Genomic DNA, 72,089 nt, shown 5'->3' on the forward strand with positions numbered 1-72,089 from the left:
CAGTCTGTTTCTATCATACAAGAGAGAAGTTTTCTCCAGTGCTGGATGAGATGAAGCAATCACAGGGAGAATGCTAATTATATAGGCTAGCTATGAAAAATTGAGAAAGGCTCTTTCCAGTGTCAACATAAGGATGCAAAAGGAAAACACCATCAGTGCTCTGTTCTAGCACCCCTTTTCCAACAAAAGGAAGTATTTCCTGAATACTTTTTGCTGGCTTACAGTTGCAGTACTCACAACTAGAAAATAAAGCATTTGGGGATAAAAATGCCAAATTGTGTCTACCACATTCTAGGGTGTATAGTGCTATCCTCCTTCTGGTTTCTTTCTTGTTAAGTTCTTAACAAGAAAGTTCACAAGTTACATAAAAATGCATACAACTTGCATTATAATATCATATATATAAAATAATTTTAAAATAAACATAGGCCTACCTGAGAAGGCTTGAGACAGGCAAGTGTAAGATAGTTCATCTGTGATATGCAGATCAGTCTGTACATGTTATAAACCTCATTGAGAAGAACTTGCCATTGTGATCCCCTTTGTCTTTGCCAACCCAGTGTGCCTTTCAGCTCTTCTAACAAAAGAAATAAATAATTATCCTGTTTCTCTCTTTTTCAAATGTGTTCATGTGCCCTGGGTACTCAGTGAGATGGATACAGGCAAGGGCTGTCTGTGAAAGTTTATCACGGTGCAGGCTAAATCAAGAGCACAATGACTTCACAGAGGTTTAGGACAGAAATGTAGCACAATCTTACCAATGATGAAAGTTTCATTCATTGATTAAATACAGGAAGAAGAAAATAAAAGAGGCTTTCAAAACATGAATGGTGGCCTTGTTTTTTATAAAGTAGAGTTAACAGCTGCTTATTGCAGTGAATACATTGCTGTTGCATTTATTCCATGTGCAAAATCCCCCTTAGGAGACAGGCTTGTCAATAGCTTTTCACAAACAGGAGCTTTTTCAGAGTACCATGAGAAAACTGTTAGGCAAAAAGTGTCTCTTCCAGGAATAGCACGATGCACTTTTTTTAGTTAATAGAAGATGGATATTTTAATCCACATTTTTGCAAATGGCAAAGAAAAATTGTTTCCTTACATTGTTCCTCTGAACTGCCTGATGACACAAGTTACCAAATGGTACCCCATACTCTACAGAAAGAGTATGCCAGTGCTCCTTCTGTTGCAAAGAAATTTTCTTCTTTCAATAGCTGCCTGATGACATTGTGAATGATACCATTTTAATTTACGGCGCATTGTTCGCTTCATTCTTCCATCAAAGAGAAATCTTGAAAACTTTCTGGGACACACTATTCTTCCATGGCTTTTTGGGAGACGTGCAAAGGTTTTCACACTTTCGTTATTGCTTCATATTTCAGACATTTTGAGGCAGCTTGTGAAATAATGTGAGTACTGTGTCTACCCTCCTGCACTAACATCATCTCATGCATTTATCATCTCACATCTTAGTGTAACTGAGTGTCTAGCTGACATATTCCTGTATGGGTAAGTCACCTTTGCTATAAATAGATAGTAGTTTAATCACTTCTATGTTGATTGTCTGGTTCATTCCAAATGCAGAAGTTCAAAATTGAGATACCTAGATATGTTTTGAATTTTTGCCCATCTCTTGAGACTATAATACATCCACTGGAAGCACAGAGAAGAGGGACAAAAAATTGGACTGTGGGGAGGAGTGATTTTTCTAAGAGGAAGAATAAAATAGGTCATGATCTGTTACAATTTTATATAATGAATATATCTCTGTGGGTCTAGAAATTTTGAGGGGCATCTACACAAGGGGGGAGGGTACTTGTCCTAGGCTAGATTGCACTGTCATCTCCTAGAAAACCATGTGGGAGTTACAGATGGGAAAAATGTGTCTGCCCTGTTGAAAACTGCCCACAGTACATCCACCAGGAATAGAATAGAATAGAATAGAATAGAATAGAATAGAATAGAATAGAATAGAATAGAATAGAATAGAATAGAATAGAATAGAATAGAATAGAATAGAATAGAATAGAATAGAATAGAATAGAATAGAATAGAATAGAATAGAATAGAATAGAATAGAATCGTTTTTTGAAACTGAAACTTTTTAGGTTTTCAACTAGGGAATGATGATAACAGCATTAATTGATTGAAACTTTACAAAAGACTGGACAATGAGACACTAAAAGCTTATGCTGTATGATTATATAGCAATAGAGGGGGAATTGCCATGGATATTGCTCTGCATGGCTTACCTGAATTGGCTGCCTCTTATTTATTAGCTTTTGGGAGTTTAAGAACATAGATGGCTTCTTTTTGTCCCCTCCTTTCCAAGTCTGCCAGGTGCTGAGCTGCAGCTCAGCCATGGGCTGTCCATGTATTTCTCATCTGTTGCACAGGGACAGGGTGACTGAGCACAATGCAACTTTCTGCAGCCTTGTCTGCTGTTTCTGACCCTGTCCCATGGAAAGTCTCAAAATCCCAGTCAGAAATCAAGCAGGAGCTTAGTGGTTTCTTTTGACGGCAGCATTTCAGAAGTGGATGACAAAGGGGAACTCAGCAAGGCTGCAGTAGTTCTAAAGGTACCAGCACTGGAAAAAGCACTTGTTGTAATTACTATGCTGAAGTGGAATGGATGGCAAATCCCAAACATAATGGCATTTCACCTTGATCTTTCTCTTTCAGGATGTGAATTGTGGTGCTGAAGCTTCACTAACCAGATGAAAGCAAGCCAGCTACTTTAGTAAAAGTATGTTGAAAAAATCCCCACTTCACGGGTGCTTTCAAGGATATCTCTGTGAAAATATAAATCAAATAAGCGTGTAAAATATTCTACAATTGCAGAAAATGGATTTTATGAAGCTCTTTCAGAAAGAGTTGGGACAAACACATTAAATATATTACCAAAGGAGTGCAATATTTTTTGTAGATTTCCTGCCATACAGAAGATGACATAACACATCACACTTCCAGCAAGTTGGAATATTCTTTCAAAAAGTTGTCTGAAGTAGAGAAAATTGCCATTTTATAGAAGAATGTATCTTTGAGTTCTTTTTTCTTTCCTGTTGGGCAATCTGCTAACATTGATGGCACATTTAGAATCCTTTATGTTTTTAGTGATCTGAAATAAAAAGTTTCATTTGCTTCTGCTGCTTTCTCACTCTCAGCACTGAAGTTCACAGGTCAAGAAAGGCATTATCTTGTGGCTTTGATTATGCATGCAGTTATGTAATTCCCCCCACAGAGCACTTGCTGAGTTCTGTGTGGTTTGTGAGGACATCTCTACATTTCCTGCAACACACTCAGGTGCCTGATGGCAGCAATTGGCCTCTCTTCATGACTACGACACTGTTTGACTGCTGCTTTCAAAGACAATCAGGAGGAGGGCTGATTTCCAAACTGACTAAGTCATTTCATTAATTCATTTATACAGTAAGAAATTTGTGAAGATGGAGTGCAGAGAGACCTCTCTTGAATGTCAAGCAGGCTTGCCTAATTGTGATTTGTGAAGCTTTAGAAAGAGTTTCCCAGGGGAAGTTGTGGAAGACATGATTCTATTATGTGTAAAGCTGCCTTAATTAATCTTGTCTGCTTTTATTTTTAGCAATATGCCTGAAATTATTGCTTTTTTCATTTATAAATTCTAAGGAATTTCAGCCTTGATGTATCTCAGATACAGAATGAGGTGCTCTGATAGGTAGTGTGTAACTCTGACACCTGCAACTTATATGAAGATATATATATATTATACACATATATATATGTATAATCTGGTTAAATATGTATGTAGTACAATATGTATCTGGGTCACTTTTCCATCCACTGTTCAGGTCTTAATTTAAGTGGAAATCAACTGGGAAGTTAATTGCTTAGAAAAAGAACAATGTGACAAAATTTTCCAGGTGTCCAGCCTTTAACCTAGAAAATAGGAGCTGCATCATTTCACTACATTTTCACTGAGTGCTCACTGTGTGGTTTTTGGTAATCACCAACAACACAATTTCTTCCTTTTCATTATAAAATCCTTCAGCACCACAGTTTAAAGGATGTGGCTCTAAGTTAGTATATGTTGAATATAACTCTGATTTCACTCAAATATTCATTTGCACACTGGCAGAGTAGTTTTCTTCCAAGACTCAAACATATTTTTGAATATGATTAAGGGATTTTTTTCCCTAAAGAAAGTCACATACTCTGTATTTCCCCTAGTCTAAATCCCCCAGTCTAAACTGTGTGGATTCAGTTCACGTTTTGTTCAGTGGAATCTTGAAGCTGCATAAGGCCAGTGACTTCTATTTTTGGTTTGCTTTTGCACATTTAATGCCTTGTCATTGTATGGCAGCTTCCAGTTCTCAAACTCATCCTGTTTGAGGAGATTTTGCTGTGTTCAGATTGGGCATAGCAGCCCCTACTCTTGTGTGGCTGGAGCCTGAGCGTCTGGCGAGCTGGATCACACCTGCAGTGAAAGTGTGAACAAACCAGGAGACAGGTTTTCAATGATAATTGAAGGATTTGTATTGGGAGATTTAATTCCTTTATCTCTCCAACCCATAAAACATCCTTTGTTTTAGTGCTGGCTGGCATTTTCCTTTCAAATTAGATTTCTTTGAAGACTTAGGAAAACTGTTACCTGTGTGTAAATGTGATTAAGCTGATGCTGCAGTTCTTTGTTACCTGAGCTATTAAGATTCAACACTTGAACCAGTCCCACTATAACGAAGAACAAACAGAAAAAGTACTGTAAGAAAGTCAGACATTTTAAGAAAAATGCCTGAATAGATTTGGTGGTACTTTATAATTTGAAAAATAGAATACAGGATTCATGATAGAAAAGCACTGTTCAGCACTGTTAAGTTGGCTTTATCTATGTCAATTTGCTGTTATAAGACACAGAAAATAGATTTTAGGTATTTTTTTGTCCCCAGAGATAGAAATAGATTTTCTCATATTGAAGATTTTGTTGTGTCTTTTATTCTGTGCATTCTCTGCAGAAGTTCTGGGATCGAAGAACATGCAATGCTCTGAGCAGGAGAATTGTCTTTGTGTTAAACCTCTGCTTGCAAAACATGAAGGGAGCTTTCTACCAGGGTGGAATTGGGTTTCAGCACTTGTCACACGTTTGTCTTTCAGCCTCCATCCCTGCTGTGAATGGCTTTGTCTGTGGACTCGGCTTTGCACCGCTGGCAGCGCCGGGGAGCTCACAGCCCCCCCCAGGCTCTGTCAGAGTCAACACCACTGCTGTTTTCTGTCAGAGACAAACCAAAACTCAGTCTAAACAAGTGGAGGATTGTGTTGCCTGACAATGGGAGACAGTGGAAAGACTGGAAACAAGTGTCTACATTTTATTCTAGAAACAAGATACAGACCACAAAATACACTTGGTTCACGTTTTTGCCCCAAAATCTTTTGGCACAGTTTCACAGGTAAAAAAAAAAAAATCATTCAATGTTCTGTGAGATTCAAGAACTCGCTCTGAAATGGTGATACTTGAGTGTGATGAAGAAGGGCTGCTTCTGTAGTTGCAATGGTACTAAAACTTAGATGATCATAATTTGGAACATAATGACACTCACTAGACACTGAAAGGGTGGATTAAAACAAGCACAAAGAGTGTTTAACCACTGCTGTGACCAGCTTTTTTAATTGAATGCTGCAACAGTTCTCTTTGTAAAAAAATCAAGTTTTTATTTAAAACTCCTTCTGGTTTTGTGTTGGATAAACCTCTGATTTTTAGAGCACAAAAAGAATTCATTGGATGTGTTGAGACACTTCTGAAATTCTGTGGATTTCAACAGCTCAGTCTGATATATTTTTAATGTCACAAAGTGACCGTCTACCAATGTAAAAACAGTATATATGTATGTGCAAGTGCAAGGTCAGGTTTCTTTCTAAGTGCTGGTTTAAGATTACATAACCCCCCCCAGCATAAATAATCAGGTCAAAAAGATGCCCAGGGAACCATCATCGTAATTAAGAAAAATGGAAGTTGTATATCCATCTCTAGCTTCGAAATTTTCATTCTTTATACTAGATTGGCCCATTTCTAGTTCAACTTGCCATTTGCAGGCTCCTTCATGGATTCCTGATAGAAACATTTCTGTAATTCATTGGTTATTTTTTTTTAAGGTTTGTTTGGCTTTTGCTTAATTTTGTTCTTATTTTCAAAACTGAAGTGGTGAAGGGCCATTAAAGACTTTGGAGAACCCAGAGACAAAAAGTGTTTGTAACATGTGAGAAAACTGGAGCTAGCTATAATAACATGAAAATGTATGTCACAGGCTCTTCTAAAGAAAAGATTAGCATCTTGGTTAAGTCATTAAAGTCAGGATAAAGTCATTCTGGAGATAAAGTCATTCTGGAGAAAGGAAGAGGAGGGTAGAGGAGTGAAATTATTAATGTTCCTTTGACACAGAATGGGAGTTGTTCATTAAGGAAGGGATACATTCTAATTTCTGACTATTTTTAATTCACTTTATACCTTTTCAGGCTGGGTTATCTTTACTTTTTCTTTCTGGTGATTCTGAACTGGTTCCCACAAGTGGAAGTCTTCCACAGGAAGATTACAATGCTGCCTCTGGCTTTGGTGCTGCTTGCCAGCATGATTAAGGATGCTATTGAAGACTACAGAAAATATCAGTATGACAAGACAATAAACTTTACTAAAACCAAGGTATATAACAAGTAAGTGAACTAAATCAATTGTTTCCTTTCTTCTGTTATGTTGCTCATTTGATTTGACAGAACTCCCTCACTGACCTTTCAGAATACTGCAAGTTTGGAAAAACCACTACAAAATAATTTTTCTGCCTTTAAAAATGCCTTATTTATCTCACTTAAATAATCTCACTATCACTCAAGCTTTGTTTCATATCACAACAGTGTGTGCTGATACATACAGGTTTTCATTCCAAGTTTTCAGAGCAGCTTGCCAGCACACACAACATCCTCTACTGAAAGCAGAGGGATCTGGAGGATAAATGGAACTTACTCAAGTCTGGAACAGAAAACGGGGGCTGTACAGAAAATTGGAACACTGCCTTTCAGATGTTTCACACTAAAACCAGTAATACAGAAATTAATGATCAACTACATTCAAGGTGAATCATAATCAGGAGATGAAAAAGTTTTAGGGCTTCCAGTAAGCAGAGAGATCAATACAACCCAGCTTGGCTTTGGAGCCGGTGCAACACCTGCAGGAAGGTGTTTGCTCAATACTGACTCAGAAGGAAGAAGTATTTTCACTGCAATTCTTATTGCAACATTTTGATTTCATCAGAGCTTCTTGTCCAAGTACTAACTTGAGACTGCTTAACTTATCACTAAATCACGAAGCAAATAGGAGTTTTGATTTAAAATAAGTTTAAATATTTGTGTGCTTCCTTTTTTCACCTGCCCTTAAGCCCAGGCCACAGAGAAAAAATTGCCATGGTTTACATACATGTCATTAGCTGTTCTGGAAATCAGCCCTCATCTGTGCTGACATGTGTCAGAGGAAGAAGGATCAAAAGGGAAGGGGTATCTGGGTGAGAGAGGAAAGTTTGGGGTCTGCTGGGGAGAAGGATCAGACCGAGGGACAATCCAGGTACATTACACTTCCCTTGGTTATGTCTGTGTATGATTTCTCTGACTACAGAATCACAGGTTTACTTAGCTTGGGGGAATGGGGGTTCATTGTTTGTTTAATAATAATCCATGTTACGGTCTTGAAAACAAACAATAGATAGAGGAAATAAAAGAGAAATACTGTATGTACTGTGGCTTGTAGCAATCTTCTGTTGACATCTGGGACGTGAAGCTCTGCCCATTACCTTTGAGCTTCCTGGCAACTCCCAGGGTTATAAAGTGATTCTGAAACTCCTGGAGTGACCTGTGAAAACCGTGTGTGTGTTCTCAGCGTTCTCTCAGTCCCCGTGTTAAAGCAGAGACACTTCATGAGAGCAGGGAGTTACAGCCAGGGAAATGTTCTAAACAGGGCCTCCAGGCATCTGCTGACAGGAAGAACGAACCATTCAAGATGCTTTTGGCATACGTGAGGTGCAGCCGCCCCAGCAGGCTCTAGGACCTGGTGCAGCTGAGTCAGGATGATCCCTGTCCCTGGGTAGGTAAAGGTTGGAGTGCAAGAGCTTCGGACATTTGGGCTTCGGACACCTCAACCCTTCTCTCCACCATTTGGGATTCATTTGGACTACTGAACTCTTCTAACTTTTTTTGGTTTTCAACTTGAAGCTACTTTTTGAAAGAAAAACAAGATGTCAAGAAAAATTGTCCCAGGCTGCTTCTCTGCAATGATATGGAAAAAACATTTTTTCAAGGAGACCTGCTGCCAGTGTGGTGCTTCAGACATGGAAATCCAAAATGAGGAGCTGGAGAAGAGAGGACGAGTAAGGAAGAGAAAGAAGAAAAATGAAAATAAACGTGTGATCGTCTCTAATTTGCCCTTTGGAAGCAAGAAGTGGAAGGAAAATCCAAACAAATACTACGACTCCAATGAAATCAAGACCACAAAATATACCGTCTTAACTTTCCTCCCCAAAAACATCTATGAGCAGTTTCACCGCTTTGCCAATATTTATTTTGTGTTCATTGCACTGCTGAATTTTGTGCCAGTGGTGAATGCTTTCCAGCCAGAGGTGTCTGTGATCCCAATTTGTGTTATAATGGCCGTTACAGCCATTAAAGATGCTTGGGAGGACTTCCGGAGGTACAAATTGGACAAGGAAATCAATCATATGGGGTGCTACATTTACAGCAGGTAAGATTCATAGAGTTTTACTAACAAAAACATTGGCTCAAGGTCTTTTATCAATGGTGAGGCTTTTTGTTTAAAAAATTAATAAATAACTGCTGAAAAATTACAGTCATTAGGTGAAATAGGGAAAAGTAGTGGCCACTATATATCACCTGGTTTTGTTCTCATACAGGAGAAGATTTTTTTTTTTTTTTTTTTTTTTTTTTTTTTTTTTTTTTGGTAGTTTTTTTAAGCATTTTTGTACTGGGAAGTTAAGTTTGAGTTTCGTTGCATTGGTGTGTCTAGCAGCCTTCTAGACATGCAGTGCATTGAAAATAGGTACTTAAAGAGCTTACAAGCAGCTGAATTTCCAAGACGTTTTCAAGAGGGTTTATTTCTCTCAATATTAGGTAGCACAGAACAAGGTCTGTCATGGGACTTGTTTGCATTCTTAGATGCCAAGAAATCACTTAAAAGCCTGAGCCTTTGAACTATAATTTATTTTATACTCTACATTGTTGACTAGATTTCAGTTATTTTTTCTTTCTTAGGCAGTATGTAAAATGAACCTTTAAAAACCATCTAGAAATTAAAGATAATAATATATACCTCTGTTCAGTCATCTCTAAATGAATTCACTACGTGTGTCTGTGCTCACTTCTCCAAAGTGTTTCATGACTTCTAGCTTTTAGGACATTCAGAAGATTAAAAATTATGCTTTATTGTATCAAAACTGTTCTTTCAGCAAAGTGCCAAATGACTTTTCCCTGATAAAATATCACATCTGGGAGTCAGAAGTGCAAAACTTTCCATCTCTGTGAATGTGCCTGTCATCCCACAAATTAATCAACAGTGTTTTATATAACATTTGCAGAACTCTGGCTTTTATCGCATGGGGTTCTCATTTCTGTTTCTTTCTCCTGAATGTGTTTGTCAGATTTTTATTTTTGTGTCCTGCTGGTTAAACAGGAAAGCAGTAAGTTTGCCTGTTTAGGGGCTAAACTTAGGCCCACATATAGATAATGATTTGTCAGGAAAAAACTGCACTCCTCTCCTTGCCAACTTTGAAAAAACTGGCATTTTACAAGTTTCTAAATATTATGGGTTTAAGATCTCTTCTGTGGTGAAGAATGTCAATAATTGTAGCTCTTTGGGTAGGGTGGCAAACTGCCTCTTCTGCCTGTCTTTGAAATTTCAATCTGGTTGAATGTTCTAGCTTTTCCAGTGTTTCATTAGCCTATGAGAGAATGGATTATTTGCTAATACTTGTTAAAACCAGTACAGGACAGAGTAAGTGGGGCAGTAGGTGCTAATGAATAAATCCACAGAGGGATCTTATTTATTTCCTCTTTACATACAGAAACCATGTCAGTTTGGATTGGGAAGCTTTTTACCATGGGAACAGAAGCAGGGAATACAGTAGAACCTGTTTCGTTGGGTTTTTTTGTTGTTGTTATGCAGAAACATGAGACAGGCCTGCCTTAAAATTGATTATTCCATCCCATTAAAAAGATTTTGATCTGTGAATCAGTCTTGTGTAGGATCTTGTCTTTCACCAAAGTTTTATAGCCCAAAAAGGTAGTGTAAGGGAGAGGAAAATGAGAAAGGCTTTAGACTACAGCATTCATCCTGTCTGGAAAAATTGTGGGTAATAACAATTGCCATCAGGTCAGTCACTACAGCTTATTATATTATGAATAATTTCAGTCAGGTTTCTCTGGTGCTTTGGGAAGCTGATATTTCTTGTTCTTCTTGCTGGCTGCAAAGTCATGGAAGGGCATGATGCCTTCTAATTTTCTTCCATATGAATCATGAAAATAGGTAATTGTTTTACCGTAGGTGAAAGTCTTTTTGGGGCACTGCAAATTTTGTTGTCTTGTGGTAGCAAAAATTATTTCTAATAGAACAAGTGATCTTCCATCCTAGATGAAATATTACTTAGATTTTAAGAGGTAAGCTTGGAGTGTATGTTGTCTTTATTTCAGATTTTAATCAGAACTGGCACCTGTTACAAAAGAAATACAAAGGCAAACCAAACTTTTCCAGATGCTGAATGTTCTGCAAAACTTTCTTGAAGACCAGGGGAAATGCAGTAACTTGCCTTCTTTCAACATAGAGCAAGGGAAATTAAAATTAAATAGGCTGGCCTGTAAACATATTTATTCTCATTTTCTTTTCACAGAGATCAGCTGAAATGGGAAATCTAGTCTGCTGATCAAATGAAAGAAAAGACACTTCCAGTAGTGTATTTAAAGAATGTTTAATTGAAAAAATGAGAAACAATTAATAGGCATTAAAGTGTCTTGGGGAGATGCAATAACCTAGATGTTTGAGGAGTTTGTACTTTTGGAACTAAATCTTTTGGAATCATACTCTGTGGACAAACTGCTGTGCTGTTGGAATGAATCACACAACACCAAAAGGAGAGAACAAAAAACTGAATTGCAGACAGTACAGACCTATGTTAAAATGCCTGCTTTCTCATGGTGTTCTTCAAAATATACTTTGTCTACTTTAAAATTGTCCTAGCAAGGTGGACTTCCATTATTACAAAATGCCAAGGCATTTTCAATGATACTATACTTTATTATCCCTGTTTAATTGCATTTAAATTTCTCAAGTCACCTGATTTCATGGAACCCTAATTAGTTAGACGGTATCCATAAGAGTTAATTAAAATCTTCAAATATGTGTGATTTTTATCGTGTTCATTTTGTTGCACCCAGATGTGGGTGAGGGTCCATAGTGGTGCAGAGTCCCCAGGCAGGTGCAAAGGAGAGCCCTTTATTGCAAAAACGAGGCCTTTTAAAGCAGTTAGCCCATTATCAGTTACATAGTTTTAAAGCATAACAAACACATTTCAACAAATGACCATACACCATGATGTGAATGGCAATGCTTAAACGATTTGTTTTTCTACCTCTAATTCAGCTGTGTCTTTTCCATAGTCCTCTTCTTCTTAGCCAAAGTAGCAGGCTTGAGCCATAATTTTACACAGGGTTTTTTTTAAAGCTTTATTTTTTCAGGTTTCACCTATATGCAACACCCAGAGACTTTTAGTCAAGGCTGGCACAGATTGCTCTTTTCATCTTTCTTGTCAGTCAGTCCCTCCAAACCTACCATGGTTATTTTTCTCTAAACTCTCTTCAGTTTGTCATTAACAGGGGCCAGCACTGAATGTGGTACACAAACCTGAAAGTAAATGTCAATGCAAGAGGTGCTAAAAGCTATTATTTAATTTTCTTAAAGTTCTATAATGCTCGAGGAACTAATTGATCTGTAATTATTATATAGCTTGGCTGTGATATATCCCAAGAGTTATATCAAGTTCTGTAAATACTCCATAGCATCCAGACAGATTTTTGCATCAATTTCACATATTTGGAAGATTAAACCTACTTTTTCCTCAGCGTTTCAGAAGGCACTAAGATACAAATGCAAGGGTTGTGCACAGTTCAGTATGACGCAGCAGCAGCCACAAAAACCTTAACAGCATTTAAGCTATTCATATTTCTTAATTTTAAGAACGTAAATTCAGATATCTGAGACAGTGACTCAGAGAAACCTTGTTTATACCTCTTGAGTCATCCTGTGGATCTTCTGGAGCAGTGGGTAAGCCAACAGGCATCCTAGATGAGGTAGCCTGATTACTCTTTCCATAGCAAGTTCCTGTGTAATCCTTTCAGGCCCTGTGGTTTTTGGGTGGTTCCTACAAGCATCCATCTCCTCCTCCTCCTCTCTAAGTCCACTGATGTCTGTGGTACAAAAACTTTAGGCTTCACTCTGACTCTGACTCCTTGTCTGCTTAGTTTAAGGTTTTAGAACATTTAAAGATTTTTGCATCAGCAGTAGTTCTGGGTTAGCCCTAGAGCAGAGGTATGAAAGAAGGGAAGAACAAAGTGCTCATAACTTTTGCATGAAATCAGAACTGCCAAGAGCTGAAAAACTGAAAGTGGCTTAATCTGGACTCTCTGTTTTGAAAGAGAATTAAAATCATTCAGTCGATTAAAGTAGTTCTGTGCTGTAATTTTCTCTCTGACAGCAATGGAGATTTGCTTGCCTACAGGTGTCCATACATACAGGGCACTTCATGTTTTCTGTGGCAAGCTGGGCAGCAAAGGCAGAGGCTGCCTGAACCTCCTTCATAAGCTCTGTTCAGCTGGATTTGTGACCAGAGGAGGAATTGTTCCTCCCGTGGGTGCTCCCTGTCTGGGATAGTGCCTGGGACTGGCCAGGGGTGCAGTGACCAGCAGAGGTATGGGGCACCTGGAAGAAAGCAGAGAAGAGGGTGAGGGACATGCCTGAAGACAGGAATTGACTTACTGTCAAATCTCAGAGTTTAAAGAAAAACAATTTTTCTCTGTACTAGGAAATATCATATGCAAGTCATCCAACCCAAGGTGAACCTGAAAGTTTGTACAGTAGAAAGCAGGATAAGAGGAAAATCCCATTCTGTCAAGGTCACAGTGAGCAGGAAGATTTCTTGCCAACAGTTTAAATTAAAGTGCTGGTCAGCAGCACTGAGTTTTCACTTGTTAAAAAGCCTTTTCTTTCTGCTTTATTATATTTGTTTTCTAACAAAGCATAACTTTAAAGACTAGGAGCCTGCTGGAGGCTTTACTGGGTTCATTTTATATATACAAAAAAAAAAAAAAAAAGCCTAAAGCCTGTGTTACATTTGAAACCTCACCACAGGCAAAATTACAGTCAGTTTTCTTGGGCATAGCAATATCAAGGCTTCTACACATCAGTGATGCCTTCCTTGAACAGTGCAGGAATCTCATCAGTTAGAGGCTGAAGGTGCATTCCTGTGACAGCCACAAAGGCTGTATCAGAGTAGCACCCCCTGCCTAACATCAAACATGAGTGAGTTGTTCTCTGGCAATGGGCATCCCCATGCCCGTAATTTTTGTCTGTACTTCAGGTACTATGGAAATTTTGTACCCAAGTTAGCTGTGGATACCTGAATAAGCAGTGAGTTTGACTGAAGGCACAAACTGTGCCTTCTCCTTGAGACATCCTTCAGCCCCCCCGAGAGCTGAGAAAATGTCCCTAACCAAGAGTACACTCGGGTGTGTTATGTCACCATGACAGTGCTTGAAACCAGTGGTACCAAACCCATGAAAAATTGAAACACTTTATGTGGGATGTGATAATTACATTGTGAAGAATTATGGGATATGCTGAACTGACTAATGCAAACCGTCTCAGCTGGTCCAGGCAGCACCCCTTGAAAATGGAAGAGCAGTGAGCTAGTAATAGTTGTCAGTCAGAGTGTATCACTACAGTGAGGATCCTTGGTCTCTGTGGAAGAAAATCCATTATATCCATTACTAAAGCTACCACTGGTTCATGTATTGCTTTATCAGAACTTTCTTTAAGATCTATTACCTGCCAAGGCATTTAAAGCTGCTTCACAGAAAAGGTGCCATGGCTCAGCAGACAGCAGCAGGAGCTAATGACTAAACATTAAGACCAAATAAATAAGAATCTATGGCTTTGGCTCAGAGACCTGCAGAATCATGGTTTCATGGCAGTAAGATTCATCCTAACTGTCTGAACTTTTAAAATACCATTAAAACCTGGAGAGTGGCAGGTTTCTACAATGTGACCTCAGAGCAGCATCGTCATATAAGGATATGACTATCAAAAAACCTGATGTAGGCTGTGCTTTCCAGAAACTTCACAAGTTAATGAGAGTCCCTAGAAACTAATGCTAATGATTAGGAGACATTAACTGAGTGGCCTTGGAATTATCTGTTCCTTCCAGCTGGTGCCAGGAAGAATTGTAACAATAGTATTTTGTTCGAGGCAGTAAAAAGAACCCCAACAATTTCCTAAATACGATAAACTACAATTTACAAAATTAACTTAGTAAAGTCTAAACAACATGCTGTTTACATTTTATTTCTTCAAAGGAGAGTTAAAATAAATCCAAAAGCATTTATATGAACAAATAATACATTAATAAGTTCTTACTTAAAGTTTATGTAAACTTCAGTTGCTTACAGAAGTTGAACATAGGCTTGTATCACAGAGAAAATGTTACTTGTTATGATGCTATAGGCAGTTTAAGCACATAAGAAGATAGGATCTGTTATTAGTGTTGAGGAATTTGGAATGCCAGTATAATATGTGTGTACTTTATTAGACTTTAGACAAAATTCATTCCAGTTGTTTTTAAAAGTGCTTTTGCTGTCTTTACATAGTGTTCAGATCCTGAGTTTGGTGCTGTGCGGGAGGGCTGGGGCTGGGAACAGGACTGGCCACTGCTAAATGCCCTCGTTGGTGCTGCTGGGCTGATCTGCTGACACAAAACCCCTCCTGCTCTGGGATGGGATGGTGGCAGGAGCCAGTGACAAACCCACACACACTGTGGCACCTTCCCGTGCTCAGGCAGTATCTGCAGCTCAGAACATTATCAGCCAACTGTGCTGTACTCTGACCTAGGGACAGTGCTCAGAACCACATCCTGTCTGCTCTAGTGCCTCCCTTGACTCCTAAATCTGCTCCTTTTTTGTCAGGCTTTTTCTTTGTGGCAGTAGCTCCTAATGGTGAGGTCATGAGCATGAAGTGATCGTTGAAAATATTTTGTGAGGGGTTTGCATATAAAAGAGAATACAATCTTTGATAGCATAAAACTGTGTGAGATTTTTATTTGCAAAAAGACTGTGAAGGGTAGCACCTGTGTGATTCAACATGCTGCCCATGTAGAACCAGGACCCCAGAATATTGGTGTTTTCTATAAAATAGGTGGTGCTTGAAGGAGGCCATTTTCAAATATAGCATTCCAGTAAATTTACATACAACAAAATAGAAATATGTAGGTTTCTCTATTGACAGCACTGATATATTTTTTGGTAGCCTGACCTGGTTACAGTTTGGGGGAGTATAGTGCAGAGCAAGCAACATCTTTATTTTGAACTGCAAAGGATCCTGAGATGGAGCTTGCAGTAATTCTAAGGAATAAGATTCACTGAACTAATAGTCTAATAAAATGTTTCTAGATGACAAAGATTTCTGAAGCTCTCTCTAAGACAATCTAGGAGACACACATGCTGTGGAGCATATGTGAAAATTTATTTTATTTAATCTTTTCTGTATAGCAGAACAATTATTTTCATTTCCCTCCATTCACCATGCATTTTGATCTAGTTTTTGTTTGAAATTTATCATTATTGAATCCAAGAAAGTGAAATCAAATTGTTGACACAAAGTCAATAATTTATTCAAGTTCCCCCATGATCTCCAGCTGCAGCAGGACTTTTTTTTGGTCTCTTTTCTTTCCCAGAAATGACTTCATAAAATCTGTTTAGTTCAGGCCTTCTGTTCAGATTTGATGAGTTCAATTACATTTCTGGCAGACATAATTTTGACTGTTCAAGGCCTCTTTTCATTGGCAGTATCCTCTGATGGGCATCGTCGTAATATCCATTAGCAAGGGAACAATTTTTGATTGTGCTTTTGATAAATTGCCTGGTAAAAGAGAGAAGGAACTGAGGAATTTTTACATCTTGTCTTCAGTGTTCCACAGCCCTGGTACCACGTGCTCTAAGAACCAAATATCCAGAGTCTCACCTATTGAAAATCACCACGTCTTGTTTGTTTTATTGCTTCAATACATTTGCCCTTTTTGCATGTTTCTCGTCAGACCATTCTGGGTTTATTAAGCTCCTCTGTTTATTTAGCAACCAGAGCCTGTGCTATTAACTTTAATCACTGAGCAGAAAATGGGCAGTGTTCCCAGTTACAGGAATTGCTAAAGGAAACTGCTTCATCTGAAAAATCTTGTTAGACAACTGGGACAGTGCTGCCACGGGGTGCACCAGTTTCCTCGTGAAGCACTTTCCTTCCTTTCATCCACTGGCAATTCCCTACAAAGTTGTAGAAAAGCTTTGTACTATAACAAACTTTGATCTTACAGGTCCAGATGAAGGGTTTTGTTCAGGAGCACAAAATGTGTATTCTTTGAATATTGGTTGGGATAGAGTGACAGTTCAGCTGAATGCAGGTTTGGGATCCCAGCAATGCCTCAGCTGCAGCCCCTGTGCTAAGCAAGGCTTTTCCTCTGATCTGAATGAGGTCATTTGGCTTTTCTGACTCACTGTCTCCTCTGTAATTAGTGACTGGGCAGAACCCTGAAGCTTTACGTGTAATGTAGGTTTCACAGGGAGTTATTGAAAACATATTAAAAAATCCATGATTTCTGTGGATTATTTGGGCTAATCTGGTTTCTTTCAGCTGATGTGGAACACAGGCAGCTGGACAAGGCCCTTCTATAGCATTTTATGAGTGGGCAAAATCAGAAACATGCTCTGTAAACTTCTGAACTGTGCAAGGGCTGACGTACAGAGAGACAGGATTGCCCTGCAGAAGCCACAGTAAACATTGCATGCAAACTGTAAATGGCATCCAAATGTCTAGGACAGCAAGACAAGACATCTACTTCCTCTAAACTGATCTTGTGCTCTTTCTTTCATGTTTTAAACAAACAAATTAACAAGTCTTATTCAGAAGATGTTTGGCATGGAAAGGATTGGTACTTACATAGTTGATTTGTTATATTAATATCTACTTTGTAGAAGATTAAATACTCAGTATACACTTGCTAAAATGCTTTTTAAATAGAAATTTAGTTAGATTTTATTTAAATGCATAGCAACATCTAATCAACTTAGAACAAACTTCTGTTCTTCAGTGTGGTCTTTTATGTCTGGTGTGCAAAAGAAAAAGGACATGTGGATAAGTAGAGTCAGACAAAATAAGAAGAATGAAAAATTCAGGAAAGAAAAATTAATGTAAGATGAAAAAAATATTGCTACAGCCCCATCATTTAGTAAGTGCTTCAAAAGCAGCAATAAAAGGATTCCAATAATTAGGTGGGGTGTTTTTTTTTTTTTTTTGACTAAAGAGTACCACTGGGAAACGGGCAGAATTTAACTTCTTGCATAAGCTGTACAGGTAACAGTCAGTCGATGTTTTTTGCAGATAAGGGCACAAGCCAAGTGTGAGGGTTTGCCTGGCAGCGTTGTCGCTGGCTGTGCTTTGCTGAGAGCCAGGAAAGTTATCAGGGAGAGCCCTGGGCCTGGCTGTGAAACACTGCTTGATGTGTGCTTTGAACTGTGGCAAAACACTTTATCTCTTCCATCACTGCTCCCTTTCTCACGATACAAACACTTCAGTGAAACACAGTATTCTCCGTGCAATAGATGAGGGTGATTAAAAACTTAACCAAAAACGAGATTCTGAATCATTACAAAAGGACTTTTATTGTCTGTCTGGTAAAGTATCATGAGCATTTTCCCTCTCAAAGAGCAAGGCATAGGATGATTCAGTTATTCATTCTGAAAAAATAATTTCCTCTCAAGGAGTTAGAGGAACCAAGCCACTGTTGCAGTGTATTTTTCCCATTAACTAATTTTAAAGCTTATTGTGTAGTTTCTGGTCCGCTTAGATGGTTAAGAGTACTTGAAGGATTAATTACTGAAAATGCAATGCCAAAAAAGTCTGTTATTTGCTGAACTTAGTTCATTGATGAAATAGTAATTTCTTTTCATTGAACCCCATTGGCTCCTTTTTCTTTAGTTGTTTTTATTATTTTTTTTTGTTAATTTAGAAGCTCTTTGTTTCTCACTTCAACTTTTCCATTAAACTTGGGCTCTTGTATTTTTTATTTTTTTTTTTACTTAATAGTAAGGGATCATTTGTCAACTCTCCTGTCTTTTGAACTTGTTTGTGTGCACTAAGCTCAAGATTTGTAACTGCCTCACGAGAGTTACAAAGTGGAAAGACCCAAAAGTGTGGCTGAGGTATAGGTTTGCTTCTTTCAGGATCTATATGCTAATGTAGGAAAGTATCTAGGAAACAGTCACAGTCAAAAATAATGATCTCAATTTCTTCAATAAGATATTCAAAAATACCTCTGTTAGTCTGAACTGCATTCTATATTTTGCTGTGCATATTATAGGACTAGTGCTAGAATGAAAGAGAACTGCTGTAAATTTTTTATTCCATGTAAGGATTTAGTTTGAATGTGACACACGGTGAAATGCTGCTGTGGAAGTGTCTGAATCATAAATTTCTAGCTTCTGTGCTGTGTCCTTTAAAAAAAGGTCAGTGTGTCCCCATCCCCTATTTTCTCTTTTTGAAGCCCCACAACCCAGCAGCCCTTTGTAATGTCACTCATCAGCCGTGATTCGCTTTTAATGCCACAGGGAGGAACACGCTTACGTGGAGAAGTGCTGGAAAGATGTGAGAGTGGGGGACTTTGTGCAGCTGCAGTGTAACGAGATCATCCCAGCAGACATCCTGCTGCTGCACTCCTCTGATCAGAACGGGATCTGCCACCTGGAAACTGCCAGCCTGGATGGGGAGACCAACCTCAAACAGCGCCAGGTCGTGACGGGCTTCAGCAGCCAGGTGAGCCTGTGAAAACACAGCCCAGGGGCACATTTGTCTCCAGTTATGGCCACTGTGCCACAGCAAAACCACTGCACTGAGGGATTTATTTCTGCATGGCAATTGGAAGAAAGCTCATGGTCCCCTGCCAAAGCATCCATGGGTTTCCTTATGGGTTCTGTGTCTCCATTGCAGCTGACGCACCACACTCACTTCTTAGGCAGGTGGAGGGGTGGTAGCTCAGCTGCTCTAAGGCACATTGGGTTGGAAAAAATTAAAGAATGGAATCCTGTGTAGGAGTACATTGAGCAGTTACTCAACGTAAATTAAAACTTAAAATAAAAAATTGTATATTTGGCATCAGTTTGTGATTCAGTTTGAATTCTTAAAATCACCATTTCTTTTTCTAGATAGTATTGTTTCTTTTTTACACTTTACTGCTATATTTGATTGGCTCATGTTGGATAAACCTGAACTGAACTAGAAAATATGACTTAGGGAAGAGTTGTTACAATTTCAGGTATCTTTAAAAACACAGTAGGACAGTTTTTCAAATAACCCAGAACAAGTTTAAGGAGTGGCACCATGTGAGGAGGAAAACTTTGTTCCATTGGAATCACTCCAGCAGACAGGAAATAAAAGCTCAGAGATAATTCTAGGAATTACATTCATTTATTTAGCAATTAGATCTTTTGAGGTTACTGGTGTGTGGGACACAGCTGCCAGGGAGCAACCAGACATTAGATAAAAGCACTCCATTTCCAGGGCCAGTTGAGATCAGGTGCTGTATTCCTGTTAGCTCCAGTGTAACTTGCTTGTTGTTCAAATGGAAATCACTTTGTAAAGACAATTAAGGGCTTTCTCGTATTGTGGATGCCACAGCACATAGCACAGGCCTTTTCCAGTGCCTTCCAGTGACAATTAGGGAGAGGTTTTGTCCCTGAGAAACACTGGAAATTTTAAAATGTAGAGATTTAGCAGAAAAACAATAAACTGGCTACTTAACATTTTTTGAATGTTACATTTTTGTCATGTAGTTCTAATTTACCTGTTAAGTTTTCTATCTATTTTTCCTTTTAGAGAACAGGGTGCTCTACCATTACACAAAATGCAAACTTTTGCTTCAGTTGCTCATAATGTTAGGAAGCCTTCCATTATATCAGAAAATAGCCATGTGCTAAATTATGCCCCAGACTGCCCATTCATGGTAATTTTCTTTAGACTTTGAGTTGTTATTGAGATAAGCTGTGTGCTAGGAATGTCTATACTTAGGAACTCCTGTAAAGGTAACAGGGTGGAATGCAGGTCTGGCCATGGGGACAGCCAGTGCTGGGGAAGGTCAGAGCTCACAAATCCACCTGCCCTGTGCTGTGTCTGTGCAAACAGTGCAGGGTTTAGGTGCCAACTTCTTCCTTGTTCTTTGAGCTTTGCTTAGTCCTGTGTTTATGAACTGCATAAAACCCCCTCAGATGTAATGCTGTCTAAATGATGATTCTTCAAACAGGGAGGAAATACACAGGAACTGGGGTTAGTTCTTCAGTTTAGGATGCAAGAAAGGTGGAGAGAGATTATTTACAGGAGCATAAAGGGACAGGACAAGGGGGAATGGCTCCAAACTGGCAGAGGGTAGCTTTAGATGAGATATTAGGGAGAAATTCTTCCCTTTGAGGAGGGTGAAGCGCTGGCACAGGTTGTCCAGAGAAGTTTTGGGTGCCCCATCCCTGGAAGTGTCCAAGGGCAGGTTAAACTGGGCTCTAAATCGACCTGGGATAGTGGAAGATGTCCCTGCCCATGTGAGGAGTTGTAACAAGATGATCTTTAAGGTCCCTTTCAACCCAAACCATTCCATTATTCTGTGATATGCTTAGGAATATTGAATACAATTCTCTGTAAAAGACAGAGAGAAAAGATTATTATTTTTTCCTTTTATGATATTTTATAACTTGAATTTTCAAACATAAAATTCTTATCATCAAAAGAGACAAAATCTGAGACAAGAAACTTTCTTCTCTACCCCTTTCTGTCTAGAAGCCTAATAGTTTTCTTTTTTAGCAATGAACATTCCAGGTGACTTTTGTATCTTCCTATTCTCTTATTGTACAAATATTTCTAGCAAAACCAAATATGAACTGATTTTCCTGTTGAGTTCACAGAGTTGAACAAGATTCAGCAGAGGTGAAAATTCTCTCTCAACAGACATTCTAAAAATAGTCAGATGGGTCAGAAGGTATACAAAATGCTCTTATGTTCCTGAAGCCTTTATATTTCCTCCAACAATTTTTTATCATAGTCTCTAGGTTTTTGTACTTATATATATGTATATCATTAAAAAAGGAATATATGTATTTTTTATGAAAAAAGAACAAGAGATAGAAAATAATGTATAAATTAAAGCACAGTGCTTGCTTTAGAAAAAGGTAGGGAGGCCCAGCAGTAGATTTGATTTCCAGCCTTCCTAACAGAGCATTTTCTATTAAGTGAGCTTCGGTTCTTTTAAAAATTCTGCGGCACAGCAATAACTATTATCTTTCACATTTCTCACATCCCATTTTTATTACATTTTCTTAATCAAAAATCAAAGTTCTGTGTATTTTTCAGTTAAGACTAAATCACCACTTATGGCAGTCAAGTACCTCTCATTCTGTCTGCTTTCTGGACTGCTTCATGCAGTTCAAACCCCAAGCTGCTTCCCTGAACACTGGAAAAATCATAAAATCGTGTGACTCACTTCAACTCCAAACTCTGAGTGAGCCCTGAAAAGCTTTATTTCATTTTGTCTCTCCCATCAGTGTGGGTTTATTCTACTGCCTTCCCTCTGATGGATTTGTTCATCCATTTTAGGGTTGGGTGGTGAGGGTTTTATCCTGTTAGTCTTGCTTTTAGTTTTCTTTGATTATGATACATTCATTCAAATGTGTGGTTTCTTTACAATTATACCATCCTGGTCAGTAACATAAGTCTTCCAGCACAATCAAAAATCCTGTTAAATCCTGAAATTATTTTCATTTGAGCTGGCTCTTGGCTGACTACTGTTTTTCTTTTATAAGTAATATGAATATTTCATAGAACTATAGAATCCCAGAATGGTTTGGGCTAGAAGGAACCCTAAAATTCATTTTGTTCTAACCCCCTGCCATGGGCAGGGATACCTTGCACTACCCCCAGTTGCTCCAAGCCCCTCTAACTTGGTCTTGAACACTTCCAAGGATGGGACAGCCACAGATCTGGGTAACCTGTGCCAGGGCCTCACCACCCTCACAGGGAAAAATTTCTTCCTAACATTTAATCTAAATCTACTGTCTTTGTTATATTCACTTTAAATGAAGACAGATGTTTTCACTAATTGGCATCTGTGATGTCTTGTCCAATACACAGCATTTCCTTCATTTAATTTCACCAGTTGTTATTCCAAGAGGAGGAAATACTCAGCCCTTCTGAAGCTTTGCTTCAGGCTGGATGAGCTAAAATGTCTTTGTCCCTCCTTCTAGGGCAAGTGCTCCAGCCCTGGTGGTCTAAATTAAGCTTTTCTTAGTGTTTGGAATTTCAAACACTCATTGGATTTGACACTCATTCTCGGTGTGTTTTCTCTTGTAGGATACTGTGTTTGAACCAGAACTTTTCCAAAACACCATCGTCTGCGAAATGCCAAATAATGATCTCAATAAATTCAAAGGTTATATGTAAGTACTTGTTATCCATAAATACATTTTGGATCTATACTTTGATATTACTCTTGGAGGAACTGGATGGAAGGAACGTATTTTGAGGAAATTGATGGTTGTCACTTTTATCTATTCCCAGATTCAGAAGTCAATATAAAATGTAGACTTGGACTCTGTTTTGTGGCAAGGTAGAACCAAGGCTTGGCACTGCATTGGCAGTTGTTTTGTACAAACTATTTTCACAAAATTTCAGCTCTCTTCAAAACTTAGACATAGGCTCATTTACATTTGACCTGATGATTAGACTAAGCTAGATTTTAGATAAATCCTTCCAATTGTTTAAAGGAATCCAGCTGCATGGCTCTAGTTTCTTCACATTTACAGCCACAGGGAAAGGTCTCCAAGATCTAATAAACAATTTAGAGTTTCTTCTTATTAGAAAGGTAGAAAGAACAAACATGCATGCAAAATGCTATTGAACCAATGCACTAGACTAGTATAAAAAAGCAGGGTAGGTTTCTTTTCCTGTTTCTTCATTAAATAATTCTGGCACAGGCATAACAGCAAATTCAGCAGATTTAACTCCATTTATGAATTATAAGGCAAATTTCTATGTCATGGCTCATGTGCTAAAATCCTCTTACCCTCCAGCACAGAGCAGCCTTTCCCAAGGCCCTCTTCAGAGCAGTCACCAGCCCGTGCTTATTCCCACACCACAGCAGAGGATTGTCCAAAATCCCTGCTGCCTGACCAAACCCATGCCTCATTATTATTATGCAAATAATTTAACTGCATGAATGTGCCGCCATCCCCATCCATGCCCCAGCTTTGCTCAATTAACCAGTTGCTAAGCTAGGAGTGAGTGACTGCAGGAAGCAATGGGAGCTGCAGAAGGCCAGCTCTGACAGAGCAAACCAGAGCTTCTCTCAATTAGCACTGACCAGATCTAATCTGGTTTTGAGGCTGTGCCCTGTAAGAATGGTGCCTCTAATAGCAGGGCCATTTCTCCTCTGCTGCAATACCTTACAAGGGGAAAAGAGGTCAAGTTTGTATTGATTGCTGGCTGTGGTTGTTGGCTTCAAGGACCACTGGGTATGATCTAAACTGAAGCAATCCCTCCAATTAGCAGAGCGCTGAGATTATAGGAATGTAGGAGACATGCCACAAGAAAACACACACAAATACACACCCTTAGGAAACAGGACTGGCTTCAAAATATCCAACTCTCAACTGAAAGTCTGTAACAGAAATCTCTTTGGTGAATGCCTATTATCTCACTTGATGGAACATGCAATTAGCTGCCTTCCTCTCCCCTCTTCAGGGATAGTAGAAAGAATTTGCTGGGGAAAATTACTTGCTAAGAGTTAGTGGAGTTTCTGTCTTTGGTCTGCTGAGATTTGAGTTATTTTGTAAACACAAATTACTTGGAGCAAGCTACCATTTTCTCCAAGAACCCTTAATAAATTATTGAGGCTCTATTGCCTTGCTATAAAATAGCAGGAATACTCTCTTTTGAAAATGATAAGAAATAACTTAGTGACATCCATCTGACATGCCTGATCACAGAAAATTCTGTTCAAAGGGATGGAAGAAGGTTTCTATTAAATGAGTTCCCCAAGGCTGAATTTAAATTCCAAGAAAAACGGATTTCTGGCATTATGTTTTTACAATTCCACCAGCCGTAGGTTGTTGGCACCTACACCTTTTCCCTTGTCTAGTTTAACTTATGTTATCATGTGCAGCTGCAGTTACACCTAGGACTGTACTTAGCTCTGATAGAACACCTAGCCTTGCCCACCATTTGAGAGATGAGACTATGTAATGGTAAATGAAATGCAAAACACCAAATAGAAAGTAGAGAGAAATGATTATTCTAGGGAAAAAAAGTCTTTCCCCACCCTGATCTTTACATAACAAAACAAGAAAAATTATCTGAAATAGAAGCTTTCAACTTGGGTAAAGATCTCAGGAAAAACCTACCAGTGTAAAATAAAAGCTGTGGGTAGGCAAAGGTGTGTGCCATTAATTTTCAGAGGCAAGTAACAAATTGCCTGCCTGATGGAGCACCGACCTTCTGGTTTCCACCAGTTTGTTCTGCAGGCAGAAGGATCTGGTGTGTGATGGGGCATCTTCAGCCAGGATGAAAATCTTCTACCCAGGATGAGGATGAGGAAGAGCTCCTCAGCCTGAGGACTGCTTAATGAACTGAGATTCACAAAGTCCTTTGCTGGCTGATGTAGTGACAGAGACTCTTGCAGGGTGTTGATTAATTCGTCTGAACCACTGCTCATCTTTCTAAAACACATTTGTCTGCAAGAAGTTGCAAAATGTTTTCTTTCATAAGATATTGAATCTGCCAGATAAGGTTACAAGTGAAAGCCAAACTTGCTTTGTGTTGGCATCATGACACACACTGTGCAAGTGGGCTTTAAAAGAGAGACTTGGACTTCTCTGGAGCTATTTGCTGGAGTCTTCCTTGAAACTAAGGAAAATAAAAGCAAAATAGAGCCTTCAAAATTACTTGATTTCAACTTGAAACAGACATACACACAAAAATTTTCTTTAACACTCCTTTAGAACAGAAAAATTAATTGCTCTATTTGATTATATTTCTTCTAGGGAGCTGCCAACCCATGAACAGGTAGGTTGCAACATTGAAAACCTCTTGCTTCGTGGATGTACAATCAGAAATACTGAGGCCGCAGTAGGAATTGTTATATATGCAGGTAAGACATATTTTTTATTTAGGTAAACTTAGAATTTCCCTGTAAATATCCTTTAAAAAATAAGTATAGTTTAATAATGCAATATAATTTGACATTTTGTTTTAAAACTGGTAGTGCACAGAAAAAGTATATAACTTTTTTTTAAGTGAGGGTATTACTCATCCATCTCCAAAGTCAGCAAGTCTTGCACTGCATCCTTAGCAAGTGACAGAATCCTTGTGCATGTCAAATATCTTGTAAAAATATCCAGACAAGTAAAAAATTGCTCAGGTGTATTTAACCCTCAGCTCTGGCTATACTACTAATTCCATCTGTCATAAAATCTACACAGCTGCCCCGAGGGAGGCCTCACTGGCTCCTCAGGGTAGAAACTGGAGCAGCTGAAAATCTAATTAGAAAAAAAAAAAGTCATCTGTGAATTTCATTCATCCATTCAATTTGTGCCAGTGCCAGCACACAGGAGCCAGTGAGGCAGCAGCAGCACAGGTTTGTGCTGACATAGACAGAGTGTGTCTGTGCAACCGTGAACTTCACGCAGGGGACACATGGACCAAGAAAGAGGTGCTGGTGCCCAGATCAAATGCAGCAGTGCCAGGTTCAGCAGTGGGTCAGTTCATGCTTCTCAGCATCTTTTGCCTTTGGAGAGTTACCACTGCTTTTACTCACTGAGCATGATTTATCACTGGCTTTGCCAGCTGTGCCCTCTTCTGCATCAGAGTGTATCAATTACCTTCTTCTTTGTAGAGTAAATAAAAGTCAATTCAAACACAACAATTAATCCCATTAGCTATTATTATCTTTCCAGCAGAGTTACAGTAAATGTTTTATATCTAATCAGCAGCAAGGCATTCAGGGTTGAGCCACCTAAGAGAAAAGAGAAGTCTCACCTTTACAAGAGTCATTTAGCTTAGATTAATCTCCACAGCCTGGAACGATTTACCTGACAACAGACTGCCTATTTCACCAGTACACAACTGGGCTCTAATGTCTGTAGCTCCCATATGTTTCCAAGGTAGCTTTGCCTTTGTAGGTCTTTCCTTGTGTGTCCCTGTGAACACCACACACAAAGGTGGTGCCCACCAGGCAGAAGACAAGAGCCAGAGCAAACTCAGCAACCTTTTTTTCAAAGTACTACTGTATAAAATCTCAGTAGAGATTATTCCCAATATAATTGGAGTAATTTATCTTTCCTTCTGCAGTTGCAGTTCCTAATTTTCTTCTGTTTAGCTCTGATTTCCCAGTATATTCCCTTGACCACCAGCACAGATCCTAATGTGGATCTCCAGATATGTTGCTTAAGCTGCCAGTAGCAAGCTTGGAGTTTTAAAGTTATTCCCAAGACATGGTGGTTTTCATATGAGTAGGTCTTCAAATCAATTTCCAACTGAGTTCTTACTGTTAATGTCAGCATAAAAGTTTAATTTTTTTCCTAAAACTAGACTGGCTTCAGTCAGTATCAGCTGCATTTCTGGGGTTCTTTGACATTGATTATACTCTGGCTTTTAATCATGGTCTGTGACCTTTTCTGAACAATCAAGATCAGTCACATAATAAGATGGCACACTTTCCAATTTTATGACTCTATTACTGCTCAAACCTTCCTCCTAATGGAAGCCTTTGTGAGGAGCACAGACACCACTTAGTGCAATTCCTTGGTCTGTGCAGTTCCCATCTGACCCCAGGACAGTTACACTTTTCATGGCTACCCAAATTGTTCTACACAAAGCAATAGCACTAAAACACAAGAATCTCATTACAGAGTGACAGCCAATGCAGTTTTCTCATTGTGATTGGGAGTAGGAATTATATGCTTTTCATATACTAAAGTACCAGAAAGAAATTTTAGATGAGCCCACCAGCAACTAGAAACAGAGAGACAAGGTTTTGTTGGGGTGGTAGGTGAAGTGCTGTTTTTCACAGCATAGGAAAGTGAGAGGATTAGAGGAGAACAAAGCAGTTTATTCCTCATATTTCTGATTTTCTGTTCCTTACAAGGTGAAAATTGTGTTATAGAAGTGTCCTTTTCCTGATGATCACCTGAAGTGAAAAGGAATGGTACAACTGGTATTTGGAAAGAAGTTTATCATGATTTCTTCCTGAAATAAATTCATCAACACTTTCTTGAGGGTTTTCTCAGAGGAATTTGAGGGCTTTGCCTGGTTTTGATTTCAATACAAAGCATTCCATTATGTCTGACATAAAAGAAAAGTGAGGAATAAGAGTCACACAGCTGCTGGAGGAACAGAAATACCAGCAGCAGTGCCCTCCCCTTCAGTGTAGCTCAGTGGTTAAGAGATTTTGTTCATCAAAGGGAAGGCTCAGGGTTTGTTCCCAGCTCTGCCTGTACAGGAGTGCACACACATCTCCTGCTTCACAGGCTGAACACCTGCCCAGTGGAACCAGAGGGTTTGTGCTGATGTGTGAGATGGAAAGGCAGGAGCAGCGGTGGTGAGAGCTGGTCCCTCTGACACAGCCCCAGATTGTGTAAATAATTACATATTCATTGGAATAGTAAGCCAGGGGCTGCAGCTCTTGAGTGAATGTCCTGAACAGAAGGCTGGAGAGTAATTTTCTCTCTAGCTCTCTTCCTAATTAATGACCGCTGATGGAAACCTGGGGTGAATCCAGCAGGTGTGATTGAACTGCACCTGACTTCCAGATTTGGGTTAAATCACTTCCCTAGAGAAAGATAAAAGGCAGCTTGGAAAACTGCAGTCCTTGTCACACACATCATGCACATACAAATGAAAACTAAATACAAGTCTGCAGGGTCTGTATTTTCAGGGAAAAGGACTGCAGAAATAAACATAAAAGACACCATTCAGTGTAACAACAGATGGTGCCCAGATATCCCTGTTGTGGAGCCACAGTTTAGATAACATTAATAGAATTGAAAAAGTAATTTCTGCTTCTTGACTTCTTGCAGCACTCCTCTTTTTTCATTATTAGTATAGCAGCTCAATTCTAACTCACTAAGTTTAAGGATTGGGGTTTTTTTATTTCTCATCCCACTGTTTTGTCAGCACTTTACAACAAAATACTGAAAAGCTAAATTTTATTGGTTTTCACTGACTTGTTGAATTTTATTTAATATACAAACTGTATCTAGTGGCTTTTGAGTTGATGCTGAAAAATATTCAAATACAGGTTTCAGGAATCTGTATAGCACCTAAATAATTTGTTCATAAAATGCAAAACTATAATACTTTTGTTCATTTTCTTTTTCTTCTCATGGATATTTGGCTTTTGATAATTTATATAAACATTATGATCCCAGTAAATCTGCTGTCATTGGGACAGAAGGATGTATGTGACAGCTGAAACCTGTGATATAATGGAGGTTTTTGGTAAACTTCAAGATTTAGACTCTGATGTAGTCAGTGAAATAAGAAGACAGACAAAAAAAATTCTGAATGTCAACATTAGTCATCCTGCTCTCATTTGGGGAGGGAATACTTTTTAGAGAACCAAACCAAAATACAGAATATTACATTAACATGATAATATTCATTTGTGTTTTGAAGGTCATGAAACAAAGGCCATGCTAAATAACAGAGGTCCTCGTTACAAGCGCAGCAGAATAGAGCAGCAGTTGAATATGGATATTTTCTTATGTGTGGGACTCCTGTTTGTGATGTGCCTTGTTGGAGCTGTAGGTATGAAGCACTGACAAAAATCTTTTTTCTAAATGAGAATTAAAATCGATGTTATAGACATGAGTGAGATCTACAGCTGAGTGCTCTTGGGGTCTTTAGGCTCCTTGGTATTTCCAATAGGTGAGTTAAAATGGCAAATCTGAGCAATTCAGATGAAGAAAACATGGCTACAAATGTTTCAGATAGGATTCATTCCCACCATGGTAAAATACATGTAAAGAGAAAGCCATTCCTGCAGGAATTGATATTTGTCAGCTGAGATCTTCCTTCCTTCCTGAGGGGGTGTTTGTTCCTTGTGTATACGAGCAAAAGTAAAATGATTTTGGTTTACTTTCATTTCAGTAGTGTCTTCCTCTAATATGTTTGGGAGTTATCCTAAACAGAGACACACAATTTAGAACCCATGAGCTGCTCCTAACTATTTCATTCAGTTTACATCCTCCACGGCTTCCTTCCTTCTCAAAAGCCCCTTTACATTAGGCTGTGAAATGGAATAATTGCTTACATTGGAATAGCCTGCATTTTTCTGGGATTCTTGCAGGTGAGCACACGTGAATTTAGTAACTGGTATTAGTTAACTGACTGGAGTTTACTGAATTGGTAATCTCAACAAGATCTTCACTGCATGTAAGCACCTGTTTGCCTTCCAGCTCTGACTGCAATGCTCTCTCTGTTTTATTGGCAGAGCAGTCCATATCTGCACATTTCAGCAGCTTTGTCACTCACTTCCCTGCTCAGCCAGTTTCAATCTTGCATCTCCTTCCTACAGGGCATGGCATTTGGACAGGAAACTTTTGGGAGCATCCCCCTTATGACGTCCCAGACAGCAATGGCAATTTTGTGTCTCCAGTTCTTGCTGGTTTCTACATGTTCCTGACAATGATAATCCTGCTGCAGGTAAATTCAAAAACCTGTTACCTCCAAGGAAGAAGTTACTCAAAATTGAGTATAATCACTAATGAACAATTACTATCAACTAATAGCTGTGCAGTGCCTTCCTAATCGTATTGAAAATATTGCTAGGAGTGTTTCAAATCATCCAAATGTGAAATAATGCTTCTTTTTTCTTTTTTTTTCTTTCTAACTGCAGATTTTTTTCTTGCTATTGACACCCCACAAGGATAGAGATAGGAAACACATGTATAATATCTTTAACTCAGAATATCTAGCAGATGCAATAAAAAAGATATTTGCATCCAATGTCAGCTTTTTTTATTATTATTATTATTATTTTTGCCTATGTGCAGAATTCCAAAGTAAGAAGGCCACTTAACATTACAGAAAAACAGTGAAACAAAAATTGCCAATTTGCCAGTGGGGAATAATAACTAGGTATGGTTCATCTGGTCTAGGAAAGAAGCTAAATTAGAAGTAGGATACTTGTATATCTGAGTGTGATTAAGCCTAATTGGGAAAGAATATTTTATTGGGTGAGGAAAAAGTTGCATTTACTTTTCCTATTTCTTGATGTCAGTGCTGAGATTTAAGTGGACAGAATTTCTTTAATGTGAACGAAATTTGAATATAACTTTCAGAGCTGCTCAGAGATTCCTTGGGGGATTATCTTCATTACTGAAACAGAATATTTGTGCATCTTAAGAGTTTGTTATTTCAGGGCAAGGAAGCTTGTGAGTGGGAAGTGTTGTGTGCAAAGTAATGGTTTGTGAAACTTTTCTGCACCAAGAGTTACTCTGTGCTAGTCCATCCTTTCAGAGTTTCAGAAGGGTAAGAGCAGTCATGATCCTATGTCCAGAAAATGTAAGGGCATCCTCTGAAAGACCCACCTTTGAATTTAGTACTCTAGGAATTTAGTCTTGAGTTTGCCATTTATTATCCCTGTTTGCTATTGTGGGCAGGACTTTTTTCACCCCTGGATTATTTTTCATCAGTTCTACATATGTCTCTAGGAAGAACTCTTTCTTTGGAAATCATTAGTATACCTGTGCCAGGACATTGGTGGTAGAAAGCAGTGACATTTATCTCACCCCTCACTGAGAATTCAAATTCTCTTTCAGATTTTAATCCCTATATCGCTTTATGTGTCAATTGAGTTGGTCAAACTGGTCCAAGTCTTCTTAATTCACAATGACATTGACCTGTACGATGAAGAAGCAGATTTGCCCATCCAGTGCCGTGCCCTCACTATTACTGAAGACCTTGGACAAATCCAGTATATCTTCTCAGACAAAACTGGGACACTCACAGAAAACAAAATGGTATTCCGACGTTGTACTGTTGATGGAATTGAGTTTTCCCATCAGGAAAATGGTGAGAGACAATTTTTTATAGCTGCTTTTTTTTTGTCTGAGCAATAAAATGTTATTAATTTAAATATTAATACCTAAAAATACCGAGCCTTCTGATTGAATGTAGAGTTTTGTGGAATAGTCACTATTTTGTGAGGGACTGCTGTTACAGAGATTCACAAAAGTGAAGGCATTTTAAATTATTCAAAAGTCAGATGGGAAACCTTTTCCAGATCCCTCTGCAGGCACCTCCGGGGTTTGCCCTGCATTCAAAGAGCACACAAAGAGAACATTTTCTCTTTAATTTCTAAATGAACACCAGACAATTTTTATAACCTCACAAACAGACATTAGTTAATATTTAAACTCAGTGGGTCCAAAAGTCATTATTTCTGTGAATATGTAAATGTACACTTCTGAGTGATAAGAAAAATACAGGTACTCTTTCCCTGGAGTGGATCCTGGCTGCAGCCTGGGTCTTGGCACTTGGTGCTCTGAATTGATGGTGCTGACTCAGCCCCTTCCTCGTTGTTACTTTCATGCTCTGTGTAGTGGAAAGGATCCTGTTAGGCTGGCAAGCAGCTGCCAAAAAGATGTTTGTGTTCTGTGACTGAAAAGATTAGCAAATTTGGGAATTACCATATTTTTCTCTCCTGTTCCAACTGCAAAAATCAGCCAAAGAGACAAAACATTAAGAGAAGCCCAGAAAAGTGGCTGATCACTTTGAAAACTCATTTTTATTTTCTTGCAATAATAAAAGTAGCAATTGCCAGAAACTGCTGTGGACAGTGAATTTTTTTCTGGTGATGGCTTGTGAAATGTTTTGGCTTTAGTTCAGTTTGTTTCAGGTTTTTTAACTGATGAAGGAATTCCTCCCAAACAGTGAAAAAAATAGAACCAGCGGTAAGGGTCCATTTTTCTTTTACAGACAGACGACTGAAAATACAGAAAGAGCTGGATTTAGATCATGAGGATTTTGCAAAGCTTCAGCATTTCACTCTCCCTCCCATGAATCTTGAGAGACCAGCCAATTACAAGCACAACACCATGAGGCCCTTGAGGAGGTGCCAGAGCGACCGTGCGCGCTCGCAGGGGCACAGGAGGAACAGGTCAGTCGGCCGCCGGGACAGCAACCAGTCTCAAGTGGCGTTCAGCAGCCCCATCGTGAGTACCAGACTGAGCCAACACCTCCTCAGTTATCCCTCCTTTTGCACTTTGTGATGGACAGCCAGTAGGCAGAGAGGGGAAATCCAAGCCTTGGTGGAGCTAAGAGAGGGAAGGGGGAGACAATGAATCTGAGTCCTCGGTTGGAGCACGCAGGCTGCAGTCAGGGGGAGCAGAATCTGCTGCAGTTTGGGTCTGAAGCTTCCCAAATTCATCCTAATCCATCCAAATTCATCCTAATTCATCCTAACACAGCCTAATTAAAGTCAGACTGTTCTGCTGTTCTTGAAAGTTTTTTAACTGACATTTCAGACAAGGCTTTTGTGAACACTGAAAGAACGTCATACGCTTTCAAAATTAGAATTCCAACTAAAATGAAAGGCTTGGGAAACCCATCCAAATCTTGATTAAAAAAAAAAAAAAAGTCTAATAAATGCAGACTTCTCAGAACTTTATTTCCTGCAGTCGTTATAAGGTCCTACTTACCTCAAGTGAGTAGTAAGTACCACTCAGAACTCCTACTGTTCTTAGAATATGGGAGTTCTGTAAGTTTTTATCCTATTTTCCAGCTCAAACCTCATGAGTTGCTGAGTACATCTCCATGGATTCTTAAGAACCCATGAGTCATGACTTCTGAAAATTTCTTACAGGTCATGACTATTGAAGGATGATAAAGAAATTTCTTGCCAGTATATTTTCCAATTACATTTTTTACTGCCAGGCCTTTGCTTTTTCGTCTATAAATAATTTTTTTTTTAATTCACTGTAAAGCAATATTTGAGGAACTAGTATCAAATGTCTCTTTTGTGGAAGAAGATTAAGCTGCTGATATGGAAATAACCAGCCTTAGCTGCTCACAGGTGTCACTCTATCTGGATAAATTGTTTAACACCCTATTTACACAACTGTGAAGACGTAAAAATAGAGACACTTAGATATTGCACAGAGCCTGCTCTGTGTGACCTTTAAATGAGACATAGTAGTATCCTTCTTTGCCACCTGAGCCAATTCCCTATTAACAAAATGGGAATAATAAATTTTTCAGTGTCTCTATGGTTTCTGCCTTTTGGAATTTACATCTCCATATTTGATGCATTTTTAATCTGCTACAAATCTGCAGCATCCTGACTGCTCCTTGTATACAGAGTGTGTTTGTAGACCTGTGTGTATGCCAGCAGACAGAGGTTTGTAAGAAAAATCCATCCTTCAGCAATGGAACACGATAGAAAATTAACATTTACTCTCTCTACCTTTAAGTGTTCTTATGAATTAAAAGAGTGACAGTACATTTCCTTCTAGATTTAATAGTTCCAATAAATAGTGCCTTGCTATTAGAACATTTAATGGAGATTTTCATTGTCCCATGGTCATCAGGTTTTCATACCATCAAGTAGAAGAAATGCAATCAAGTTAATAAGGAAAGCTTAAAACTGAATGGCACTAGCCATTTTATATCAGCATTTTCTCTAACAAAATTGTTAACATTGAAAAGGTGGCAAATTTAAGTGATTATTATCATTAGTGCCGTTTTATTGCATTTTCTTTTTTACTTGGTTAGGGTTTTAAATATATGTTCAGGCTGAAAATTCAGATCAGCACTGTTTTCACTTAATGTGAAAAAGAAGATGAGAAAAAGTGTTGTGATAAATATTGAAATTTTTTTATTGTTTTGTTTTTAAAACCTGTCTCTGAAGCCACAATTAGCCTGACAATTTTTGATTTTTCCAGAGGAAACTTTCGAGTTCAGAAAGTTGCTGCTGAAGTGAAATGCCCAGTATTGCATTGTCCTTTTTGACAAGAAATTGCAGCAGACATTGAGGATATTGATGAAAAAGAAACTGAGGGGGATGATGACAGATAGGAGAGGCTGAGATGCACATGTAATAATCTGTTTGTGATGTTCATTCTAATTGTGGCAATGCATGAAGAAATTGGATGAAAAATTGTGCAAGGTGGTGGTGAGATTCTGATTTTTCACGTTTCAAATTTAATAGAATTCCAACATAACTGTTGGACAGTTGTATTTGCACATATGTGTTCTTCATTTGAATTGTCCCATTAAGTATTTGGGATTGTTCTATGTACAAAGCATGATATTGTCATAGTCCCATCACCCACAGAACCACTGCAGTGCAATATTGTGAAATGGTGTCTTAAAATCAGCAGCTTTAAATTTTCAGCCTCTGATCCTTTTTAGGAGATCTGAGAAGATAACTAAAAATCAGGCTTATCCTTACTATGTTTTTGTTTGTTAGAGAAAGGACTGCATCAATGCTGCAAACATGTCCCTGAATGTGAAGTAAAAAAGCATTAAAATATTGAGCCAGAAGAACCAGAGCTTTCTGCAGCAGGGAAAGTGCAAAGCCTTGTTCCAACTTTGGATTTCAGTTGAGCTGCGAAATGAGCAGTAGATTCATTTACAATTATTAGGATTATTTAAGAACTGCTTGTCACTTTAGCAAGCAGGAGATGGAATGTAACATTCGACCCAGCACAGTACAGCCAAAGAGGTGCTTGGGTGACTTCTGTTCATGTTTACACAACTTGGGAAAGCTGTGTCAGATTGAGAGAGGTGAGGGTAATAGCTGAGATCAGCTACAAAGCAGCTAAATAACTCTGGCAGTTCCTTAAAGGGATGCAAAACTGTTGGCTCATGCAAAGATGTCTTTTAAATTTGGAATTCCTTGTTAAATATGGCCCTAAATTTAATCCAAACCAGATTCTGCTAACATGAAGTTTCTATTAAAATTAATACTCCCATATCTCTACATCAAATCAAATTATCGCAAAGTGACATTGTTAAGTAGTTTGGCTTGCAAATTTAGGTTTGATTAGAAAGAGAGTGGTAGTAACACTACAGAAACATTTCAGGAGCAATTAAATATGTATTTATTTAATTATTGCAAAAACTGAAGAAGAAAAGTTTGAGAGCACTTCCCTTTCTGGTTGCAAAATGAAACTGCTCTGGAAACAAAAAGTGATACTGCTGTAACTAAACCATAGGCACAAAATGTTCCCTGCTGAAGTAACTATCAACCCACACTGAACTGGGAGACCCCCAAGGATACATTTTTCTAGAATGCCCTTTAATTCAGGAGTCAGCAGTTTCAAAGTTAATGGATACAGTATAGATTTTTCTGATATTTAGTAGATCTTAAAAGAAATAAAATTCTGAGATCTTCCTTTTGAAGATGCATTTCCTTCTCATTATCTAGTTGTGCAGCTTTTTGAAAGATATTTTTTTTCCATAGATGTTAAGTACAAACGGCATTTTCTAGGTCTAAATTCAAGAAGTCTATGAAGTTGCCAGTTATTCCTTGGGGACAAGGGTAAATGAAAATAATCCTCACTAAGTAATTTCTCTTGCAGGAAAAGGATGTGATTCCTGATAGCAGGCTGCTGAGGAGAGTGCGAGAAGCTGCCCTGCAGACAGAAAGTTTGTCTCCTTTTATACATGTGAAGACTTCCACATCCTTTACTGACTTTTTTCTTGCTCTTGCCATTTGCAACACAGTTCTGGTGTCCACTGCTACTGAGCCAAGACAAAGGGTAATCTAAATTTAAATACATGAGAAAAATGGATCATGCTTCCATTTAACAACATAGAGTAGTGTCCAGTGAAAACTTCAGTGGTGGAAAATGTTTTGTTTGAGAGTTGTCCTCTAGTTCCTTTACCTTTTCTGTAATATCTACTGCTTCCCTGCCTGTGTATCCCTTCCTAACTTGTCTTTTTATGTTTGATGAATAACCAAAGCTACCACAGGGTCTGCAGTTGTTCTTTTAGATTTTGTATTATATATGCTGTAAGAAGTTTGTTGACCACACTGGGTTTTCTCTGATCTGCCAGGCAGTTGACAGAACTACTAGGGCTTAATTACATCTTTGTTTCAGAGGCAGAGATGGGAATCACCATCAAATTTGGATGTCAACTCACATATGACATCTCTATTGAATCCTTCCACCACAGTTAAATGGCAGGAGAGGGGGAAAGGGGAAGTTGCAGTTATTATTATTGTTATTTAGATGCAGAAAAGTAGAGAGGCTCTGAGAGGGCTCTTGAAGTTCACGTTTATTTATAACCTTGGTTTTTCTCATATTTCTAGGTCACAATCCCACCACCAATAAAACCTTCAGGAATCACCCTGGAGAAAATTCATCAGATATTTCAAAGGCTTAAATTAGCAAGCCTTAGTCAATCTTTTTCATCATCTCAGTCTAGTTCACAGCTTGGTGCCAGCTTCAGTGCAAAGAACACAGAGGAGCCCCTTGCTGGGCTGGAGAGTTGTGGCAATGAAAACGACTGCTCTGCCAGCAGCAGAGGCCAGGAACTGCAGGAGCAGGGCAGCACAGATATTGGTACTGCTTCACTGGATGAGGTGTTTAGGTCTGCAGCTAACACTTCTCTGCCGACAGAGTTTTGTTACGAGGCTGAGAGCCCAGACGAGGCAGCTCTTGTCTACGCTGCCCAGGCCTACAGCTTCATCCTTGTGTCCCGGACACCTGAACAGGTCACAGTGCAGCTGCCACAGGGCACGCTCCTGACCTTTGATATCCTCTACACCTTGGGATTTGACTCGGTCAGGAAAAGGATGTCTGTAGTGGTGAGACACCCTCTAACCAAGGAGATTGTTGTCTACACGAAAGGTGCTGACTCTGTAATTATGGACCTGCTGGACGACTCTGCCAAAGGTAATTAGCCAGGGAGCTACTTCTGTTGTGTCTCCTAACAAAGAATTTTGCAGTAGTCTTTTCTGCATCAAATATTATATCTAGGTATTAGAAGTATAAAAAAAGAATAAGTTTCTCTAGCATTATCCTTTTAGATGAGAACAGAGGTATTTATTTAACCTCAGAAGTACCCAGAATATGGAATGGGATAATTAAAATTCACTGATAATACTAACCCACGTGGATTGTGTACTCTGCAATAATACTGTCATAAGGGCCTGACCATTGTTTTTCAGGCTGTCAACAAGAGTGATGTAGTATTAACAAACAAAAACACAAGTAATGTTATCTTAAAGGAAAAAAGAATTTTTAGCAGGATTTCAGCTTCTGCACAGCCAACACTTTTGAGCTTTTAAAGAACTTGGTATTCTAATGAAATCCACTTTGTTCTAATGCCCACCCTTTTTTAATCTTAGGCCATTAGATTGAAAATTATCTGTGCTCAAAATATGGAATCTTTTCCTTGTGTTTCACAGGTGACATTAGCACAGAGAAGAGACTGAAAAGAATAAAAGAAAGAACACAGAAGCATTTGGACTACTATGCCCGTGATGGACTGCGAACTCTGTGCATAGCTAAGAAGGTGGGAGAGCACCAGGCTCTGTACATGCCAATAGAATTACCAGAAAAATATAGTGGTTATAATCCTGCTTCAGACAATCACCCAGATATAGCCCATCCTTTTGTCCCTCTACTGACCTTGTCTGGAGCCTTTTTTTTTCCTTTTTTTCCTCAATGTGACCAAATGATGGATTTTTAGTCAGTCTCAAAACATTTATTTCTGTTTCTCATATAGTAACTCTAGCTGACCTACTCTACAATGCTTCCAAGCAAGAAACAAAGAGTCTGCAGAGCAGCCAACCTTTTCCTCTTTTACTTGGCATTCAGCTTTCAAGAAATCTTGCTTTCAGACAGAGTTAGTGTGTCTTAGTGTCATACTTTCATACAGAATTTGTCACTGTGCAACAAATAGATCATATTCAAGCTCTGGAGAAATGTAGTTCAGCCCTCAGAAACTGTGTGCCCTCAGCTAAGCAAGAGTTGTGTGAGCAAGATTTCTCTACATCATATTTTTGAGCCTCAGCTGTAGTCATTTGTACAAATTACTTGTTCTTGCAGTTTTCTCTTGGAAAAGTCAGTGTTATTTTAAAGATGACACAGTACTTTACCAGTTTGGATAGGAGTTAAGTCTCTGTGATCCAGAATGTTAGCATTTCTCTCTTATTTAAATTTCAAATAAGAGCTGTTTGAATTGTGTCATGCAGGTCTTGAATGAAGATGACTTTCAAAAATGGGCCAATTTTCGTCGGGAGGCAGAAGCTGCAATTGACAACAGGGAGGAGCTGTTAATAGAGACAGCACAGCATCTGGAGACCAAACTCACCCTGCTGGGTAGCTAAAAATAAGAATTGTCATTGTGTGAAGTATCACTTGCTCTCCTGTGATAGTCTTGGCAATAAGACAGACAACTTATACTAATTTATATCTAAAAGACTTCCTCTGTGGTTTGGAGATCTCCAGGCTAGGGAGATAAAATCCAATGATAGTGTCTACACAAGTTCTCATGCATTTTGGGCAGCAGTAACTTTGAAAAAGTGTACTGAAACTACTGTGTGCCCCAAGCAAAGAACATGCACAACACAGCTCTCACTGTGGCTCAGCTGACATAGTAGATAATGAAGTTCCCACAACTCAACTGAATGTCCATATCCTTAAATAAACCTATAAAATACTACAAATTAACTTCAGTTTTGAGCATGAATTCTGAGGGAATTTTGATAATTGAACTATAATATAAAATTCAGTAACTTAGACATGTAGGCATTTTGCTACTGAGTTGCTGCTGTTGTTGCATTGTTGTGCTTGCTTTGTGCATGTTGTAAAAAGATGTTTAGTATTAAAACTTATGTTGATTGACATTTCTGCATCATTCATTACTGTCATATCTAACAACATCATTCTGTTACATTAGGGAGCACTTTCTGTTCTAGTTTGTTTGCAAACATTTTGTTCTTTACGACTTTGATTTTTGGAGTTGACTCAGTCTCATTTTTCTCTGACTACAATTTGTGCCCATACTTCGTTAAATTTCTGCAATTTTAAGCAATAGCTTTCATTATGGCTTCTCATAATCTCTGCAGTGATTTAAAAAATTAGAGTAATAATGGTAAATGCTATAAGCAGACCACATAAGAGGCAGTGTAGATCTTGTCAGAAACTGTTACCTTTGCCAGTTACTAAAGCTCTATGTGCTTTCACACTTTAATTTGCAAAAAGTGTTCCCTTAGCCTAAATCAATATCTATCTTTAATGTGCCACAGTTACAGCATCTTCAAACTGACCTCTAGTGGAAGGGATAAGGAGTATTGCAACATTCAGATGGTGATTTCCCAACATCATCAGGATGAGTGTTGGCATCTGCTTCTACATTTGTGCATGTTCAGAAAGAAAATGTACTGTACTGTTTCTTCTGCCTTTGATGGCTGAAGCATCTGCCTTGACAATAGGGACAGCATTCATTTAAACAGTCAAAGTTCATCTTTTCTGGTTGCTTTGATGGGACTTAATACTGCAGTATTTTTAAAATGCATACGGTGTCATTCCTCTGCCAGAACATTGTCACTTTGGATTATTAAGAAGAAATGAAATGCATTGTTCTTGCAATGAGTAAAATGAAGAGGCAGAACTTGATTGTTGACACATTCAGACCTTAATCCAAATGCAGATCATGTGCTTGTGTGTTTATTTGTTGGACAAAACCTTGGTTCAATTCTCAATAAGTTCAGGAGCGTGATTGGAAAGTAAAGAGCTTTTTTTAAACAAGAAAATAGCAACTTGATTTCCAAGAAAAAGAAAATATTTCTTTTCTTTTCCTGTTTGTCCAGGAGCAACGGGGATTGAAGATCGTCTGCAAGATGGAGTACCTGACACTATTCTGTCTCTCCGAGAAGCTGGGATAAAAATCTGGGTGTTGACAGGAGACAAACAGGAGACAGCAGTTAACATTGCATACTCCTGTAAACTTCTGAACCAAAGGGACACTGTCTTCACCATTAACACTGAAAATAAGGTGAGTAGAGAAGGACAAAATGCACAGAATTTGCTATCTTACCCTTTCTTTGTGTCTTGCAGTTTGGCATTCCTTTGCTTTAGACCTCACTCAACAAAGAACAGTCAAAAAAACTCAAACAGAATTAGGCCAGAAACTCTGGAAACAACACATAATAGAATTAATTGAAATATAAGACACTAATGTAGAGTTTCATCAATTAGAACACATTGATTTTTCCAAATGAAAACAATTTTTTTAAAAATTACCTGAATTGCCGGGTATGACCTAAATTAGTATCTTTAGGAAGAAATTAATATGCAGTTTAAGTGCCTAATTCCTTATTAACACGGATATCTGGATTTCTACCTTACAATTCTACCTTTCAGTTTAACCATAAGTGATAGCTGTTAGAAAACATTTGGAAAGTGCTGTATGAGTCAGCCAAGAAAAAGTATGAAGGTGTAGATTCAAGTAAATTCAGAACTTTCTAACTGCATATTCCCTAATAGGATTAACCTTAATCAGAAATTTATTAGCAAAAAATTTAAGTCAGTATATCTTTGTTTAAGCTAGGACCATTTAAAAACATAGTCACTTTCTTGACATTCCATGGTGGCAAACACAGTTGCTGATGTTCAAAAATTCCCTCAATTTCCATGGACAAGAAGAAGGGCAGGCTGTAGGCAAAGGGAACCTAGTCCAAAATAAGGATAATCACTTCAAGGGCACATCTGTCAGTTCCTGTGGGTCACTAAAACACAGTGAGCAATCTGTGGTGCCATCTATGGCCATTCCTGACAACATCTGAGCAGAGGAGAGAAAATATAGTCCTAACTTCCAAAGAGGGTAAATGCCATTATGGATGGTGAAAGTAAAAGGTTTTAGACAAGCCAACTTGGCCTTTGCTGGATGTGGAGCAATATAAGCAAGGTACCAGGAAAATCCTGCCTTAATGTCAGAAAGTGGATTGGCCATGGCTGTGCACAGCCTCACACCTCGTCCCTTCAGGCATCTGGGTGGGACAGGTTGCCTACTAGATGGATTATGGGGACACCATGTCCAGGTATTTTGGTTAAACCAGACCCATTTGCTAAGGAAGGTCAGCCCTGACCATTCCTAAACACAAAAAGGTCCAAAATGCCATTCTGATGCCTTTTTTGCATTTTCTTGCTGGTGACCTCTTCCCATTGAGACTGGAAGCTCCTGAGGTGCCTTCACAGCAGCTGCTGCCTTTTCACTGCTCCTTTTTCTGCAGCATCACTCCTGGCCCTCACTCAGAGGAACAAGAGGCAGAGTGAGTTCAGCTCTTCCAAGGGCTGGCACGAGGCTGTGGAGGGCAGGCAGGGCTTCCTTGTGTGACCAGACAAGTCACCCATCTGGGTTGTCTCAGCTTTTTCCCCCAAAGAACCAGATTACCAATACAAGCTTGCTTTTCCCAACAAATTATAAATTAATAAATAATCCTCAATAATTGTGAGGATTAAGTAAATATTGTTAAAATACTGGCTGTTTTCCTTATGGTAGGCAACTGCATGGAGCAGTGAGATGGCCTATTTTCTAACTGCTTTTGTCTGCAGCTAGTAGCTCTCCAAACAGGAAAAAAAATCCTATGCAAATATCTGTCTCCTTTAATGTAATAGAAATAGAGAAACACACGAAGATGACATGGAATCTGGCACGGAAAACATTCCCATGTGTCATTTCATTTGGAACACATATCTGCTTTAACGGGAAGCAGAATGAATACATTTAGGAAGGAAATGATAAGGTGATTTTGCCAGAGCAGAGATGCTACAGGCAGGACCACCCTGGCTCTGGGAGATGCCAGCCTGGGCACTTACCCACAGCAGCCTCTGTGGGCTGGATCCAGGCTCAAAGCAACCTCCATGAACATGGGGACTTGTGGGGATCCCCATGGTCCAGGGGACACTGGGGATTCTCCACAACAAGATTTAGCTCCCTCACTTTCAAAATTAAACAAGAACTTTTAAAGGAAACAAGAAATTTTAGCAGGATTTCAGCTTCTGCACAGCCAACACTTTTGAGCTTTTAAAGAACTTGTGTTATAATGAAATCCACTTTGCTCTAATGCCCACTCTTTTTTAATCTTAGGCCATTAGATTGAAAATTATCTGTGCTCAAAATATGGAATCTTTTCCTTGTGTTTCACAGGTGACATTAGCACAGAGAAGAGACTGAAAAGAATAAAAGCTCCATCACTTTCAAAATTAAACCAATGGCAAATTCTGAAAGAGGCTCCCACTAGCAGCAGTGAGGAGCACAAGTAACATATACAAAGCATTTAACCTGTTAATTTTGCCAAAGTTAGGTCTTGAAGTGGGCATCACTTGGAAGGGCCTCTCCTTACCTCCGGGCTTACCCCTGAGCCCAGCAGATTATTCAAACACTGAAAATGAAATATCTTCGAAGAGAATGCAACATAATTAGGTAGCTTGGCGGATTTGTTTCAAAAGGCAAGTCAAGGCAAACCAGGAATTTCCACTACTGTTTTTGGTTTGTTCACAGAAAGGTGATATTTCTTCAATATTTTATAGGAGTTTTAAGTGTGCAGGCTAGGTGCAGGTTTTTATTAGATGTCAGAGGTACATTTGATTCCAGAACCTCCCACTTCAGTGTAATTTAAATCTTGCAAACATCCTACACATGTACCTTATGCTACATAAAGTGAAAATAACATTATAGAACTGAATCATCACTCAATAAAGCTGACAGAAAAGGCAGAAAAAGGAGTGATTAGCTCCTCAGATATTCAGGGCCATACCACAGAAGGAGGACTTTGAGTACTAAGAGGTAGCAAAATAACTTGTGATATCATTTTGGATTTTCTCTGATAAGAGTTGTGCCAATTTAGGAAATCTAGATGGGAAAGGTAAGAATTTTCCCCTTAAATCTATTTCTATCTAGTACCAAGTCAATTCTGGTTGTTGGCATCTAAACGGGGACTTGATGCACCATGAAGCAGATTTGCTAAGACAGGACTTTGTGTTTGAGACAGTGCTGGAAAATATGAAGTTTTATTTCTGTTCCTAATTGTGACACATGCCTCATACGTGACTTAAAAAAGACTGAATTCTGAAAGTTACTGGATGATTTTGAAAATCTGGACCTCTTGTTTCTCTTACCACAGTTTATTTGTCATGGAGGCCAGTGCTGCAATATCTCACACCATTCATATCAGAACTGGATTTTTTAATCTCTTTAAAAGAAAATATTTTCTTTTTTATTTCTGAACTCTCAACATAAATGCACATATGTCTTGCTGATATAAAGGTTATTATATTTTCTTTTGAAATAATTCCTTACCTCAGTTAACTGGCTGATACAATGTGCAGTGTTTACACTGAGGGATTGGATGGTGTCATATTGAAATAATCTCCAATCAGATGAATCAGTGCATTTCTCAGTAAATTTCCCCTAAAGTTTATCTGATAGTCTCAAACCCACTGGCATGATTATACAAACGCACATTTGGCGAGGTGCTGTGCAGTGAAGTGGATATAACTATTTCTAGAACCACGTCTGTTTTCTCACAGGAAACCTGCGAATCCCTCTTGAACTTGACCCTGGAAGAGGTGAAGAAGAATTACGAGGATGACAAACCGCAGAGGAAGTTTCTCGGCATCATCCCAACATCCTCCCCTGGGGTCCCCGAGGCGCCCAGCCCCGAGTTTGGGCTGGTGATCGACGGGCGGACGCTGAGCACCATCGTGCAGGGCGGGCTGGAGGAGAAGCTGCTGGCGCTGGCGCGGCGCTGCCGCTCCGTGCTCTGCTGCCGCGCCACGCCGCTGCACAAGAGCATGGTGGTCAAGCTGGTGCGCAGGCAGCTGGGAGCCATCACCCTCTCCATAGGTACCTCTGCTCTGGGCTCGCAGGGGACAGGGGAAACGGGCTCCTTCTGTAGGAGAAATGCGGGGAATGTATTGGAATATACAATATTTTTGTGCCTCAGACAGATGCAGTGAGGAAACAGTGTTGATTAAGCTTTCCTGATCAAAACGCATATAAAAAGTCCTTCATCAACTCTCACCAAGCAAATCTTGCCCCCCTTTAAACAAGGTGAAGGCACTCCAAATTCGGAATCTCCCAGCAGTCTTTCACGCGCATGAATATGAACACATGTACATATTACCTCCGAAATGTCCTTGTTTTGGGCCTGGATATCACTCAAGATTTGTCACTATTTTATCTTTTCATAAAGCCCTTTTCCTGTCAGATTTTCAGGGGACAGGAGAAGCGGGCTCCTTCTTTAGGAGAAATGAGTGGAATGTATTGTAGAGGGCAGATTTTTGTGTCTCAGACAGACACAGTGAGGAGACAGCATTGATTAACCTTTCCTGATCAAAACACATACAAAAAGTCCTTCATCAGCTCTCACCAAGCAAATCTCAGCCCCCTTTAAACAAGGTGAAGGCACTCCGAATTCAGAATCTCCCAGCAGTCTTTCATGTATGAACACATGTACATATTACCTCCAAAATGTCCTTGGTTTGGGCCTGGATATCACTCAAGATCAGTCACTATTTTATCTTTTCATAAAGTCCTTTTCCTGTCAGATTTTCCCAGCTGGTGAAAATAGAATTATCTCCAGAGTGATATTAAGCAATGATTCATTTGCCTTTTATCTCCAAATAATATGAAATGCTTTGAGTTTTCTACCAGATTTTTGGTAAGTGATGCCATAGAAATCCTTGATGAATTGATGTAGATGACTGCAAACTAAAAAATACCTCTCTATGGACAAAACAGAAAAGGAAGAGTCTATTGTCATTTTGAATATTACTTTGCCATACAGTTCAAACCATAAGATTTCAGCCTTCTGTTTCATTTACTTTACCAGCTAACCTAATTTACAATCTCCACATTGCAAGTAGTAAGCATGTCCCTGGAAATTTGGTTACATATTTAACTGTGAGTTGAAATGAGCAAAATAATTCTTGAAACTGGCTTATCACATTGTCATCTGCAATCAACTTTGTCATAGAGAATTCAGTGAAATAGGGTGTTGCAAAACATGTTCCTGGTTGCATGGATTTGGCCAAGCAGAAACACAAAATGATGCTGATGTAAATGGTGTTGGGGTTGCTGTGGCACCACCCAGCTGCTCCCAGTGCTGGATTTTGCCCTGCTGGAGCCAGGTCTCTTGGGAAGGAGGGAGACCAAGACCAGGGCCATGATGTCGTGCCTGATGCCATGCATCAGTTCTCATGATCAAGATGCATGGTAGTACAGAATATTTGAAATAATCAGCAGAGCTGAGATTGTTTCCTTCTGCTGATGGAGGCACCCTTTCTTGCCCTGTAATTGTTCCCTCCTGTCTTCCCACTCTAGGGGATGGTGCAAACGATGTAAGTATGATTCAAGCAGCTGATGTTGGAATTGGAGTGTCTGGCCAAGAAGGCATGCAGGTATCCTCTCAGTTTCTTTCCTCTTTTACCAGGTAGTCCCTTGAGGCTTAATAAGTTTCATAGCAGCCCTACACTCTCAAGTGTCATCTTAAAAATGCAAGTTGACATCATAAATTAATATCCAGTTTGTAATTATGGGTTCAGCCAGAAAAAAAAGAGCATTTTGAGCCAAAAATTAGCATGTGAGGACAAACCGGTGTTTGCTCGTGAGACTGGAAAATTAGCAGATGTCTGCCAGTGTTAGATGAGCATCTGGTTTCTGAATCTTCTCAGATGCTGCATTTCTAGGTTTCCAGTTTTTGTGGATTCTCTTCCACTGTCTTCTGCCCTGAATCCTTTCCCACACATCCCCCTTACTTATTCTCCTTAAATGGAGAGTTCTGCAGAGACAGAAAGTTCCAGCTATGCTCTTGAGGGTTAGTTTGTTGGTTTGTTTCTTCTACAGTATTCAATAGTAGGAAATTATTTCAATGTCTATGTTCAAATTTCAGTATATGGCGTGTGAAAAGGATGTGTTGTAAATGAGCTTCTGTTCCTTTCCCCAAAGGCTGTGATGGCCAGTGACTTTGCAATATCCCGATTTAAGCATCTCAAAAAGCTCCTTCTTGTCCACGGCCACTGGTGCTATACTCGCCTGGCAAAGATGGTGATTTACTTTTTCTACAAAAATGTGGTAAGATGATTAAAATTATGAAGTTTTCATCCTAGCAAAAGTTAATTCCAGGTCTGAGGGTTTTCTTGGTTGTTAGGTTTTGGTTTTTGCAGCATATACTCTTTATGAAGCTACAGTTTGTGTTTCTTTGCTTGACAAGTTTATGGTATGCCCTTTTCTTCTTAGCAAGGTGCTGCAAAGAGCATTGAGGAAAATACAGGCTCTAAATATATTTTGAAATAGCACTATTCCAGAGGGGAAAAGGATTCAAGGCTTAGTAACTTTATATGGTAGCACAAGAAACTTTATTAATAATACCCATGAGCCTCAAAATAAAATTTGCATAAGGGAGATCAGATTATTAGCACTCAAATGTAGATGAGTGTACACTAAGAATTGCCTGCCTGTGAAACCACTGAATTTTTATAGGAACCACTTGCAAATAATGATGCAGTCATATGTGTCATTTTTATTTAAAAATTAATGTATATGCAAATAAGCTGTTCATTGAAGTATGATCTAAAGTGGAAAAAAATGAAGTAATTCAGTTTCTACAAGACTGGGCAAAGAAGTCCATTTGACATGAAATACAGTCTGAGCTTGAAAGGCTTTTTACTTAGAATTCAAGATATCTGGTTTTTGTGGAGTTTTTAATAATTTTCAATAATGATTACTTCTTATCACTGTTAAAATTTGTAGTGGAAATTAACACTTTCCTTTTTTTGACTGGACATCCTTTTAGAGTTCAAAGGATATTTGTGAAATTCTTCTCCAGACTAGGATGCTGCTGTTCTTTAGTCTCCCCCTCATCATTAGGGAGCAGCACCCCTTTGATTCCACATGGACAACGAGATTCTAAAAGGAGTCCAAAATCTGGTGCTCAGGGCTGTGAACAGTTTACTTAATTATTCTCTGATATGTTTTTAAAGAACCATAATGGCTTTTAAAAAGCAATATCATAGTGGATCACTGTGAAACAGACCCTTAAGGTATATTGTTTATGGAATGAAGTGCAGTGCCTTTAAACAAAATCCTCTTAGGAGGCTCTGTTAATAACCAGTGCTAAACCTCACAGGTGTAACTCTGTGTTTGTGTTTGCTTCTCCCCAGTGCTATGTGAACCTCCTCTTCTGGTACCAGTTCTTCTGTGGCTTCTCAGGCAGCTCCATGGTGGATTACTGGCAGATGATTTTTTTCAACCTCTTCTTCACCTCAGTGCCCCCTCTTCTCTTTGGAGTCCTTGATAAAGATGTTTCTGCAGAAACACTCCTACGTCTGCCCGAGCTCTACAAGAACGGACAAAATTCAGAGGTGTGTCACGAAATAATTGCTTGATAATCCAAAGAACCACACAGGTTTTTTGTGTAGGAATGAGGGAAGGAAGAAAAGAGTTTAGACTTATTTGGAACATTGAAACAACAGGAGTCCAATCTTCTGTCTCTCCAGTAATGCATTCCACTCCATACGAGCTGTGTCACCATAGGTCACTAGACAAGTTTAAATATGCCAAATAGTCAAATTAAAATGGCACAAAATAAATGTTTCATTAGAAGAAAGAATTTTTTGACCAATTTTATAACTCTAGAAAGAGCTTGGATAAAGAATTTGAGGAATAAGATCCCTTGTGACGGGATACAACATTGGCAAAATTCAGCTTTTAAGACTCTTAGTTCATTGGTAATATTCCTAAGGTCTACCTTTACTTAACACAGATAAAATGTCTGTTTAGAGATAAGCCTTTGTTTTAATCAGCTGCTCAGGAGGCATTTACTCATGGAAGGAGACCAGTTAGCAGTAATTAATAAATAAGAAAAACAGACAGCAATTCTGTTTGCAGGCCAGGCTAGATGTATATCCCATCATAATGAATGTTATCTATAAACTCCTGCAGATATACAACTTGTCAACTTTTATTATTACAATGTTGGATGCCTTCTATCAAAGCCTCATTTGCTTCTTTGTCCCCTATTTGGTAAGTAACAGGCTTATTAATATTCTCACTCTCCTGTCCTCCTCAGAAGTAGTAAATTCAGTTCTGAATAGTCAGGGTTCACCACAGTCTCTCTGCCTGTTTTGTAGACGTACAAAGACTCTGACATAGATGTGTTTTCCTTTGGAAACCCCGTCAACACCATCTCCCTCCTGACCATTCTCTTGCACCAGGCTCTAGAAATGAAAACATGGGTACGTGTTTGACCTGTCCTGTTCACAGCTCTGGTTTTTTGTGACTGTTGCATGTTGTGTAGATATAGAATTCTCTTTCAGAGTCATTTACTGGAATTCTGGGTCACAAAAAGTGAGTAACAGGTACACTAAGATTTCACAAAGTGCCAAAATTTGTTATTAGCTCCGGGTTAATACCTTCATGTGCACAGAGAATTTGTTTCTATCATGCTTTGGGCAGGACAGTACTAAATATTTACATACCTCAATATATGAGGCAGTGTTACTTGGAGAACTGCATTCTCTGCTGTTCTCTAAATTCATTTTGGCTATTTCTCCTACTGTAGATTTCAGTGAAGTGCACTGTTGGATGCATTCTTCCCAACCAGCTCTGTCTCCTCCTGTCTTACACCTGTTCAGGGTCTCACAGGCCCCATTTGTGCTTGCAGACCGTGCTCCAGCTGGTGACGATGATCTGCAGCGTGGTTTTGTACCTCATCTTCTCAGTGACCTACAACGCTGCCTGCCTGGTCTGCAACCCTCCCACCAACCCCTACTGGATTATGGAGAGACAGCTCAAAGACCCCATCTTCTACCTGCTGTGCCTCATTACCCCTGTCATGGCACTCTTACCGAGGTTTGAATGCTTTCCCCTCACTTTTCCTTTTGTGGGATTGTAGACATGAGAGAAGAAACAGTAATGATGTGTACAGATCTGTGCTGTGACAGACACATCCTGCACAGGCACAATTGATCAGATGGGAAGTCAGATGCCCGAGTTCAACCTTCCAGTTCATGAACCATTCATTTATTCAGTTATATAACCCCAGATCAGTCACTATGTATCTTCTTTTCCCTTCAGGAAAACCTTTCTTTTAGGGTGCATCAAAGTTTACCAGTACAGATCTGCTACGTAATTGTTCACTGTCATAACCACAGTGTTGTTGAGCAGATCAAGACTATAAGCAAATCTTTGAAATATTCCTATATGTTTGAGAGTTACTAAATATATTCTTGATTTTAAGTATATTATGGTGCATTACTAAGCTGAATTTAAGAGCATTTCTATACGAAAAAAATCATTGCATCGAGAATTTTAGTTTTACTTTGTAGTGCAAAAAAATCAGATATGCTAAAGATAACTTTAATTGAGGCTGGATAATATTTAGAGAGGGATAATTATTGTGATGTGTTGCTGAAAAAAATGGTTTAAAAATGCAATGATTCTGTTCCCATATACAAATATGGGAACATTACTTATTTTGGTGTTCAATACATTACTAATTCTTAAAGCAGATATGTTTTGAGTTGCACCATTTGTTTCAAATATTTATTTGTTATTTATGTGGTCATTGGAAAGAAATGGGTTGGTTTGACTATCTTGCTAGTTCCCTTCTCATCCTAATTCCCATAAGTAATGCAGCACGCTGGTATTACAAAATTCAGGACAATATTTTTAGTATCTGGTTTTGTAAATGCTTTAAGGCATTAGAATCTGAGCCTTATCTTTGACTGAAAAGGAACTTTTCAAGAATAGATGGTGGTTTTGTTCAAACTCTTATTACTTTCCCATTTGAGTTGAGATGCTCTTGTGATTTTATGTTATATAAGTTCAGATCAGAATAAACAGCACAATTCAGCAAGGTCTCATGTCTTCTAGGCAGGGCACCCTTTTCCAGTCTGTTTTGCTCCTGCGTCACTTTTGTTTTCCTATCAGCCCTCATACACAGTGTCATTTCTGACCCTGAGCTTTCTACTGAGAGCTGCATCAAACACGTGGTTAGAGAACTCGTGTCTCCATCTTGGGAATTTAGCACAGTTAAGATCCTTGCTGCCTCAGCAGGTTATTGAGCTTGAGGGTTATATAATTATATATTCAAAATCTGGACAACTGCTGTTCCTTCGTATAGGTACCCCAGATTATTTTCTGCACAGTCTTTCATCTGCAGAACACCCAGGACCCATTTCTACTACGGCTGAGCTGTGCCAGCAGCTCACAGCAGTGGTGAAACACCCTTTGCTAAAATGCACTAAATTTTAAGTTCCATTCCATGGTCCATCACGCTGTGCTGCCTGCTCCCTATCTCCTCATTTGGTGTCTTGAGGTTTTGGTTTCCTCATAACAGTTTTCTGTAAAAATAATTGCTTTCCTGGGTTCTTCCCCTCAGTGCTGCCTTTTGTTTGAGCTGCAGCACTCAGGGGGAAGCTTGGCCTGTGCCCTGCCTGCTCCAGGCTTTCCCTGGAGCATCATCTGGCAGTGCTTTGCACATCTGTATCTCAAACTGCCTCTGCACTATGTTTTGGGACACAAACTACACAGCATTAAGTACAAAAGCCCTCAAGTCTGAGCAGAGGAAAGGGGTCTGAATTTAGAGTTTATTCATTGGCAAGGGGAGGCAGTGTGTTTGTTGGAGTTTTCCCACACATGAACCTGGTTATTTCCTCAGCTGTGGAAGGAGATGTGCTCTGCCATGGCACCTGCAGACACCCTGAGGTATCTGAGCCTCACAGCCTGCAGAGACCCAGCGGGTAATGGAGCCCCACACCCTGCAGGGCTGTGGGAAGGGCAGGAAAAAATGAGAGCCCTTCACAGGACAGGAGACACAGTCCCACCCCTTCTCTGTCCTCCTGTCTGATTTACTGGGAACTTGCACAAAAGACATAGAAAACGAGCTGAGAGGAATGACACAGGACAATGTGATCCACAGCAGATCTACACAGAAAGCCTTGGGCTCTCCCATGCTCCTCCTGACCAGACCTAAGGTTCTGTTGGGATTGACCAGCCTGAGCACAGGCACAGCAAATAAACTTTATCCACTCCTGCTTGTGCAAGAAATTCATTCCCTTAAAAGCCCTTTCAGTACTGAGCATCACTTGTTAGCCTTTTAAATCTTGTAATTCTTGTTTATACGTAGATTAAGCAGCAGGATGTGAGGATGGCACCTTTCTAAATGCAATTTCATGAAGTACTCATGTTTGTTCTAAAATACACATTGAAGACACCTATGTAAAGGTCAAATCCTAATAAAAAGATGCTTTGAAAGAGACTTTGATTTTCACACAAAGCTGACATGAGTTGGAGAGAGGATGTATGCAGTCTCACAGCACACAGTATTTAGTTACATAAGTTCTCTATCCTGCAAAGGGCAAATAGGACATTTTTGTTGCTGTTTTCTGAAAAATCCAAAAGCTGAGGCTTTCAACTTCTGCTTTTCTTTTATCTAATAAATTAAGATCTCTTCTTTAGCCTGTTTCAGCAGTATAAATACAACTTCCATATTTTCAAATATTGTATCTCTAGAGATATTTTCTAATTTTCTTCACTGTTCAGCAAGCAAGTAGTTATAAATATTTTAAAAATGAGCATGTATACATATAGTTGACTTTATACAAGTCAAGCTAAATATATAGTGACATGTTGTGTTAAGATCCGGGAGTCAACTTTCATCTGCCAGGTATAAGGTGTCTCCCAGATGTCTGTAGAGCAATGGAAAATTAGTATCTGTATTTGAGATATGTGATGTAGGTTATGGAATGAGCCCACTGATAAAAAAATCCATTCCCTTCTTCCTTCATCAGGTTCTTTATTTTTGCTCTACGAGGAGCCTTCGGAGCATCTCTCATTCTGAAAGCACAGCAAGTGGATAAACTTCCTAAGGAGCAACAGGATCTTGAAATCCAGAAGCTAAGGTCAAGAAAAGAAGCTGCTTCTGGTGCACCTGTGGCATCACCTGCATCTAATGATGACCTTGACCAAAGCATCAGGCACTTATGTGTGTCACCATTTCTACATCCAGCAGCAGCCTTGTCTCACAGGGACACAGAAAATCAGGGAGCTGCTGCCTCTGGGAGGAGGACAGATGAGGAGGGCTTTTACTTCTTTAATAGATGGGCAGAGGATGAATGTGCTGCTACTGATTCTTCAGCAGGGCCTTTCTCTGGAAATCATTCCCTTGTACCCAGAGGGGAAACAGCTCCTGGGCAGGATGGTGGCAAAGATTATCCCAGCAACTTTAATTACGGCAGCCACCGGCGGTCAGTGAGTTCAGTGACACTCTGAGGAGACATTCAGACATGGAACCCACAGCCCACGTGGAGAAGGACTCAACAGGGAAAATAAAAATGTTTGTGCTTAGCCATTTTGCTCACTAGAAATGGAGAGAGAGGCAACTGGAGTGGTGCTGTAGCAGCTTCAGCTGAATGCATGGTCTGGGTTTATCATTACTTGACTTTTTGATCATCCTGGTTTGGCCATGTTACAGGAACATTACAGGAGCATCATGCAGTTGCTGAGAATTGCACAATTACTTTATTTCAACAACTATTTTCGTATCATATTAATAGGGAATACTTGTGAAGTTTCAATATTGTTATTATTATGCTATTCAGTTAATAGAAAGAGAATCCATTCTTTTCTAAACCTAGTCGTAAAGCAACGCATCCCACTCTAGATTTTTACTATCAAAATCTTAAAAAGAGCTTAGTAGCTTAAAAATTATAATTCTTCATTAAAATTATTACCTGGAGATACTAAAGGTACTTGCAGAATAACAGCAATGGAGAGACATTAGAGAATGTTCCAGGTTTTAATCTATGTACTTAACATATACAACAGTATCAGCTCTACAGCTTGTTGTGCCTGAAGAGTAAGCTTAGGATTTTTATGCAGATATCAGTTTGACGTGATAGTGTTAGAAAAAGGACAAATGAGCTTATAAAGATGAAGAATACAAATACTGAACTGTGTGAACTGCCAAGACACCTCAGTGAGAAGTGGAGTCTACTTCTTCATACATGCAAAAGTAGACAGATATAACAAGTCATATTCAAGGATTTGGGTCCTGGAATTCTAAAGTTGTCCCTGATTTTTCCTCTAGAAATGCGGTTTCTTATTTCAATTCCCTGTATTCTTATGTGGTGCTGCTGCATTCCATCAAGTATGAATCATGCACCTCCACACAGCTGGTCACACTCATTGGTTGATGGATCTCAATAATGGAGATTTTGACAAGCCATATATGAAGGTCACTAACCACATTGTAGTAAGTACATGGTGTAAAATGACCAAAATATGCATAATATGTTAACTCTTTTGGTATCTCAGGGCAAAAAGATGCAGGAGAAAACCATAAGCTGTCACCATCATAACTACTTATTGCAATGCAATGAAAGGTGACTTTGGTATTTCTTATAGAAATGTTGACTAGTAAGATCATTTCCCAAGGTTTTCTTCACAATGTGGGATGAAATCTTACCTAGTTTAAAATTCAAACCATCTAGGCTTTTGTGAATCTACCACTGGTTCTGATTTAATACGTTTTTAGCCTTTTTTATACATGCTGGTTTCAGCTATTTACTATCTATGACAACATGTGATCTTTCTAATAACCTATTTAGCAAATGCTAATTTAACTCCTATATGTTATAATAATTACTGTAGCTAGAGTCTTCAAGTTATTACTTTGAAACAACTCAGGCAAAATTGAGTAGCATATCTCCCACTGAGGTTTCTGGTAGCCAGAGCAAGATAATACATAAGAACTCCTTTTGTTAGAGTATTAATTGTCAGCAGTTAAACAATTCAGTAAGAGATTTTTTTGCTTGATGAACAAAATGAAAGAAATTAGGTATAAATGAGATTATTGTTAATGGAGGGTGAGATTGCTCAAATGTTTGCTCACTAGCTGGGAATGGACCTGGGGCAACAAGACTAAAGATCAGTCCTTTACCATTCACAGCTTTTTTTTTTTACATTAAATGGTCCATTTCCTTTAAACTTAAAGAAGATGTCAATTCATTACACATTGTACTATAAAATGTGAAGTGTTTCATAGAAATAAGCGTGATAAGATCATGCCTTGCTGTGTTGTTGAGAGGACAGAAGCAGAGGTGAAGGAGTGCTTTTCCTACTGGCACCCACGAGCAGCAAACTCACATTTCCTCTGCACAGTAGGAACATTTATCAGAAGAACTAGGTGACAAATGCATCTGAATGTGCAAGGGGCTAGACAGGCTGTGTTTAACCAAATCTGGATGACTTCCTGAATTGAATGCTGCCTGTATGCCTTTCCTGAACTGAAAGCCAAGAGTTAATCTCATGTTTTCTCATCAGTCTCTGCAAAGCAGTTCTGCCATGCATTTTGCCCAGCAGAATAGGGTCAGAAATAGCACAGAGGGGAGGGTCCTTTAAAGACAGGGAGGGAAAACAGGATTGATTAGGAACTCCAGCCAAATAACCCCTAGATACTATTTAGTGATACATTTCCTGCTATGTCTGGGAACAAAAGAAGAGGAAGAGTCCTTTTCTAAGTAGTTTCTAGGCTTTAAGCAAAAAAAGTTGTGTCAGTTAAAAGAAAGAAATAAATAATCCAATTTTGCATGGGTGCCTTAAATAATTCTGTAGCTAAACATACAAAGTGATAATTCTATGTGTGGTAGATTACCACAAGTGGTCCAGTGGACAAATTTACCTGGAGAGTTTGCAACATAGAGGAAAACCACCCCTTCATTTCCCTTGATCCTTGAGGAGAGAGAAAGCTGAAATAAACAGAAATGAAAGGCAGCACCATGCAAGGCTTGACCTCTGCATTCCAACTGGCTCCAGAACTTTCTGTATCTCCCCTCCTGGGTGACAGTGCTGCCAGCTGCCCTCCAAAGCAGATGCTGTCTCAGCTCTGGACCCGTATTAACTGCTAAACAGTGTGATCTTCCTTCTGCTCCTGGCTATGCACTTCCCATGAACTATCTCATATTAAAAAAATGTCAAACAGGCACTTACATCCCTTTGATCATGAGGTAAATTAGCGGAGACTATCCAGCCTTTGGGGATGTAAGATCAAGAGAAAAAACTTTTTTTTGCAAAGAAAACAAGCCTACAGCTAGACAGAAAATCTCCTAAGGAATTTCTTTGGAAGAAGGGAAGTATATTTACTAAATGGGTTATTTAGACCTAACTGGATTTCCAAGGTAGCTTTATTTATTTATTTCAAGACATATTTAATAATACTGTCAAGGTCCATGTTCCATTAGTTCTAATGGCAATACTTTGTAACAGAACAGGTGTCTAATTTTTAATGTATCCTCTGGTGATATTCAATATTTCATATGCTTGGACAATAAAACATTAAAATTAATGGAGGAATGTGAAATTACTGCGTTCTTTTTATTCTTGTCTATGATGTGTTTTTAATGGTACTGCATATGAGCAGTGCTTTGAGCTATACAGAGCTTTACCTACATGAGAAAGAGGAGGTGACATCTCAGAGGTGAGCAAGAGCTGACCTGCCAGGTCTTGGCTAACAGATGCAGTCCCCTGCTGCTTGCAAGGGTCCATGAAGAGCCATCCCTCATGTTCTCAAATTCTGGGCTCTTTTTAACATGGGATGCAGGACATGCAAACAGATACACACCTTGTTCATGTCTGTTTGAGTACAGCCAGCTGGAGATGTCTCTGACAGTTATTGCTGATTATCTGCTGCAAGTCAGCAATAACTGCACAGTGTAAAACCCAGAACTGTTCAGGTGTGAGAGAGGAAGGATTCCAGTTTGTTGTCTTTCCTTACGTATCTTGCTTTTAATACTCTGTGGGGATGGGTTCTCTGCTGTGAACAGCTACTTTTCTGGAAGATGAATTGCATATACTTTCCTACTTCGTTGGCTGTCGGGATAATGAGAGAGATGGGACCACTGAGAGACATCTTAAAGTAAGAAATAAATGATTTATTACTTTTATCTTCTGCAGTCTCATAGAAGGGTGAGAACATCTTCACCACCTAAGTCAGAAGTCAATAACAGCCAGTGGTCAAAGATCACTGGTTACAAGGTCATTGAAAGGTTACTTTGCCAATAAACTACTGCCACAAAGAATGTTTCTACTTTCACATCAATCCCTAATTAAACTGCATCACAATTCTTGCCATAATGCAGCCCTTCTTAACCAATCATATAATGACACACAAAACTACTTGCCACACGTTAAAACTTTTTGCTGTTTCTGTAACTAGTTCTATAACTATGCTTTAAAGCTTTAAAACTTCCCACTACCTAGCTTAACAAGTTTCTGTCTAAACTACAAACCCACATTCTTGCCTATGGTCTCTATATCTGGTAGCCTTTTCCAAGGCCTCAAGTTTAACCCTATTTTCATGTCTATGGTTGGGCCTGCATGCACAAGGTTTTGAGAATTTTCTCTGCCCATATTTCCCACAGTTGGCTGATGCTGCAATGTTTAATTCATTTGTTTGTTTGAAGTTTGAGGTGGTGTATGAGTACAGAGCTATCAGCTTTAGGTGAGTGCAGGCAGGATGTGGCATGATTAGATACTTGTAAGCAGCACTGATGAGTAAAAATATAAACGAGGAGAGAAGAGGCTCTTGAAGATAATGATCACAGAGGGTGGGATTTAAAGAGATGACCAAATAATACTGAAGAGCTATAAAGTACTTTTGACATTGCCAGTGACTGGAACATGCTGCAACTATCAGTACACAAGACAACTGCAAACAGAACTTGCTGTCTGGCTCTTTAATATAACACCAGCTTATGCTCATTTACATGACAAATAATAAGACTGAATAAAGCTTGAATCACTATTTTTCAAAAAAGATCTGAGGATCTTTTGTCTGAAGGCACAGAAGGCAACAGTTATTCTCCCACATTCCCAGTGCATTACTGAAGTCTGTTCCATGTCCAGTCCCCCTTTCCATGTTAGCACCCAGAGAACTGGTGTGCTTACTGTGCTCTTCAGCAGGAGAGCAGAGCTCTATAAATTATCAACATAAATGACAAAAGGCTCAACTTTTCAGCTCACAGAGACTAAATGTTGACCTCCACAGAAACCCTGTCATGCTGCTGCTTTCTTGTACCCATTACTGTACAGCACCATAAAGCTGAGACAAAAATTTAACGGAACTGGGAGGGGAAGCAGTAAAAATATTTGCAATAAGTAGACAGTACAATGGAAGAAGAGTCTAAACAGAGATGGTTCCTGCCTTTTGTATGCTTGTTTTCCTCTCTGTTTTACTAACATTTTTCTATTTAACCTCAAACAGATCATTTAGGGAACTTCCAGACATTTATTGGTTTTATTCAGAAAAGGACAAATGGAAATCAATAGATTGCAGGCAGGTCAGTCGAGCTGATTTGAAATCACCTGACTTCCACTGAAGTTTTATTAGAGCCTGTCTTGTTTTGTTAATACTTTAATTCTAAGGACTTTTGCCAGGAAGGACAAGAATCTACATAAGGTCAATCTGAATGGATCCTCTTTCACAATGTTTAGGCAGCTTGTGGTCAGTAATTTCATGGTCTAAGTCAAGATCTGAAGAGCAGGGGAGACTCTTTATTCTGTTCCTGTGTACAGGGGATGGAAAGGGAGGTGCATTATCAGTACTAGGAGTGCACTGTAATGATAAAGGAAGAACATGAACATGTCCAAGAACTTCTGGAGCTTTCCAAACAAAGTCTTGAACTGCTTTCCATAATTGTTCAGATGTCATTAGGACCTTTAAGGGTCCATCTAAAATGCTTTATGGGTAGAACAATTAAAGTGTGCATTCATGCACGTTTGTGGTTAAGTGCAGAGAATGTAAAGAGTGGCCACACTCTTGCACTAGCTCAAATAAACATGGTTTTAATCATGTTTCAAGAGGAGATAATTCTGTAAAGATTCAAATTGGAATTCTCAAAAATATTAAATGTATGAATACTGGGAATTTGTTCTTAAGATCCTTTGCTCAATGTCATAATCTTCAATATCACAGTAAGGAGGGAATACAGTACACAGACATCACAGAGCCAGAATTGTGCTTGCAGCTATTAATTCTTGGATAAAAAAAACCCAAAGCTAAAATTTAGACCCAATAGGAGTCTAAATCTCCATCACTCTTCAATAATGCAGTCCAAGCACTACGCCAAATAAATATTTTAAGTCCTAATACTGATTTTGAAGGGAGGTTATTTAAAAGGAATGTTCAGGCACCACATGTGCATTTGACTTGCATTCTTTAAAACTTAAAGTGATTTGCAGTTTCTTGAGATTACTTAATACAATTCATTATTTGTGAAATATTTTCACAGAATCAAACAACAGTCCAGTGTCTTGGGAGGAAAAGACAATCCCTGTCACCTATTTGTCTACACAAGTCTTTATTGACAAAAAAACCAAACTCAAACCCTGTGAGAAGGGAGATTAACCCTACAGTGGAGGATGCTGAGGAGAACCTGCTTACTGGAGTTTTGAAGATTTAGCCACTATCTGTCATCAAAATAAAGTTTTTCTTTACTTCTAGTTTGTGGAAATATATCACAATAATGGTAGAGATCCAGAATGAGCTCCTATGCTGTGATAAATGACAAGACTTCCATGGTGTTCAAAGCATTATCAGAACCTATTTCATACCTCATCTGTTATTGTAAGCATAAAATGTGCAAATGTTCCCCACTGCTGTAAATGTCAGCATGCTGGGGGCAACTGCTTTGATTTTCTATCAGCAAACAATGTTAAATTATATAGTGTTTAATCATGCTTGCTGAGAGTGATGAACTTTAAGGAACGAGTTTCATTCCAATCATTCCATCTTCAGTTCCGAAAATCATTCATAAAATCTGAAAATAACTTCCTCAGCCTGGGAGCTTTCTAATGGCTCAAGGCTGATGGTAGAGCACTAAAATGCAAAGCATTTAGACATAAGCATTAATTTGATTGAGGAAATCAGGTATTTGAGCATATAATTTGCAAATAAACTTTGATAATCATACCTCTCTGATTTTCTGGCAGCTCTAGGCAGTGAAATTTTCTGCGTTTTTAGAAGAGTCTACATTGTCTGGTAGGACACAGCCTAAAAACTGATGATTTCTAAATACAGCAGTTTTATTTACCAGACCAGAATGTAAGTGGTTGGAAGGAAGGAGTGCTCCCCTGGAGTTACTGAAGGTCTGGGGTTTTATATGTGTGGAGAATCTCACCTACACTCCCCACCCACTCATTCCAAAAGGGAAGGTGCAGGTAAAGGCATGGAGGAGAGTTATACAGGGGTTAAAAATATAAAATTTCAAATAGCAAAGACATAGTGGAAGATAATAATGGTAGTATCTTAGCAACCACAGAAACTTCAGGAAAAGCTGTACAGGGAAATCAGCCACAGCCCATATTAAGGCCTCTCTCTGGCTTACATTTGTTATGTGTTTCTGAAACTGGATTTTTAGTCACACTATTTGAAAATATAGAAATTTTTATTGGAGGACTTCATCATCTTCAGTTTCTGCTGAGGGAAGACACAGTTATATATTTGGATCAGTAATTACTGATTTATTAGAGCAATTTCATTAGCATGCCTGCCTCGAGGGCAGATTAGAAGAATCAGGAGTGAGAGGAGGGGCTGGTGCTGTCCTGGGTAGAAAACCCTGTGCCCTGTGGGGTCAGTGGCAAAGCCTCTGTCTTTCAGTGGCACAGAGACAGGAAAGTTTCTTATGTCATATCACACCTTTTTCTGATTACAGTGGTTTCATCCCTGTGACTACAGTCTAGATCTCTGGGATTTCTGTCTCACCAAGACACAGAAAATGACAGGTTTTTTTTTTTTTTAAATCATCTGAAATAAAGATACTTGTTTCATAGCAGTCAAGGGGCTTATGGCAAAAGTTTTGTAACAATGCAGAATTAATATGACATCAACCTGTTTTCAATACCTCATCTCTCCATTCAGCACTTTTGGGATAAAAATGCAGAAATCTTGAAGGAAAATGGAATTTGCAGAGTTAGTCAAATATTAGAATAATTGATACACATAAATGCCAGTACATTAAAGACTCATATTCACTTTGTTGCACTTTGATTACATGAGTTTCAGCACTTATTGCATGCTATTATTACTATCATCATTAACCTTCATTATAATGACCACAAACATCAAAACTTGAAAACTATTTCATTGAAAGTTTGTTCTTACATATGTTCTATTTTTTATATATCACGATGTTTTATTCTCATACTGGAAAGTTACAATTACCTAAGTAAAAGCAGAAAATAGGTTCAAGAGAAAACTGATTTTGTTTGATAAAACTCAGATACCCAAAGTCATTTGTGGGCAAACCCCTGTTTTGTAATTTTTTCAGATCTGCTTGCTGTTCAGTGATAAATGAAAATCTTTTTAAAGGTTGACAAGAAATAGGAAATTATCCAGAATCTCCTAAATGCTCACCTTCAAGAAATATGTCTGCTTAATAGTTTTTATCTTGCTCTAATCAATACTCTGTCACAATTGAAAAGATTGTTTCAGCTCACAAAAGGCAAGAAGATAATTTATTGTAAAAACACTGTTATTAGCTTGTGTATAGTTCTTTCTTTGTTAAACCACTAATGGCTCAACTGTGCTAAATAATCAGGCTTTTGGGAAGAGGAAAATAAATAATTTTACTGAATTTCTGATAAAGGAACTGTACATAAGTAGTTTTAATCATGTTTCAGTAAGACTTAAGCTCTGTGTATTGAAACCCTCTGTCACCAACAGTAAGGTCTTATAGCTCTTGCTATTTACTGAAAATTCATCCCTGTCCAGGGCCTTTTGTCTTGCTACCTGACTTGGAGCTGGCTCAAGAGCAATTTTTAATTAGTATTTTGAGGTTAAATGTCGCTTGCTTGCTCCCCAGGCTGTCCTTAGCCAGCCCCCTAAGGATGGTGTTCCCTCAGCACAGGGGTCCCAGGTCAGAAAGATGCAGGTGCCAGCAGCAAAATGGATAATTGTGTTGCTAAAACAGAAACCAAATATGCCTTGGCAAATGTCTTTTTCCAGAGCTATCTGTGCAACAAATGCTTTAATAGTAACTCCCTCTGCAACAGCACTCAGACAAAAGCAAAATGCATAAATACCTTAAACCCCCCAAGTAAGGCTGCCCTGCAGGCTCCCACCCCCAGCAGGGTCTGGCCTGGGGAGCTCTCCCACAGGTAAAATAAATGAGCTGCTTTGGGTCCCTGCAGCCACTCAGGGATCCTGACAGAGGAAAACACCTGCCAGGAAATGGGAGCCCTCTCTCCATGGTTGCCCTCCCAGTCTGTAAGAGGAAATAATAATCCTTTCCTCTACATGGAACAAGTGATGTGAGAATAAGCAGGCTTTGAGTTGTAGTGGCAGGAATGCTGGTCCTCGCACAGATGCAGCCCAGATTTATGTAAAGTTTTATGAAATGAGTTTCCATTGGCAATCCCCATCCACTTCTTTTGCTTTCTTGCTTCTTCTTGGATGTTTTCCTTCCCTTCTTATTTCTCAAGTAGATATATAGACATGACAAGCAAGAACAGAACAGAGCTGAGCTAATTAACAGCTGCTTTAAGCTATTATTTACCCTGCACAGGAACACATCCTAAATCAATGCCAGTTTGGATCACAAAAATGATACTGGCCAAAGCCTTGAAAGCCCATCAACACTCTCTTTTCAATCTCACCATTTTGCTTCAGAGGAGTCTACTAAGAGACATTTCCTGGCCCCATAGGCCCCTGCCTGGAGGAAAATCTTTACAAACACTTTTCTCACCAATTCCAGGTAAGTGAAATCACCTTGTGAACAGTCTGAGTCAGTGCAGCATGATTACTATTTCAAAACAGGGAAGAAAGAAATCAGGAAACATTTGTTTTAAAGAAAAGTAAAAAAAGGAAAATAAAGAGAAAATAAAAAAGGATTTTTGCTCTTTTACTCCTTTTCACTGTCATAAAGCTCTAGTATTATAGTTCCAGCTGCTGGGAAGGAGCCAGAACAAACTATGCTTGTTTTGGTTAAGGTTAATATGGTTGTATGTTTATGATGTTAATATGTGTATATTTTCAGCATTGACTCCTCTGTCCTGGGTGCTCAAGCACATAATCACACACATGTTTGTGTTACACAGACTGGGTTCCTGTGGGTTTGCAAGTGCCCTGAGTGTGGAGGAGGTTGCAAAGATGCAGCTCAGCTGTTCTGCATTTCAGTGCAGGCAGCAAAATAAGAATAAACGCAGTTCAGGTCGAAGCTGTGAAATCTGTTAAATTTTCTGGATCACTCTATGTTGCTGCTCATGCAAATATATGAATTTGCTCTGATTTCCATGAAAGCAACATGGAAAGACTTCCACTGGCTTTATGAACTAAATCACAACTGGCAAAAAATATAACCTGAACTTGCTTGCAGTTCATAAAATATATACAATGATTTGCAGAAAGGAAAAAGGCCTCTGTCAAAATGAAAGCAGGATGTTTGGTTGAGCACACTGCATCAACACTGGGAGCTCTCATTTGCTCAACAGGCTGAGGTATGGCAGTGTCACCAAGCAGCTTTGGAGGGCAGTCAGACTTGACCCTGCTGAACTACACAGAAAAGCCCATATACACTAATTTACAAATTAATACTTTTTATACCTTTGTCAAAAGCATGGCATTCGATATTAAACAATTAACACTGTACAGGAGGAGAGGAATCAAAAACATTAATTGTCATGCTGGCAGTAATGCAGTGGGAGGAGTTGAACTGCTAATCATGGAATTCTGTAGCCCTGGGAATGAAGCTGTGCCTTTCCAAAGTCTCCTCTGCCAGGTGTGCATGCACACCCAGAAGATTTATAGGCATGTATGCATGCATGTATCTATGTACATTACTTCAGATAAGTTCCATGTTTTTCCAGGCACTTATATTAACAAAGAGGAAAGATTACATTTGTCAAGTTTTGTCCAAAGTATTTAATACTTCCTTGTATGTATAATTCCTTACTCTTCAGTAAGTTTATACTGAGCTGCTCTCAGCTCACATGAAGATCAAGGCATGGAGCACCATGGTGGGCTGTACTGTTAAAATCCAGTAACTTCCCTGGCGTTGGCACTGCCAAGACTGATGGAGAAGATAAATCTCTCTGTGTGAAAGAGCACAGCCAAAATGATGCCTCAGGCATGGTGGTCAGCTAAACTAAGGCTGATTTTGGCTGATGGATCAGCTATGGTGAGGATCAAGTCAACCACCCAGTCCATAGTCTATGAACTTAAACTACGAAATACCAGAATTATTAAAAGTTAATTTAGGCTTATAATAATTTTTAGTAGGGTATTTTGAGTTCTACATGAGGCAGATGTAGGCATTCCTCTGCACAGCTGATAATGTGTCCCTTGCAGTGATTTTCTAGGTTATATTTTAATTATTAAAAGCTTTCAGAAAAGGAAAAAAGGAGAAATTTCCTAAGAATTTTCAGATTTGTAATGCACCAGGGCATTTGCTAAAAATAAGGGAAAGAGAAATTCTAGAAAAAAAAAAGGAGTGGGTGCACATTGCATTGCATTGTCTGGCTACTTGTGATTTCTGTTCACCCACACAGAGTCTGCAGGTGAATTAGCTGTCCCTGCAGCTCACCCCTGCAATCTGCTTTTCTCTTGAGTTTGTGCTTGCAGCCATTTGTCACCCTCCAGGTCACACAGGGGGACTGCTTCAAGGTGGGGAAAAGAGCAGTGCTAATGGGATCTGCCTGCAGGCTTGTCTAAACAGGCTATTCCAGAATACATCTAAGAAGTCTACAATGATTTAAATCAAATCTGAGCCCAAAAGAGAGGAATAAGATTGAGGGGGGGGGAACCCAAAAAAAACTTAAATGGCAGCAAGAGTCGAAAAATCTTTTACAATAATTTTTGAATGGCTCTACTCCAAAACTTTTCCTCTGTTGCTTTCCTCTCATCTCCTGTGACTCTTGGGCTTAACCTCCTCTCAAACTCCTCACACCAGTCAGGCTCTGTGGGGGCCTGTGGTTTTGAGGCTGTTTGTATACCCAGCTGGCTGATTCTCCCCAGGCAGGCAGGATCAGATTTGTGGGGCAGCAGATTTCTCACAGCAAACATAACTGAGGACACTGGTTATTCCTTGAGTCCTGTGTCATTTTCAGTTCTCCCTTCATCATCCCTCTGCGATGGGCAGAGCTGGGGTACCCCATGCAGCAGAGAGCTGCTGCACCCAGACCTGCAGCCTCTGCTGCACCCAGACCTGCAGCCTCTGCTGCACCCAGACCTGCAGCCTCTGCTGCACCCACCGCCTGCAGCCTCTGCTGCACCCAGACCTGCAGCCTCTGCTGCACCCACCACCTGCAGCCTCTGCTGCACCCACCACCTGCAACCTCTGCTGCACCCAGACCTGCAGCCTCTGCTGCACCCACCGCCTGCAGCCTCTGCTGCACCCACCACCTGCAGCCTCTGCTGCACCCAGACCTGCAGCCTCTGCTGCACCCACCACCTGCAGCCTCTGCTGCACCCACCACCTGCAGCCTCTGCTGCACCCAGACCTGCAGCCTCTGCTGCACCCACCACCTGCAGCCTCTGCTGCACCCACCACCTGCAGCCTCTGCTGCACCCAGACCTGCAGCCTCTGCTGCACCCAGACCTGCAGCCTCTGCTGCACCCACCACCTGCAGCCTCTGCTGCCTGCCAGCCCTGCAGAGCAGGGTGAGGCTGGCAGGGTCTGGGGGGTCTGGTACAAAATAAGAGCTCTGTTACTGCTACAGTGGTTCCACATGAAATATTACCCCTTAATAACATGTATGTTGCAAGGTCTGACATCAATCCCTGCACATTCACTTATGCTGAATCATCCCCGTGGCCTCACAAAACATAAATCTTATTGAGCAATACATCTCTTACACTGCTTATGTATATGGCTGAGGCACATATGGACATCCCTCCTCCCCTGCTCCCTATCTCCAAGCCCCAGCCAGCTGTGCCCAGCCCAGCCAGCCCCAGCACTGGGGCAAATTCCCATGTGTGGAGCCAATTTTCTACCAGCAAACACCAGCCTGGGGACCATGGGCCCCTGCCTTCACTGCCATTCACCCATCATCAGCTTCACCTGAAGGTCAGACCCTCTTAATTCCCACACAGCTATTTGCAGACAAAATAATTAGCTCACAGATGTTTTCTTTTTCTTTTTAAGAAACCTTGTAGTATCACAGATAGCTCTACTTTTCTCATTAAATTTTCTCTGGTTAAATGAAAGCTGATAAATTAGAGACTGCTGTAAGACCCACTGAAAATTAGGCTATATAACATCTTTTTTATTTTTTTAGCTTGATATCAAAGTTGTTTCTTATCATTCTTCAGGTACATTGTGCTCAGGAAAAAAATTCAATTTTCTATTCAACAAGGAGGAGCTGATTTTTCTGCTGATGATTTTCTGTCTTTTTCTCAATTCTCACTCTATTATTGGGGGGAAAATAACAAGCTTAGCTGGAGCTGGAGGAACCCTTCCAGCTCTGCACATCACGCCGTGCCACTCCTCACACGATCCAAGTGGTCCACCTATTGGGCTGTGCTCGACAGAGCAAGCACCAGAGTCAGGAGCACAATACTGTTTTTCTTTACCTAGTTACTTGCTGATGTTGACAAACGGAGTGACAGCTGTGCCCTTTTTAGGGTGAGATTTGTGCAGAAAACAAAAGCCAAATAAATAACTTCCTTGGGGTTTTTTTCCCTCCCCTCTCCTGCTGCTGCTCCTGGGAAGCAGCTGGGCTGGCTGGAGCTGCAGATGGGCCCCGGTTCCCCAAGAGCCAAATCCTGCTCCTGATGGTTTCTATCGTGTCCTGAATTGCTTGCACCACAAAACTGGCTTATTTTACATAAATTGTCATGGGAAGAGTGAGCAGAGACCTCTACACTCCCAAAACTGAGGGAAAGTAAGAAAGATGGAGAAGCAGGAGGGGACAGAGCTACCTCTTGGGAAAGCCAGCAGGGCTGTAGGGTTTGAGAGGCTTTGGCCCCTCCTGGATTTACAGCAGGCAGTGCCAGGCACAGCAGGATGAGGAGCATTCAGCCACCTCTGGCTGACACTCACTGCAAAGCTCAGGGCTCCTGCCACACTTGGCTCCTGCTGGAAGAATCCAGCAAGGCAAAACAGCAACCAGCAGAGAGCAGGGTTTGGGGTGCAACTCGAATCTCCTCTCCCTGCTCTTCCCTGTGGCCACAGGCTGAGCAAGCTCAGCCCTTTGCCCTGCTTCCCCCAGTCAAGCTGGAAAAGAAATCAGGATCTGCTCATTACTACTCTCCAGTGTCTGTAACCAGGCTTAATGAGCTGGGGGTGCTTCTCAAGATGATCGACCTGTGCTGGCTGTGTGCTCCCAGAGGAATTGGTTGCAGTGAGGAGCTCTTTCCCTCTCTCTACCCCCCAAGACTCTCAGGGTTATGATTCCCTGAGATTCTCCTCGGGGTTGCTGTTCCCAGAGGTAATAAGGTTTTTTGTCTTCTCTTTGCCCTATGTGTTTCACACCGAAGGTAGAGACGACAAGCTGAGTCCCCAGTGCATGTTTCCAAGGTTGTTTATTCTTCATTATCTCAGTCCTTTTTCAGCTCTGCCAGGCCTCCCTGGCAGGGTACCTTATCTTAGTTCTGTCTCAGCTCTGCAGAGCGTCCCCAGCAGAGCAGGACACGTGGCAGACTGGGCAGATCAGAGGGTCCTGGACCTTTTGTACCATTCCCCTGATCCAACCACTGTCCAAAACATACTTTTTATTTACAGAATCACACCAATACTTACTACCTATGCTAACATGTCATTTCTACTCTAAACCAATCCTTGAGATCCAACTCAGCAGAAAATGGGGGACGAGAGCAAGAACAAGGAGCACAGGGGCCACTCCCCAATTCCTCCATCTTGCCTCTTCAACCCCATATACTGAGAATCCTAGATTCTACATTTACATTCTATGATAAACTAAATACTGCTTATTTTGAATTTTCTCAGCTTGTGATTCTTCACACACTGTGGGCATTCACTCCCATGAACAGGGATCAGAGGCAGTGTCCTCCTGGGATCTGTGTGAGGCTGGCTGAGCCCCTTGTACAGATCCCAGACCCCCCTGTCCGGTCTCCAAACCCTCCAGGGTGGCCAGAGGGATGTTCTAGACTCCGACACAAGACCTCATCCTTTAACTTGGAGTGCTTGGTATCCTGCCCTAGCCAGGTTTAGGGAAAAGGCACTTTGTCCATCCAGCTGTTGATAAGCCCAGTGAAGAGTATCTACCATGCCACTCTGTAAAGGACTGTGACAGAAAAACATACTTTTCTGTAATAGCCTGAGGTTTTTTCTTCTAATCAAAAGCAAAACAAACCCCTGAAATGCATCAATTTCCCATTAGAACTGGAAATGTACTGACATCGCATGATATTGCCTTTACATTGTAGTGTTCTGCTGACATTTCAGGAATTAAAAATGAAAAATTAGCTTTCAGAGAGCAGGATCTTCTTGATTAGAAAAACTTGTTGAAATTGTAATGGAAAGATCAGAACAATTTCATTAGTCTTCATTAAAGAAAATTAATATTATTTCTATTCCCTCAACATACAATCATCTATTACAATTATTAATATTGCAGATGTTTCTTTTGTTCCAGAATTTAATGTATAAAGTTGGAAACCTTCTTGCATGAAAAACAACTTATGATCACTAGAATGACATGCAGTTCATCTTTTTTAAGTTCATTAATTTTCTGTAAATAGAGCAGAGTCACTTTGCATTGTTTGCACTAATGGAGAGCTCAGAGCAGTTTGCCCTCTTACTACTTATCATTCATTTGGGTGATAATTTTTAAAAGCTTTTAAATTAAAATGGTAAAGATAGTTTAGGGGAAAGATACAACCTTTCAGAATGTTTCAAGCATGATAGATTAGCCCAGCAAAAAAGATGTTTCTCATTTAGGAAATGTTCCAGAGCTGAGAACAACAATGGCATTCCGAGGTATTTTTCAAGCCCCCACCTTGTTTTAGGCTCACCTCGTCCCATGTCCCAGGATGAGGACACAGCACTGGGGTGGTGGCTTCCCTTGGGCTGTGACAGGGGACCCACCACAGCTCGGGGTGCCAGGCAAATGCCACCAGCACAGTGATGGGGACACGTCTGGCTGAACCCCCTGAGTGACACCTGTGGCTGAACCGATCCCCCCTGGCCTCTCTCAGAGCAGGGCTCAGGGCAGAAGGGGCTGGCACAAGGTGCAGATTCCAGCACACTTGGTACCACACTTGCAACCTCTTTTGTACAGGCCCTCCTCATGAAAAATGCCTGTGTTTGTGATGAGAACATTGCACCAAGGTATTGAGGGAAGAAGGCAGCCCTGATTCCTTGGCTGCCACCCTTCTGCAGTGAAACACCTCCCAACCTCTCTTAATAAGGGCACCCCTCAGCACATGTCCCAATGCCCACAGGGGCTCCTCAGTCCCACACAGTCCTGGTGGCAGCCAGCAGCTGGGACAGTGCCTGTGGGAATGCTTCTCTGGGGAGCTGCTCCTCAGCTCAAGCTTTTTTTTTGAACATTTCTATGTTTCTGGCAATAATCATTCACTGTGTTGCAATCCAGGTGCTCAACATACCTTGTTTCAGCAAATTTAATAGTGTGTTTCCATAGGAAAATGCAGAAAATATGTCTCAGCAGTAAGAGAGTGGGGGAAACTGGAAGTTATTTGGTATCTGTTGTAAATGGATTCCATCACACAGTACACAGGAGAGGGTGTTGCTCGCAGTGTTAGATTAGGGCAATGACACACAGCATATCAAGTGATTAAAGCTATAAATTCTGCAGTTAAGTCTTGCTCATAATGAAGTCTATATTTTGTGTAAACCCTTGCCTTTATTGAAAGAAGGAGAAAGAACAGAAAAACCTTTCATTTTTTTGACTTGGTGGGAAACAAGTTAAATAAGTGAATAACAAAAAATGAAAATCTCAAAGTGATTACATTTTGAAAGACATGAACATGAAACTGAAACAGCCATTTAATCAAGACAAAGTACAGAAATCCAGCAACTGGCCTCTTCCTTGATCCTGTAGGGATGTGCAGAGGAGGCAGCTGGATGCAGAGTCAGCAGTCCCAGCTTGGCAGCTGAGTGCCCAAACCCCAAAGTCTCCCACCCTCTGAAGGTTTTCACATGCAAAATGCTCTGTTTTTGGATCACCTTTGAAGTGGAGTGGCTTTAATTATTCAAGAACTGAAGTAAAGATGAAATAGTAATTGGATTTTAATTGCTCTAATAATGGTAGGAAGCTTCACTGTGACTTAAATACTTAAAGGTTAAGACTGTTCATTAAAATGTCTCTCATACAGCTCCTTTATATTTTATGTCTCTCTTTCCTTACTCCATAAACAGTCACACCAGTGTATGCCAGGTTTATTCCTAAATGCCTGCAATTGTTTGACCTGTTAGACAGTGATATCTGCAAATTAGAGCTTTTTACCATAAGCAGTGTTAAAGTTGAGGGATTCTCTTGTAAGGTACCAATAGCAGAGTTCTCAGCTTGAAATATTTGCTTACACCAAGCATCCACAGCGGAACAATCAATAATCCAATCCACAAATCAGAATGGAAGCAAATTTTCCCATTTCCTGAACTAAGATACAAGGCAGAAGAAGTTCAATTTGGGTGATAAGGAACCAAAAGGAATAGTTTATCTTCTGCCAGCAATCACTGCAGCCCCATGGGGCAGCTTTCCTCTTCCCACATCTCTGGGGAAATGCCCACAACATGGAGATGTTCCATTCCCAGGACTGCAGGAGTCTTTGGTGAACAAAAAACTCAGGAACTGTAAATCACAAAATGGAGCCCTCGGGTGTCTGGGAGACTCTCAGTGCTGGTGGTGCTGTTACACCTTGGTGCAAATCTGAACGTGGGTCAGATGAAGCTTATTGAGAAAAGCTTTTACAAAGTTAAGGGCAAGAGTAAACATTATAGTCACTCTTCAGCCTTATTAATGGGAATATTGCCATGGTTAAGGCTGAATTGCAATTGGCATACAAAATAGGAAGATATTTCTGTAGTTCACATTTCCATGAATGAAAATTGTCTAATGAATCAGCATTTATTGCTGTGAGACAATTTCCCATTTCAGAGGAAGCCAAATTTTGTGAAAAAGGCTTTAAAAATAAAATATTTTCCATTTTTTGCAGAAATACTCTCAAATGTTCCAAGGTTCCCTATCTTCCCTGTGTGCCACTGGGAAGTGTATGAAGCAAAGCGACTCAGAGTCCCCAGCAGGTGCAAAGGAGAGCCCTTTATTGCCAAAATCAGGCCTTTTTAAGCAGTTAGCCAGTTATCAGTTTACACGGTTTTAAGGCACAACAAGCCCAAGCCAACCAACCAGCATGCCCCAGGATGTGCACATGCAGCAGTCACACAGAACCTCTCACATTTCTCACATCTCTGCACCCCTATTCCAGCTGAGCCACTCTCCCACAGTTCCCTTCCACTCAGCCTAAGGAGCAGGCTTGAGCCATGATTTTACAAGGGTAACAACACCCTTATTTTATAAGGCTTTGCCCATATGCAACAGGGGAGTCCTGCCCAGGGGAACCCCCTGACTCCTGTTGCAATATGGATTTTTTTTCCAGCCTCCTAACTTTTTTCTGAGCAGGAAAAACACTGAGGAGGACATTTGTGGGTGTGTGAACAGGAACATATAGCTACCCTGGGGAAAGGGCTGGTGTGGGACCAGGCCAGGAGGAAAAAGGGCAGCAGCCATGCAGGGAGAGCTGAATCCCACCATGAGCAGGGGGGCAGACAGACCCCCACATCCAGAAATGCTACCACACTTCCCAGGAAGGCTGGTGCCCTCCAAGGCAGTGATGCTTTATGCATAAAGCATCCCACAACTGATTTAGCATTGGCTGCAGCTCCAAACTCTTCAGCAAGGAGCCAACCAGCACAACCCTTGGGCAGCCTGGGATCCTGTGAGCTGCTCTGTGCTGTGAGGACTCACAGCTGCTCCCCTCCCTCCTGTTTGCTTCATGCTCTGCTCTCTGCAGGTTAATTCTGGGACAAGAGGATAGCAGGCCAGATAACACATCAGCTCTCAACAGATCAGGAGGAAACCAAAGTTGATTAGAAGGATGGAGCACCTCTCCTATGAGGAATGGCTGGGGGAATTTGGATTGTTCAGCCTAGAAATGAGATGTCTTAGGGATGGCCCAACTGTGTCTTATCTGAAGAGAAATAGAGAGGGACTATTTACAAGAGCCAGAAGAGACAGGACAAGGGAGAATGGCTTCAAACTGACAGTAGGTTCACATTAAATATTAGGAAGAAATTCTTTATTGTGAGGGTTGTGAGGCCCTGGCACATGTTGCCCAAAGCTGTGGCTGCCCCATCCATGGAAGTGTTAAAGGCCAGGTTGGATGTGGCTATGAAAAGCCTGATCTTGTGGAAAGTTCCCTGCCTGTGGCAGGGGATAGGAACAAGATGATCTTTACCCAAGATCATCCTTTCAGTCCCTTCCAACCCAACCCATTCTGTGATTTTATGATTCTCTGAAGTCAGGCAGATGTTGCCAATGGCCTCATGGTCTCTAAACCCCAAACTATGCCTGTCCTCCTGTATCACACTTACCACCCCCACAAGAAATATCTCTGCCACTGATTTAAAGATGCTTTAAGCACAGGCAAGATTTTATCCCTCTGCCTGTGGCTGGCCAGATAAAGATAAAATTCACTCCTGCACTCTGACAGTATTTTTTACTCTGAAGTATT

At 39.8% G+C, this 72,089-nt stretch overlaps 1 protein-coding gene across 2 annotated transcripts; it reads left to right on the plus strand.

Annotated features, from left to right (window-relative positions):
- Positions 1 to 5,139: 5,139 nt before the first annotated feature.
- Positions 5,140 to 55,721, plus strand: ATP10B (ATPase phospholipid transporting 10B (putative)). Of its 2 annotated transcripts, XM_063413675.1 has the most exons (22): positions 5,140 to 5,417; positions 6,481 to 6,675; positions 18,937 to 19,141; positions 22,715 to 22,800; positions 25,402 to 25,508; positions 29,033 to 29,164; positions 29,934 to 30,061; positions 31,180 to 31,432; positions 32,339 to 32,574; positions 35,944 to 36,123; positions 36,678 to 37,263; positions 37,779 to 37,885; positions 38,568 to 38,694; positions 40,188 to 40,372; positions 43,909 to 44,224; positions 45,704 to 45,780; positions 46,328 to 46,453; positions 47,542 to 47,742; positions 48,323 to 48,403; positions 48,511 to 48,615; positions 49,044 to 49,231; positions 52,174 to 55,721. In XM_063413675.1, exons 1-22 carry the CDS (start codon positions 5,143 to 5,145, stop codon positions 52,652 to 52,654), a joined length of 4,377 nt encoding a protein of 1,458 aa, XP_063269745.1. In that variant the 5' UTR covers positions 5,140 to 5,142; the 3' UTR covers positions 52,655 to 55,721. The 2 variants fall into 2 exon arrangements, with proteins under 2 accessions (XP_063269745.1, XP_063269746.1); XM_063413676.1 differs by lacking the exons at positions 5,140 to 5,417; positions 6,481 to 6,675 and adding an exon at positions 7,500 to 8,746.
- Positions 55,722 to 72,089: the final 16,368 nt, after the last annotated feature.

This window comes from Prinia subflava, chromosome 16 (genome assembly GCF_021018805.1).
Source record: "Prinia subflava isolate CZ2003 ecotype Zambia chromosome 16, Cam_Psub_1.2, whole genome shotgun sequence".
NCBI lineage: Eukaryota > Metazoa > Chordata > Aves > Passeriformes > Cisticolidae > Prinia > Prinia subflava.

Excerpts from the sequence above, each read along its gene's own strand:
- ATP10B (XM_063413676.1), top strand. The coding sequence starts at position 8,244 with ATGTCAAGAAAAATTGTCCCAGGCTGCTTCTCTGCAATGATATGGAAA. Across the intron at positions 47,743-48,322 it reads AGAACGGACAAAATTCAGAG|ATATACAACTTGTCAACTTT; the intron begins GTGTGTCACGAA and ends AAACTCCTGCAG. Across the intron at positions 49,232-52,173 it reads GTCATGGCACTCTTACCGAG|GTTCTTTATTTTTGCTCTAC; the intron begins GTTTGAATGCTT and ends TTCCTTCATCAG.